The sequence below is a fragment of the Rhamphochromis sp. 'chilingali' genome (assembly GCF_963969265.1).
Source record: "Rhamphochromis sp. 'chilingali' genome assembly, chromosome: 4".
Classification (NCBI taxonomy): domain Eukaryota; kingdom Metazoa; phylum Chordata; class Actinopteri; order Cichliformes; family Cichlidae; genus Rhamphochromis; species Rhamphochromis sp. 'chilingali'.
Genome location: NC_137948.1, coordinates 12,360,124 through 12,432,212, shown reverse-complemented (window position 1 = coordinate 12,432,212; position 72,089 = coordinate 12,360,124). Strand labels below are relative to the sequence as shown.

The following is a 72,089-nucleotide window of genomic DNA, read 5'->3' as shown; positions in this document are numbered from 1 at the left end:
ACATTGCACTCTTAAAGTTACAGTAGCATTAGGCTGTTGTTTTATTTTTTGTGACATTTTTTAAGGTTATCAGTCACTCATGCTGCCTTTTTGTGATGTCCTATGTGGTAAATTAGGTTGGGAAGGGCCAGTTAGTCAGCTGAATTCAACTTATTATCATTACGCAATATTAAAGTAAAGTTGGACCACATTGAAATACAACCAGATCATTAGCGCTACCAAATCTAGTTTGGGCTGCATTTGATAGTAGAAACATGGGCCGCACTTCATAATAATATCACACTATTAAGCATTATTAGTAAGGTATCAGCAAGTGCTTAATTTATCACTTATACAACAATATACCTCCTTAGTATAACAAGAGATATATTATTATGATTATGATTATATTATGATTATAATTATTACAGTGATGTAGTGGCAGTGATAGATACATAGTGTAACAGTAACAGATGGATAAACATATCTACATTTATAAATGGCATACTAAGGAGGAATAGTGCTATATAAATGATGAATTAAGTACTTACTAATACCTTATTAATGCTTAATAGTGTGAAATTACTTAGTCCCACCAAAACATGCTTTGTAGCCATCATAGATTTTGCCATAATACTTACAGACTTATAATAAAAATCTCAGAGGTTATATTTGATAGCAAGCCACATCAGTACTTTGGTAACAACAGCTCACCACTCTGAAAATGCCTGTTTTATACTTGTATAGCATTACTCTTGCATTGAATCAGCCTGGAGTGTAGTGGTTCTGGGAGCCAGCTGCAAGAGAGATAGAGATATACAGAGAGAAAGGGAGATAGGCAGATGGAGACATGACTGGGTGCCTGGTGTGTTTTGTCATACATACCAACAATATTGGTGACTCATCAGCATCCTCTCTCCACGTCCTGTCGTCAGACATTGTCACATGCGTTTTGTTGCCCCTGGATATCTTTCGGATACACAAACAGAAACATTTCCAATCCTAACCTAACCTTTACCTTCACCTTAACCTAAACCTAACATTGTCCAGACCTTAAACCAGAGTCTTTATGTTGAAATGTCATCACTTATTTATTTATTTTCTATTGTGAAAAGAGTTCCCACAATGTGACTGCGTCTACAGATTCATGTCCGCATCCTATGAGTAATCTCACACACACACACACACACACACACACACACACACACACACACACACACACACACACACACACACACACACACACACACACACACACACAAATCCAGAAGCCTTCGGATGATGTGTTTCTGACGCTTTCCATGATGTGTTCCTGTCTCAGTGCTGACATATTTGCTGGTGTAATCAGACCACCCCGCATTCACTCACTGCACCGCAAACAAAGCTGCATTCATAGAAATGATTTCATTAAAATCAAACCAGGTGCACTACCAGTGAATCAACCTCAGCAGAACCAGGTGTGAGGTAGCAGCAGAGTGATCACCACTGTGGAAATTTTTTTGTTTTTTTTAAGCAAGTTTAAGCTTTTTTAGGGTTTTAAAAGAAATCAACTTCTGTGGGGGATTTCAGGGATTTCAATCCCATGCATAGTCTGAAGTTTGTTATATTAATAATTTATTAACAGAAAATCCAAAAACAGTTTTACCATCTGAAATGTGAATCCTGTTCATTTATTTTTGTGAGGTTGTTCACTTGCAATTTTACAAATGCAACTTTAGCAAAAATGAAACAAAACACACAGCATGTGTATAATCTCAGCTCTTTCAGCAGAAAGTAGAAATTGGGTGATATGATGGACTGTTAGTTCTCCAAACTGGCTTTGTGGTTGCACAATTTTCCTGCCAAGCCCCAAAAGTCTGAGTCAACAACACTAGAGTGGATGATTATCATCTGAGACATCTCCAGGGCAGCTGCTCTCTGCCTGCCTTGCCCTTTAAGACTAAAAGACTTTTGCCCATTTGAGCTATCCCACTCCTACACAGTGAAACCACCACACACTCAGACACACCACACACACACTGATTGTTTTAATCCGTTCATCATCAGTCGCACAAAAAGAAGATGAAAGCACACAGACCAGGAGACTTGCTGTACCTTTTTATATTTTGTTTCTCGTGTTAAATTTTTAAAAAAGTTGCAAACATTTGTGAAAGAATGAATCGTTCCAAGAGCTCATTAAATTCAGACGTCAAGTTTGTGAAATGTTATCCCTCCTAGATTCTCAGCGATCAGCTGTCACAGTTTTGCAAAGTGGAAGTGTTTGTCAGGAAGTGGCAGACCATATGAAGTTACCATAAAAGTCACCAATGCTCTGCTGACTGAGTAACTGCAGAGCTATAAACCTCTTCTGGCATTAAGATCAGCACAAAAACTGTGCATTGGGAGCTTCATGGCAAGTGCCGAGCAGGTAGGTAGGTGTCCCAGTACTTTTGTCCATACTGTGCATTTACACCAAAACAGGGAGTGACTTTAGCATTCACATAAATTTTTTTTATGCAAGGCAAATATTTCCCACTTTTCTTTCACTTCTGTTTTTAATCTTCATTAAGCAGAAATCTCAAGGGGCTAAAAAACAGTCAGTTTGAAAGTGCCAGAAACTGCAGATCTTCAAATGTCCACTCAAAGTTGGCTCCGTCTCTATAGTCACTCATGTAAACATGCCCAATTCCATAGCAGAAAAAAACACATTTACATCCCAGTAGCAACAAAATAAAATAAAATAAAACAATAAATATATAAATACATATACTCAGAGATGAGGTGTTCTAGGGATGTCCAACTGGGAAGGATCCCCGGTGATGATATCTCAGACCATGGTGTCCCCATGGAGGTGGAGGAGGTGGCTGGGGAGAGGGAAGTCTGGGCTCCAGACCCAGACAAACAGCAGAAAACTGATCAAATAAAATAATACAAAATAAAACAATACCATCAATATAAAAAATTCCTTGTTTAGAAATGTAGTAGTGTATAAATAAGTCATTACTAAGGGTTTGCCTGCTTTTATTTACAGGTGAGTGATGACTGCTTACCTGGATCTCTTGACCATGTTTGTGATATCGATGCTTTCCAAAGCAAATAAAACCATAACTATGCTCCAGGTTTTTAATTAATTAATTAATTCCACAATTATTTGCTGATGCCAATTAACATATGAACATAGTATGTGTATGTGTGTTAGCAAGTTAAGTTAGCATCCTGGGCTCTCATTCAAATGTGGCCACATCAGGCTCCATTAAAAAAATGGTGAAGGCCATAATGCTAAAGGTGTTCACAAGCAGTGTTGGTCAAGTTACTTGAAAAAAGTAATCAGTAACTAATTACTGATTACTTCCCCCAAAAAGTAATCCCGTTACTTTACTGATTACTTATTTTCAAAAGTAATTAATTACTTAGTTACTTAGTTACTTTTTAAAACACGATTTACAACTTGAATAGGTGATAAAGTGATAGATCTTTCAGCCCAATTCTACTTTTTCTACATAACCCATCATACAAAATGTAATCAAATGGAAAAGTCTCTTTTAACTTTATGCATCAAGCAAAAATTTAATTATATGCAATATTCTCTGACTGGAAGAAATTTGTTTAATATTTAAACCTATTTTCTGCACATTCCAGCACATAAAATATTTTTTGTGTGTGTTTGCACTCAGTCTTTCAAATAGACGCAAGTAAAACACAGCAGAAAATAAATAACATCAAAGACTAGCGGTCCTGTTGCTCTATTTTCACCTGTAAAGCAGGAGTGGAGTAGGCGGAGGTTTACCCTGGTGCAGGTGTGCCGCAGCGGTCAGTGGAAGAATCCGCGAGTTTCTCTGTGAATTTCCCATTACGTCGTAGCGCACTCGTGCTTGCTTGGAAGTTTAGGGGTTTTTTTCGCTGTAAAAAGAAGTTTTTTTCCCACGCACGACGGACACTAATGTTTTTGTCACTTTTTATGGAATCAAACTCAAACTAAGGTCAGTACTTCCACGCTTTAAACGCTGCACGCTCATACTCTCTCCCGCACTCGATATATTCTCCATTGTTGATCTGCACACAGCTGTTGCCACGAACTTCGCACTTGCTTACGTCACTGTCATGAGACATTCTCGCAAAAAAAACACGGTTTTAGTAACGCAGTAACGCAGCGTTCCTACGGGAAAGTAACGGTAATCTAATTACCGTTTTTGCAATAGTAATCCCTTACTTTACTCGTTACTTGAATAAAGTAATCGGATTACAGTAACGCGTTACTGCCCATCTCTGTTCACAAGCCTACAAGTGACATGCCAGTAGCTAAGTCCATCTTTCATATACAGTGCATTATGAAGTACTCTGCTTTGTTTACCGGCTTGATGCCAGCATCATGTGACTGTTGTGTGGGCTAAACAGGTCCCTTGACAGTTAAGAGGAACTACAACTAGTCACGGTTATCTGTATTTTTTTAAACAGTTTTTGTAAAGTTCCCCAATGAAAAATTTCCCTTTTGGCAGATGTCTAAACTGTATTATATTATTTTAACTTGCCAAGGTGAGTAAATCCTGTTTTTTTTGTATCAGTGTTGCAGACAGCCACGGCAGCTTGATTGTGGGCAGACAAAAGGGCAAAACCTTGAAACTAAAGCACCCAAACTGAGCTCATGTATGATTAACACCGTAAGTTGCCAGCTATGCTGTCTTCTCCTCTTCTTCTTCTACTACTACTATTTCACCCCATTAGGGATTGCCAAATCTCACTGTATTCCCACATCCACAAGTCTTCTCTGTGGTCTTCCTTTTTTCCTGCTTCCTGGCAGCTCTATATTCAACATCGTTTGTCCAGTATATCCACTATCCCTCCTCTGCACATATCCAAAACATCTCCGCCTTTCCTCTTTAATTGTGCCTTCAAACCATTAAACTTGAACTGTCTCCCTGATGTACTAATTTTTAATCTTGTCCATTCTGGTCACTCCCAATGAAAATATTAGCATGTTCAGCTCTGGAAGCTCCATCGACTTCCTGTCTTTTTGTCAGTGTCACCGTCTCTCAACCATGCATCACAGCAGGTCTCACTACTATCTTGTAAACCTTCCTTTTCACTCTTGCTGCTATCCTTCTCTCACAAATCACCCCTGATATTCATCTCCACACATTCCTGCCTGTAATCTCCTCTCTTGTGCATTGTCCGTTAGTTTGGATGTTTGATCCCAGGTATTTAAACTCATGTATGTTCACCTTTCCAACTATCTGCCTTTTTATTCCTTTCAAATGACTTTCATTCCTCTTCTCTCCAGACGATACCTCCACCTCTCCAGGCTCCCTTTCACTTACTCTCTACAGATCACAATGTTGCAAAAATCACAGTCCACAGAGACTTCATCAGTCAACCTGTCCATCACCATCACAAACAGGAAGTGACTCAGAGCAGATCCCTGATGTAATCCACTCCCACTTTGACCCCATCTATCACTCCAACCACACACCTCACTGCTCTTTCTTGGCATGAAGAAATACTGTTACTGTTACTCATCAGCCTTATCCCTCTGTAGCTTCTATAGCTCTGCACATCACCCTTATTCATGTAGCCATGCAACCTCATCAATATATTTATTAATCTTCAGGCACTGGCTAAGCTAACTTTAAACCTAACCCTAACCGAATGTATTCGTTGACATATACATATATACATACATACACATAAACAGAAGACTGACCTTCCCATTTAAGTGTTATGCAGCCGCCCCAACTTACTGCTGGGCTTCACTGTCACCAAATCATTTAGGGTGGATTAGGAGCAATGTAGCAATGAGAGGCGAGGAGACACAGTCAAGGATAAGTCAGGCAGGGAGTTTGGATCCCTGCAGTCTGCCTCCAAAAGCCGTCACCTCACCAGAGGCTCCAAACTGCGACATGTCACACCACATGACACAGAGACAAAGACGTGAAAGAGCAAGAGGAACAAATCATGAGGAACATATCGTGATGGAGGGAAAAGAACGAGGTGATTACAAAAGAAATATATAGTGAGGTGCAAAAAGAAGTTACACAATTGTAACGACAGCTTGACAAAAATACTCCCACCTAACCTTGAGTGTTCAACAAGGGCAGCCTGTCTGTGTGACATTGTGAAGGAGTCAGCGCAGTGTGTGTGTGCGTGTCACCCACATGTGTCAGTGGTAGTTAGCGATGTGGAATTGTGTGCCTGTGTGTGGGGCACAGCAGTGGAAATGACACATCACTCCATCAGCAAAGTGCTACTTTGCAACAATCACCATTAAAGAGATGATGCTCAGCAAAACAGAGACGGTAGAGGAGAGTTAAGAGGAGGACGGGGACCAGCAGACAAAGACTTTCCTACTGACCCACAACAGGAGGAGCTTTGTCATTGCTGTCCATCTACCACGCTGTGAGACACAAATAAAGGTACTGAGTGGCAGCTGTTGTACATATAATGCACAAGCCTCTGCTGCTCATTTACATTTCTCTGCATTAGTAGTCCAGACTAGACACAAGTCTTACAGAAAGAAACACTGACAAAGATGGCGGATAGCTGACGTGAATAGAAGCAACACTGCACTGAGGACAAATGCTCATAAGGCAAATACTGAACCAGGATCTTCTTTTAAAGCTGCACCTCGTGTCCACTCCACCAAATAATGTGTCCATTATGTTCCCTGTGATAATTGACATATTATCTATCTTTAATGCTTTTTTTTTTTTCATTTTCGTTGGCAGGTGTTGGTAGAAGAAAATAGCTTGTGTATGAAACTGCTCATAACATGATTTCTGGAAAGAGACGTTTCATTTTGTTTCTGTTTTTCAATTTTTATTTTTTGGGAGTTTTGAGCACCATAAGGCAGGTGTCATTTGGTTTCATTACATTTAAGATGTGAAGGTTCTCAGTCATCCAGGTCATCGTAGTCTACTAAGGAGTTTGGAAAGAAAAGCATCTGGACTTCTTTACATTTATTGAACTTAAAGAAGATGATGCAGACATTTCTTTGCCCAGCATCTTCAAAATTATGCAACTCCTGGGGTGTATGATTAGGATCTAACAAAAAAAGGGTTATGCAATTGCCACTTGCTTCACCTTATTACGCACAAGTTATCCTTTGGCACTGGCTGACTTACTGGCTACTGTAATCTGGTTGCAATGAGGGAAAAATCGAATTTTAGAGATCTACAAAGTCCCAGTTAGGAGGTCAGATTGATGGTAGCTTATATTGCTATTTAGACACTGTAGGTTTGCATCTTGTGATAACCTTTCTGTTTTGTGAAGTTTTTTTTCTTCCACTTTTCATTTCTTTAGTTTTCCTTGAATCCATTCATACCTTTGCTTCTTCCCTGCTTTAGATTAGGCAAAAGCAGGACATGGTTAGGCTCAGGAGAAGACACCACGAAACTAACCACACACACTGAAAAAATCACAAGTCAGGAGTGAGTCCCATCTCACTAATGTTACAGTCAGGTGCATTAAAAGCTGCCTTTTGTTTAAATGAGGCAGTTCTGTCACTCACACAAAGCAGCAATAATTGCATTGAGAGCGAGAACAGGCTGGCAATGCACACCAAAAACAATAATAATAGACAAACAGCGCAACAGAGAGACAGAGAGATAATATGAATATTTAATTCTGGAACAAAGTGTGCACATCATATCATAAAACAGATTTATATTTCAACAGTTCTTAACATGAACACACTTTTGCTTTGTTCCACAGGAAACTGAACAAATCAGTTTTGGACTTCTACTTTGTGATGCAGCGAGTGATTGGTGCATATTTACATTTCTGCATTGCCTTCTGTTTTTTACAGCACAGCAGGTTTGAAAGTGCTGACAGGAAAATTCCCCGAAACGTCCTTTCCATCCACTTTTTTTCCTCTAAACTGCTCTATGAAAACGAAGACAGCAACCAGAAATAAAACACCGTCTCGCACATCTGAAAGCATGCGAGGCATCTTCTGCTTCCTGTGCTGAAATTCAAGCGAAGGCCATTCTCAATTAAAATTTCAGCAGACACAAAGAGCCATAGAAGCATTCACATACAAGTCTGGCTGGTAATAAAAGAGACTTTATGGCAGAAAGTGATGCATGATCATTTCTTCTGTGTTATTAAATCGATGACTGATCTGATTATGTCCACCAGCCACGATCCCACTTTAACGAGGTTTTCACTGGTGAGACGGAAGCAGCTGTCACTTCTCGTTTTGATTTCTGTTGGCAAGGCCCGATGGTTTCTGAAGTACCTGCTGAATTGCTAAAAAAAAGAAGAAGAAGAAGCTTCAGTGTAGTGTTTCTCATGTTTGGCTGTTAGTGAGACAGAATCAGGTTAGAGGTAACAAAGCCCTTCTGGGGTTTGCAATAAAAGAGAATTCCCATTTGCAGTTTCTTCACTGAAGGTGCAAATAAACCTTAAATGGAAGTAAATTTCCTTCAAGAAGAAACTGCCTTACAGACAGTTCACATCTTCTCAGACATTTCCATCTGTTAAGCATAAAGTTTATTTATCTTTAAGTCTCTGAGTTATTTAGTTGCTCCACCCCTGCTCTGAAACTTTTTTTTTCACATTTATTACCTCTACTCCATGAGGCTATGTGATCCGTTTGGTTTGTCTGGTTGTTAGCAAACAAAAGAGTTCATAAGTTATGGGTTTTCATCGTTTTCTTTACCAGAGCTAGCAATTAGCCTAGCTTCCAAGCAGACGAGTGATTCTTTTTTAAGAGCTGATCCAGATCTGTGTTGACATGTGGCATTTTAAAAAATTGCAGGAGATAAACGGTGCTGAAAATTTAGCTTGGTTCACAGGATTCACAGCCTTTCTTGACTCCTGTTCAGCCACGGTTCAGAAATCTATCCACTCTCCCTCTCAGTGTGTCAAAGCTTCTTTTCATCCCACAGATTCATCTACCTGATCAACAAACTCTTAGCGAGATTCTCCGTGACACCTTTTGAAGATTTCATTTGTCTGGCTGACTCACAGGTCACAACGCACAAATTTTCCATTCAGGCTTTTCACAGTACTTTGGCTGAGGACCGAAAAGACTGGACTACGTGAGCTGAGGGAAGGACCTACGTGCCTGCTGGGTCTCCTAATCCTGATGGCATGAATAAACCCACAGCAGAGACACAGAGAGAGCGAGAGAGAAAGGGGCTTGTCGTGATTGGGTGCCCTGAAGCCTGGTCGGGGCATGACGTCGACCTGCCTCGAAACCAGTCCTTCTCCCTGCAACTACAATTTCCCTCGCTGTCTGTCAAACGGATGTCACAGACACTCTGCTGCACACACACACACATCTGTCACCTTATTATAGCGCACCTCAGGTCTTGACTGCATGCCTCAGAGATATGATGCATAATTTGTTTTGCTATCAGCCCCCTGCTGCCTCATCCATCAGCTGTGAAAGACATTTGTGGGGAATTGCGTTCCTCCTCTGATAAGGCTGCTGTGATGTCAGAAGCCCAAGCGCTGTGGGGATGATGACTCATGCTCATCACCGGAGGAACCCCTCTGCAACCCCACCCCCAACATATCTCCACACACTCAGCCCCGATGGCCTTCTTGCTTTTACCTCCTCATAATCCCCCATGGACTCCCACTGGTGCTCTCTCAGTGCAGTAATTGGTGGCCTGGGTTTGCTTCTCAGCAATGGAAGAGGGGGTGGGGGGGTGAAGAACAACTACAATATGGAGATGAGGTCCAGAGTATGAGTCATGAGGGGAGTGAAAGTAGAGCAGAGCCCCTCCTTTGATATTCCTCACTACAACCCTTCTCTCTTATGTCTTGCCACAAAATTTAAGGACCTCTGGTGTTATGGGAGTAAGATGTGACCTTGACTGAAGTGCAAGCCACTTGGAAATAAAATCACGGCTTCCAAAAGTCACACTTTTATTTATTTTTTTAATTCACAAGCGTATGGTTCACACGTTAGACAAACTGGCGTTAATGGCTGAAAATAAGATTCCAGCATCTGTCTCTGGGATATTTGCTTCATTTCGACAGACTCTTTAAACTCAGTTTCAGCTCCAGAACGACAGAAAACTGTCGGCACCAGCGGCTCTTTTACGTGGTGACTCAGGTATAATCAGTCTCTGGCCAATCATCCAGCGCTACTACGTCAGATGATGAAATCCGTTAAATCTGATGCACCATCTAGATTCAAGTGCAGCACATAATGACTAAGTCGTGATATCCTTCATCACTGCTGAACCCTCATCTTAGTGGAAAGTCAGCTTTTTGATATTCGTTCAATGGCGGGCTGAGAACTACTGAGTTCTAATTCTTGATTCACAAGTTTTTTTTGTCTTTTTAAGTAAAGTTTAGGTTTTTGATTGTCAGCTTAGAGGACTGAACTGTTTTTAAAGTGTTTTTTACAAGCAGCCACTAAACATAAAAAATATGACTGTTAATAGGACCGTGTTATCGTTCGCAAAGGTATCACTTTGCTTTTGATAAACAAAAATTATTGTGAAAATTGTGTAGGATGAAATTGTTTCAGTTTTATTATGAAGTAGACTGCTTTTCTGGTTTTCTGAGGAAGAAGTTCAATTCAGAAATGCTCTAATCTGTGATTTTTACTGCAGATCAGACCGGAAAACACAACACACTGCCCTATCATACACAGTAAAAGAACATCTTTGTAGCCCTCGGCTCACGTAGTGGCTCAAAGTGTTTATTTGTGAAATATCTAATACTTGAGTGCAGCCCAGTGGTTCAAAAGAGGAAAATCGACGTGTTGATTCAGTACTATAGGCTCACTGCAGGCTCTCTCTGGGTCCTGTTTTTAGTTTAGATTCAAAAGAAAGTTAAACTCTAAAGCCTGAAATGCTGAATTTGTAAGAAGTATGAACGTTGCCTTTAGATACACAAGGACTAAATGACATTACAAACATCACTGTTATAGGTAGGTCAAGGTCAAAGTCAAATGTATTTATATAGCACATTTCCAGACAGACCATGCTGCACAAAGTGCTTAACAATAAGAAAATAAATGCCATTGAAACAGAAACAATGTATATAAAAAAAAGTACAACAATAAAAGTAAAAGGACAATAAGAGCACAAGAGACAATAGTTAAGTAAAGATGACCTTTAACCTTAGTGGATGGTGTTTAAGAAGCTGGAAAAGTTAAGAACATTTATACCAGAAGACTTGCAAAAGCCTCACTAATATTCTAATAACGATAGCTAATGACTTAGTAGCTAAAGGTTATTAAAAATTTGCTATTTTATTAACCTAAAAGCAAGGGTAAATGCACGGCGGTGCAAAAAAAGAACCAAGGTTTCTTTCATTGAAGTCACAGGCAGGAAATCAAACAGAGAGCAGCAGAGGCAGATTCAGGCCATACCAGGGTCCAGAGAAATAACAAAAGCCAGAAAGTAGCGTAACAGGATATAAAATAGTTCTTTCTTTGATACACTTATTTGTTAAAAGAAGGGACAATGCACATTTATTAACACACATATTAAATCCACTCTGCAACCACAGGTTACAGTGCTGCAATTTCACCCCTTCCATGTTTTTGCTTATTTTCAAGCCTCTTGTGCCACCAGGTGGTTGGTGCTATGCTAGACTTCACTGAATTCAAAATCGCTGTTTTTTCCATGCTTCTATTTGACCATAATATAATAAACAACATCTGGGTCTTCTTTCTTCTGATTGGCTGCCCCTCACAAACACAGAGTTTAAACAGCATCATAAATATCCAAGATTAGAAAATAGTGCCTAAAGAGTCTGTATAGCCCAAGATTATGTCTCACTGTGATCTCTAGGCTGACTTCATTTATCACTGTAACCTCTGTAATGCGTACATGAGATAAATGCTTAGATTTAGAGAATTGTGGGGGGGTTTTTTGTTTGTTTTTTTACCTGATTTGCCCATAGTGTCTGTCAGGCATTATCATCCTATTTTTCTTTAATATGTTGTAAACATTTAAAGCAAAACACCCTGAATGAAAGCTGAAAGTCTTCACTTCAGTCACATCTTGACTGTGTGGTTTCAAATCCACTGTGTACGCACGTCTAATTATTTAAAAAAGAAAAGAAGTTTAAATGTAAAAAAGTCTTAGTTAGTAGATAATACTGTTCATTGGATGTTGGATGTTTTTAGTGTACGTGCTGATATGTAATGTCATATAAATATGTAGCACTGGCGTTGTCTCACAAAATTATATATTCAATCGGTGCGTGTAATGAAAGGATCAGAAAGATGAACTTGAAATTTTATTTATTTTTGAGCTTTTATCCTCTAGGTGGCAGCATTTTGCACAGTATGAAACTGATAAGAGCTCCCTATTAGATACCACACTGACAACAAAATGGCTTTATCATAATGTTCCAGATTAGTTCAAAAGGAGGACAGAAAGGACGTTCTGTCTTTCAAAAGATGGGCAGAAACACGAGTCTTCTCTTTTTTTGCAATTTCATTCTTGTGACACACGCTGTGCCCGATAACTGTGAGATTTACTGCGATGCAAGACCAGCTGAAAGGCATTATATTCATTATATTTTCAACATGCATTCACAAAAGCCATTTAAAAAAATGAGAGTAAACCTGCAAGCGAAGAGTTTGTATTTTACTACTTTGTCAAATACATATAAAGACAAGCTTGTCCTTTCATCATCAACAGTTTCCAGGTTGTTGTTTGACTTTAAAATATCTTTTATAGTTTATAACAGTCATCGCTGCCGATGGGAGTAAACGCTGATGTGGAGTTCTAATCAAAACCCAGATTATCTGTAGCTACAGAGACTTTCTCATGAGAACATCTTCTTATCACACTTACACAGTGCTTTTGTACATCTTGGGAAGTCGTGCTTCGGAATAGTTTCTTACAGGCTCTAATCTCCTAAGAATAATAATACATGCAGCAGATGTTAGTGCAGTGTGTTACAGATGGGGGGCATAATCTATTTCTCCCTGCCAGAGTCCTGTGAAACCATGGACATCGTGTCACAGATTTATAACACATGTACGCTGCTGGCTCTACAGTTTAGAAAAACACGGCCCCTAAAAGAGATGCTGAGCAGCATCACTGAACTGGATCACTTTCTGACAGTTATTGTTAAAAATCACTTTGCATGATGAGAGTTCATATTAATATTGTCGCACATTTCAAGACATCCAGTTTGACGTGGTTTATAAAAGGCTTTATGAAGGATGTATATAAACAGAAGCAGTCAAGTTACAAATTAGACTATTTATCAAGGAAAATAATCAACCTGAAGGTCGGAAATTTCAGGTGGGGGTGGGGGGTGGGGGGGGGGAGGCCTTTGATTTTGATTTGGATGATTATGAGACAACATAATCTAGTTCGGCTTAACAGAAGTACTCAGGGTTCAGCTGGTCTCAAAGCAGATGAATGAGCTGTGTCAGTTTCGGCTTGTGACTCATTAAACTGTAGACTAATCTTCTTGCAACCTTTTCCCAAAGGATTCCTGTTTGCCTGTCAGCTATAAACAGTTCGAGCCGAGTTATCATTGCTTCTTATGATGTTTGATTAATATTTAAATTAATGGAAGAGAGATAAAAATTAGAGAAATCTAAAAGAAATGCTTTTTAGTAGAAGACCTTTTCGTTTTTATGAGCTGCTACAATTATCTTCTGACTCCTGTGATTCATCGAGCCACCCAATAAAGGGCTTCAGACATTTATGTTCTTAGTCACATCTAAGAGACACTCTTTCATTATGAAAATGACACATCACTTGTGGAAAAAAAATTGCTGCTTTGTCGAGATTTGTGCACATGTGGTAAATGGGAATCATGTGATTAACAGGTGACTTGTATTTAACTTGGCGTAAGCCATTTGCTTTACAATACATTCAGCAGTGACACACTTCACAGTATTAAAAGCTCGGTTCAGTCCTTCAGGTTTGAAAATCTTGGTGTTTTTATTTTAAGTATTGCATCATCAACTTACACAGCTAGAATCGTCATCAGAGTGCATGTTTTACAAAGGATGGCCACAGGTTCAGAACAACAGGAGGGCTCCCTACTGCACTTGGGACTGCTTGTTTGGTTGGGCTAACTTGACTTCGTGGACCCGTTTGCTCAAATCAACCCCCTGAGAGAGACTGACACCAGAGTGGAGTGGGGTTTTACAAAGGACACTGCAACTTCCACTTCACGGGGCTGGTGCACTTCTGGCCAAGCTGTCCCCTAACCACCACTGAAACCTTAAACACAGGTAAAAATACAACTTTGTGATGAGGATATGCTAATGAATTTTGCAGCATGGCCAGAAATGTTTTGTCAGACCTCTCAATCAGCTGATCCAGGACTATTCTGCACTGGACTGAACATCTTTTGTTTTTGCATCGTACGCTGAAGAGCTTGTCTTTTTTTAAAAATGACAAACAGCCTTCAGAAGTGTGATATTTACTGAGTATCAAAGTGGCAAACAGCCCACTGACATCTGTGCAGACTAGTCATGGACTAGGTGCCTTTCTAAAGCTCAGCTTTAGTAAGAACACAGAGATCACACACATACATACACCCATGCACACACACATAGTAGACTCACATGAGTGAGGACAGACCTGGCCTCAGTAAAACCAGTTCTTTTAGTGTTGTTTTTGTTTTTAACCCGTCCTGGAATCATCTCGCATCTCAGCATTTTACAACGTGGGACAAAATGACACACATTTTGTGATAAACACTCAGTTTGTCCCATCATAGTAAAACACAACATTGTGTACTGTGTGAGCAGGTTAAAACACTGCAAAGAACTGATCGAGGTCTGAACAAGAAGAGAAATTCATTTGTCGCAGAACACTGAGACCTTTGTCGTGTCAGCAGTGCAGTTTCATAAAACCAACATAAGAAGAAAGCAGAAACAAAGATCAGATAAAGGTAATAACTTAAAACGGGGCAGAATAAATGTAAACTGTCCTCCACAGAGAGAGAGAAAGAGATAAAGAGAGAGGACACTGAGGTGTTCTGAGGTGGTTTTGGCTTTTTTTTTTTTTTTAAATATCTGAGCACCAAAAGTGGTGACTTTCTGATTTAGTGCCAAGTCCAACAACCTCAACAGAGCTCCGCAAAGAGCGTACATGTCGAACTCTACACTGTAACGATGTCCATCAGAGAAACCGAAGGTTTTGTTCTTTTGTGTTTTTATTTCTTTAAATGCTCAGTCGGAGGAGTTGTAAATGTAAGACACATTTTGTCAACTAAAACAAGTCTAATAGAGACTACAATCCTCCTAATAGAGGAAAGCGGAGTTTTAGACCCCTTTTATTTCATAGCAGCCGGCTCAATATTTGCCAGTAAAGTCTTGGCTATGGGTGAGTCTTGTGCAGAATTAGCTCCCCTCAGTACAGACCCAGAAACAAAGTCGAGAGCATTTCACCTTGCGACAGCAGAATGGGTATAAAGGTTCAGCCTGTGCTCCTGTTTCAGGTCTGTGATGCTCCTCACAGGCCTGGTGTGTGGCTGGGGAGTCAGCCCCGAACAAGGCTGGTGACTCTAAACAGGCGAGGCTCAGCACTAGGAGCAGCTTACGGGCCAATTACATTTCAAGTGTCCATTGAATAAAACAGCAAAAAAATGAAAACAAAAAAATGGCTACATTTTCTTAACCACTCTCCCACCCACCCGGCAAAAAATAGAAAGAAAAAAAAAAAAACAAACCTTAACAATAATCCATAAAATATACATTTTTTTAAAATAAGGAGTGAGGAATAAACATCAAAGAGAAGAGTAAAATAAGACAGAAACAAAATAAGTTAACCTTCTCCCCATTGTGTGTTCTTTGAGGGATTGCAGAATAAATATTCATCATATTCTTAGTTTTTTTTCTCTCACACACAAAATAATGGTTGGCAGCGCAACACGACAGTGGTAAAGAAAAACAAAGCGAACTGCAGCCGAAGTGCAATTCTTAATGCCGGTGGAGTAGGGATGGAGTACATTGACATCATACAACCCGTTTTCTTTTTCCAACACTTCAAACTTTCCCTCCACAGATCACCTGACCACCATTGGAATGCCATATAATATATTTTTTTTCTTTTTACTTAAACCGCCATTCACAAACAAGAGAATAAAAACTGTCTAATTGATTAAAAAAACAAACAAAAAAACAAAAAACAAACAAAAAACAAAAACAAAAAGAAAACAGTGAGAAACAAAGTCTGCATTTTCCAACAAATGCCATTTTAGATCACTGTTTACAACTGGATGGAAAGTCGTTCTACTGTTTCTATCGAGGATATCGTTCCTTTTACCTCCTCGGGGCGGGGAGCGGGGACAGAGAGGGTAGCGTTTGAACGTTTCCATCAGCAAATTTTATCGGAGGATAAAAATTGTTCTAAACTTTCAATTTAAAAATGCACAATAAACACAGGTCAAACAGCAACAGAGGCAATAGTTCTATCTGTAAGCACTACTTTTTTTGAACTCATTTTTAAAGTTTTATTTATTAAGCTATCTGTATGTACAAAAAAAAAAAAAAAATGTGGACGGTCACATGAGTCTTGAGGGAGAAAAAAAACAAACAAAAAACGGGAAGGAGTTCAAACTGACGAAACAAAAAACTGCACGAGTTATTGCTTGTTACTGCTGGAGAGAAGTTGGACATCTGTTCCAAAGCTTGTAGTTTGGATTTTTTTCCCTTGTTGCTGTTGTTTTTGTGTGTGTGTGTTTCTTCCTTCTTGGTTTGTGCCATTTCTATGGACAGCTCTAAAGTAGATAAGTGCAGGATAGCTTGTAGTAGCTGCTTGTCGAGGGGAAAGAAACCAAAACACACGCACACGCACACACACACACACACACACACGCACACACACACACACACACACACACACAAAGTTACAATTTCCACTCTTTGAAAATGCACTGAGCACCCACATCCGACAGGAATGTTTTCTTATTTTTTTCCCTCCGTTTTTGTGGCTTGTTTTCCTCCGTGTGTGGTCGGAAACAATCACGACAGATGCGCTTTGTTCGCTTTAAAAGCTTAGTGGTGGATCTGATCTGCTTCCCCCATTGGTTGGTTGGTGGGTTTATTTCACAATAGCACCAATTCAAGGGTCAGAGCTTCTGTGGTGTAGAGCACAGGTAATATGAAAAGAAAAGAAAAACCTCGATAAGACGAGGAAGAAATTCAGGGCTGCGGGGACGAGCTGTGTAGATATGGCAAAGTTCAGCCTCAATCCAGTCCAGATTTAGCCAGGCCCAACGCCAGAATAATAAGATATAGGCAAACACCCACATTAGACAGAACCAAACAGACAATTATATTAATTAAAGAGCATTTTAGTCATATTTGGGGCTGTGTAATTTGAAATACATTTGGGGATTTTAAAGGTGTGTGGAAATAGCAGATAAAAATCAACAGTTAATTTTATGTTGTGGCTTCAAACTTCAAGATGATGTCTACGTCTCTGCTCCTCCTTTTAAAATAAGATTTGAACCAATTGGCAGTCTGTGTCTGGGTCCCTGGTGTCAGTGTTGGTCGGAGCGGTTCAAAGTTCAGAGGCGAGAAAGAGCTCTCACTGGAACGCCTCCGAAAGTGGGTTGAGCAGCGTGGAGGGGAAGCGTGGGGCAAAAAAAAGAAAAAAAAAAAAAAAAAAGGCTGGGAGCAAAGGGGGGACACTATTAGCTGGGTGCGTGCCAGTCATCGGAGATGAGACTGGATGTGTGTGTTTCATAGGCATGGCTGGATGGATATAACAGATGGGAGGGCAGGCGAGTTTGGCAGGAATGTGATGGTCACGTCGGTGGGGCGGGGCTCTAGGAGGAGAAGGCAAGTTTGACGCTGCAGGAGGAGTAGCCCTCATCACTGGCCATGCTCTGGAGGCTGCTGTGGTCGTCCAGGTCGCTGGTGCTGGCTGTGCTCACACTGTCCAGCTCTCCATGGGAGAACTCCGTGCTTTCCACGTCCACCTCAATCTCCTCTGTAGGATGGAAAAATGATGAAAGGGGAGAAGAACAGATCAATTTAACATATTTCCACTTTCATTGAGGATTATTAAGAAAACTATTCTCTGCTGATACTTTATTTCTGGATATTTTAAGAAACTTCCTACGTTTTATATTGTTTGCCATGTTGTTTTCTCCTTTGGATAAAAGCGGTGCCAGAAATTTGTTTGTTTTGGAGTTTTTTAAAGATACAATATCTTAGAGAAAAGCCTTACTTATACAGCAACATGCTGTACTGTATGATGACACAGTATCTTACACAGTATCTGGCTTGTGCCACAGCACTTTATGAAAACAAAAATACAGAATATGAAAAGAAAGGAGATTGTAGTCAGTTTCATTTTCAGTGGTTAAAATTGTCACCTCACAACCAGGGTGACACACTAATGATGGCTTTAATGCTTCTCTGTTAGGTTAGAGTCATTTTAACATAAAATACAAAGGAAAACATGTCCCTCATACTTGACATCGTTACAAACAAACAGACACCATGTTGGTTTTGCTTCAGTTCAGGAAACATTTTGCATTTTAAATCTGATGTCCTTCATCAGCACCTCGACATGCAGTCTCAGAGGAGCTCTGACCAACCCAACCTCAGTGCTATAAAATTAGACCGACAGCAGCTGGAGGCTCTAGCTGTTTTCACACATGCACTGCAGTCATGACAGAGGTGCATGTGAGAGCACAAATGTCCAGTGTACTCATACTAGAAATGAGCTGTTTTTTAACCTGCTGGCCCCCTATTGTAAAGTCCTTGTGATGGCAGATAGCGGAGCGCAGCTAATACCCTTGTGAATTTATCCATGTGTGAAAACATGTTTTGATAGCCGTGTAGATGCTTAATTAAAAATCATGCATGCCACCTTACATACCTTGATCAGAGTCAGAGCGGTCGGAGCAGAGGGTGGAGCCCACACTGTCCATGCGTATCCTCTCTCCCTCCCCTGGGCTGTTCTGGGCTGCAGCACCACTGCCTCCACTCAGCAACTCCAGCTGACGCTGAAGGTGCCTCTGCTCGCGCTCCAGAGACTCCAGCTGGTACTGGCTCTTCCTGTCCGCCTCTTCAAGTTTCTGGTGAGGTGAAAGAGAAGAGGAGAGGAGTCTTCACCAAAAGATATTATAGACATTGTGTTGTGCTAAATAATCATATTCATGACTTGTAGAGATCATTAGTTATAAAAAACTTTACTGTCTATGACAGGGAGGAAGAAAGACATTCAGCTGCTTTGCAAAAGAAACTCGATCCTTGTTAATACTTTCTGAAGTCTTACTAGCTTGTAAATGAATTCATTGCTTTTCAAGGCTTGCCAATATCCTGGAGAACGCACAGGAGGGTTAAGTGTGTAAGCAAGAGGAAAGCCTCATAAAAATAATGCTGAGAAAAGAGGTTAGACAAATGAATAGCCAGCAAAGAAACAGGCCTTTTTCATACATTCATGTGAGAACACAAATGTCTGAATCAATGGGCTCAGACTAAACGGACTTTTCTCCGCCAGCTCCCCACAAACTCTGGTGTCAGATTGAGCCCATGTGAGAACAGAAAAGGTAATTGTCCAGAGAATTCACAGCCATCGAGCCTCCATAAAAGGGTGTGAACAAACACATGGACAATGCCCCAGAAGCTCTTTAGTATTCAGCAAATTAAACAAGTTTGTCCCCTCGGATTTTCCTGCTGTCAGCGACGACACCCCTAAATGATTTTCCTCACCTGTCTTGTTTACACCGTGTCGGCTTGTTTACGCCTTGCACCATTATGATACAAATGAAGGCCGTGGCAGGGCCCGATACAGCCACATTGTGATGTAACCTTGCAGCCTTATGTCATGGGTGCCAACATTAATGAGCGTGACTCCCAGCGACAGACCAAAACAATAGGCCATCAATAAGCGATGAAGAGACTCAAGTTGACAGCAGCAGCAGAAGTGCGAGCGGCAGAGCTGGCGGAGGCCCACCTCAACAACAATATCGCCTTTGTACATGTCCTGTCTGTTACGTGAGTGCATGCTATGCCTCGCTTTCCCCTTACAGACTGCTCACTCTCAGGCAGTCACATGCCTGCTTTTAAAGTGGATAACAAAGTGTGAAGTGTTACACTGCCTGCACAATTACTGTGGATTCATTTTATCATAAAGGTAAACACGAGTTTGGTCTTTCCAAGCAAAATATTTTTTCATGTGTGACGAATGACATGACACACCATGTCCTAATACTTTCACCTTTCAAATTATTCAGTGATCTATCTAACAACCCTTCATTTGAATAACTGGCACAAAGCCTTGTTTTCTTTTGGGGGGGGGAGAAGTTCTCCAGTCCACAAGTTCTGAACAGAATTTTACATCAGGTGAATATTCGGTCATTTTCTGAGGCCCTTTGCAGGTGAAAGTGTGTGATGGTGTATTTTCCTTCATGATCATGGCATTCTTCAAACAGCAGACGTCTTTCTGAGCCAATGCTTAAAGAAAATATGTCCCAGAAAATAGCAGTGGGTTTCAGGCTTAATTTTAAGTGCATCTCCAAATGGAAAAAAGTCCTTTCTGGCACCTGCTTTGAATACCTTTTTCCCACTGATCCGTAATTGAGTGCCCAGTCTAGAACCAGTTACACCACAAGAAGCCTGATGTTGAACCCAAGACAACATCAAATTACTCGGGCCAAAATACTTAACGGACTGACCGTTCTCAGGCAAGTTCAACTGAAATGCTTTGCCACACAACACTATCTAACATCTCATTCAGAAATCTGTCTAAATGGGGGCTGGTTCTCAGAGGACACCAACAGGACTGGCTCTGCATGAGCACTGATGCTCATTAACCTTTGAAAAATCTCTCTTCGCATATTTTTAACCCAATCATGAGGCACCAACTTGTGAGTCTTTGGTAATTTGCACCCTTTCTTTTCCTCATTTTTTTTCTGACCAAATGAATAATAAGGTTTTCATAGTCAGCTGGTAACCACTCAGTTTAAAAACCTTCAGAAAGGCATCGTCATTAATATCATTATCATTAAAGCTTGCAGTTTCTTTGTTCTGTTTATCACAAAAAAAAAAAGAAAAAGAAAAAACAGGACCAGCTTTAGCTAAGAGCTGGGTAATCATATGTACCTTTATGTGTGCTTTGGCTTTGTTGAGCAGGCCCAAGGTAGTGTGACGGCTGCAGTCAGGTCCTAGGGGTATGAGGGCCTTCAACCGCTCCAGACACAGCCGCAGGTGAGCTCGTCTACAAAGGAAAAAGTAACAAAGAGGAAACAAAAGCATAATTAGATAAATAAAAAAGGAACAATAGGGCAGGGCTGCTGTGTATACAGCAAAACATGAAATACAGTGTGGTAGTTGTTTGTCTTGTTCAATAGCCTCAGGCAAGTTCATGCAGATTGGGGGAGTTCTTTAAACAAAGCATTGAATGTGTAGCCCATTGTAACTATGTATCAAAGGTCTAAAGGCTCTTAGAGGAGCAGTGCACCCTAACAAATAAAATATGGCATCTCTCTTTACTTGTGATGTCAAGCTATTTAAATTATTCGATTTAAATTATTATTTCGTCTGTAACACCCTTGCTTCAGTAGCTAGATGTAGGCAGTATTCTGTTGTCTTTGGGGTGCTGGCCTCCACCCGTGACAGATTTGGCTTGAGTCTTGATCATCTCAAAATTACAGGTCAACAACGAGGAGGTTTATCATCTGCATGTATTTAATAAATCTAGGTATGGATACTTGTCTCGCCTACATTACAATAAGTTTCATCTGGCGATAAAAGGCATGGTGGTGGTATAATGGCATTTCCAGGACCTCTCTCAGCTCATGTAGTCCATCATCCTGACAGTACCTTATTCTGTGACTGAAGACAAGCCCCAGGTACTATCTATCCTGCTAATGGACCAGAGTTGAGAGGTAAAAAGAGATAATTGTGGCTATAACACAATCACTGCTCCATTAGCAGGGGCTGTCTTTCAGCTAGCCTGGAGGGAAAGGTGGAGAGACATTAGGAGGCAGTAGACTTAGTGGAGCAACCAAGACTCAGAAACGTTCTCTTGGGACGCTTACAGGAGACAAACTCAAGGGACCAGAGCAGGGCTTCACTGCACCAAGTTGCAAGATGGGCTAGACAGCTCTCTGCTATGCTCTTTAAGACTGTTGGATACATGTAAGTGCTGCATAGAGTATATCTGTCTGTGTGCATATGTGTAGGGGTGGGGGTCAGTGTGGATGGTGTTGATAAGAACATAAGAGCAAGCCATTACAGCCATTATGCCAGTAATGTGTGCGTGAGTGTGTGCTTCAACAAACACTGCATGTTTGGGGAGGGAACTAGGAGGAGCCCTGATTCAGGCTGCGTGAGTAAAAGTTAGGAAGTCACAACACACAGACACACACAGCCTTTTATTCTGGGAGTTTGCATGATGACTATCAGGACATCTGTCCATTTAATCAGTTCTATTCACAGGACAAAGCAGAGCCCCCCCCCGCCCCCTTTTCCTCTTTATCTGCGTAATGTATATCTGCGTGTCTCATCTCAAACCCTCGTCTACACATACATCAGTTGTCACTTATTCACATGCTACTCGTTTACAGCAGCCTTGAGCGATACACGCAGCTGCACCTGGGAGACGTCGAGGACGTACAACAAAGCACAACATGGCCGAATATTTCTGAGAGTGATTAGAGTTCAGTGTATTCTGTTAAAAGCTATAATCAGGATTATTACTGGATTATGTGGAAATAAGGCATTAAGCGTAATTTGCCATGTTTGCAGTCCAACCATTTTGAAATCAACTGAGCTATGCACGTAGTGTGTTTTCAGCTCTGCTGATATGCCAATATATTATTTATCAGGGAGCTGTTGCTGAAGAGCTGGCACAAATATTAATTCGCGTTACACCAACCTCATGCATGTACACACAAGTCTCATTCACTGCTTTTTTCTAGTCTATATGCAAGCATTTTTCCACAGATGGCCATCGGCTGTCTGGTAAAGAAGCGGTGAGGGCAGAGCGGGACACAGTGCTGATGTGTGGGTCTGTCTGTCTGGCTTGTTAGGCATTTAGTTAACAAACTCCAGACATCGGAGACCACAGCTTTCTCCTCCAGTCCCAGAGAGATAAATGTAAATATCTTAGCAGACAACCCCAGATAACCCTCCACTTAAAACCACTCCTCTACTCCTTCCATCCTTCTCTCATCCTGACCCACTGACATGGACCCCCCCCCCCCCCAAAAAAACAAAAAACAAACAAAAAGAAACAAAACAGAAAAAACAAAAAAAAACAAACCATGAACTGTTCTGTTGACCACTATCACCACATTTCTATCACTGGATATTACTGAAGTTGTGCTTCTCGGCATGTAAACCAGTTTGTCACTGGTCTGGCTGCTAAATCAATTTTTTTCTTAAACAGCATAAAACCTCAAACACCAAAGGAAGAGATTATGATGATGATAAATAGTTTGTCACCTATTTTATCACTGTCCTTTCCTGCTTCTGACCTTTTTATAACCACCTTTGGTAATGTACTCAACACGAGCTACAGTAATCGCTAGTAGCGTTCAAAACCCTCTCTGTGCCTCTTATTGATAGACAGGCATGTGAAACGCCTGTGTGGCATGCGTTCTTATCTCTGGGTGGATGACATGCTTTACCGTGTAGCACTCCGATAACTATAAATGGCAAAGAAGTCCAAAAAGCATAACAAGGAGCGTCAGAAGAGCAGTATGTAACTGTGAAAATCAAAACTGAGAAGGGTTATTGTTGTGTAATTCTTCACTATCACATTGGACAGGCTGGTAATAGGAAGCCAAACTGGAGGTGTTATCCTCGACAGGGCAGTGTGTCAAAAATGATCGTGCAGTATGTCCCTAAAGCTACAGGCAAGCAAAGATAATGTCAGACACGTTCACCATGTTAGTCACCAACATTAACTCGAACACCAGGCAGCAGATGTGCATATGGTGCAGTCCCTGCACAAGGTGTTCAATTCAGAGCTAAATGACCTTTGAATGTCAGTGTGATCAACTTATTTCCAATCCTGATTGCAATGACCAGCCCTGTTGAAGAGGCTGGTCTTGAAGAAGGGTACAATAATGTGGCTTGAGCCACACAGAAAGACCTCTACATCACTGTGTCAATCTAGATAAAGTATAACTGTCTTACTTAGAGGCTAAAGGTCATAAGTTCCTGGCTACTGTTGATGCCTAACAGAGCAGGTCTCTAATCCCTAAAAAAGGCTTGTTTATCATGTAGACCAGCAGCCAAAGAGCTTAAGCCCTTTACAGCTTACAATATGAGTGCAGGCTTGTGACCATAAATACCTGCTTGCTGCAGGCAGTATCACCTCCACCCTGTTGTAGCTATGTAACCAGCAATAGAGCCTTCTGTTCCCAGAGTTCTTAGAAAAGGCCGGTGCCAGTTACATAAACAGCTATGGATTTACTGTGTAGCCCCATAACTTCATGTCCTCTGCTGCTAATGCTAAGGACTGCTTAAACATATTTGGTTAAAGGATATGACATCACAGGATCACAGGGTGATTCAGTGGTGACTGATGTGGAGTCAATTTCAGTGGAGTTAAATAACAAGAAGTTGATTCTGTTCATCTGGACGTAGCGTTTTCTGTGAGAGAAACGTTTGGTCACTCATCCAAGTGACTTCTTCAGTCTCAGCTGACTGCAGGTTTCCCCAACCTTATAATTGGCTGTGAGGTCAGTTTCTTGATCATTAATATGCAATCACTGGTCAAAGATTATGGGGTTTAAATAGCTCTCCTGAGAGGAACGACCACTTGTTGAGTTCATTTTTTTGTATGTGTGAGTAATATTTTTAAAGAAGATTTTATAATGTTAAGGTGAGATGAACATAAAGTCAAGGCTTCCATATCTGTACAGAAGACTGAGTGAGTGCTTGTTTTTGTTACATGGACTAATCAAGCTATGATATTAATAAATCCAATTGAACAAAAAATAATCATCTCATTCATCAAACAACAGATGAACAACGACTAACAAGATCTACTGTGTGACTGGGAATCTTTCCAGATATCTGTTAAGTGACAAAATGTCTAAGTAGACTAAAACCAGCGAAGAAAATAATTCCCTACTTTGCACTTCCAGAGTTTAATGAATGGCATGGCGATGTAGGTTGAATGAAGAGTTCTCCATCTGTGGCGGATTAGATGGCTACCCGTGGCTACCAGGACCTGTGCTACCAACTGTCACGCAGAGGACAGATCACTCAGTGACAGTAAGCAAAACAGCCTAGTTCTGTTCAGTAGAGGGAAATAACTGACAGTTAGGTAGTGAGTTTTCCCCCACACTCTCTTATAAAAATCATCAACAACAACAAGAAATATATATCCTCTAATGCATATGCACATTTATATGAATGCACTCCCATGATGAATCCTAAAAGACAAAGCTTACAGGTTGAACACTTAGAAAGCCAGCCTTTCCTTTTCCTCAGGAGACAGTGATGCACTTCCATGGAATGTATGCATGCAAGTTTGTCATGCTTGGAAGTCTGGGTGTATGAACTGTGTCTTGTGTTCCTGAAGGACCCCAGATGGGTAAGTAGGCAAGCACGAGCTCTGCCTTTTGGCTTTGGCATGTGACCGAGCCGCCAGGCAGCCCTGGGTCACTGCACTGCACTTTTCTTTCATATGCACCCCTCAAAATCTAGCTTCTCTGTGAGTCATGTGCACAACATTGCCTTTTTATTCTAATAATCACATTTCTTTTTTTGGTACTTGCTTTAGTTCAGTTTAATACAGACTTACCTTTTATGTATAAGGGCTAACAACACTTCCGAGTGTAATTTAAATGCTTCTCATCGTTGCAAATGAACAATTAAATTCATGATTGATAAGATGAGAATTTATACTTTAAAATTCTGCACTGCTCTCCTTATATGCCTCTAGCTGTTTCGCATGTTGTCAAAATGCGTCAAACTACCTCCAATGTGACTGAAGCAGAGTTCTTTTTAAAGAACCACTTTGAAGCGCTCCCCGTTGGTATGGAGGAGCTGCCCACCATTACTCTGACAGAACCTACGCACATCCTATGTACAGCAGCTCAGCACTCGCCTCCCTTTTTCTTGTATCATCCATGCAGGAACACACGTGCAGAAAAGGCTTGCCTTTGGAACAGCAATGAAGGGCACAAACACTGCAGCGCATCCATGCTTTCCTACGTATTCTGACATGTTGCTGTTATTCCCACACGATTAACACGACAAGTGAAATGTGAGGAAATCAGAACTGCAGTGTCTTGGAAATGTTTCAACAATGTATGAGAGAAGTGTGAAGATATTATGACTATGATCTGCAAGTAAAAATTCTCATTTAAACACATCCTCAGTTCCAGCAGAGACTGGCATGTGAATTAAATAACAGGCTTTGTATTAACCACATGGATTCCTCAATAAACACAGGAATCCTTAATGAAACCTTAAATGTTCACATCTTTAACTAGGATCTTCAAGGACTGAACACCTGAATGCAAAGAGTTATAATATGACATCTCAAAGGCACACTTTTGGTTCTGATTATTTCTCATTTAAAGTCCTCTGGAACCAACACAGTTACTCAAAGTGTGACTTATGGAGGGGAAAATGTAGCTGCCCTAGATTCTAAACTTGTGAATACGTAAATAATGGATCACTTCTCGGGCCATCTACGTTGTCTGACATAATTATTGTACATGCTTTTAAAGGAAGTCTCAGATTTCCAGCCCAGATACCAGTCAATGCACTTCTCTTTTGCAAATTCCCCACTCTCTGAAACCCACTTAACACACACATACAGAGACAGACACACACACAAAATCTGACCTACTTCTAGTGCATGTGGAGGGAGAGGATGTGACCCTTCGCTCAGTTATTACACTAATTACACGTCGCCACTGACTGTCTCAGTGGCAAATCTTTTAACGTGACATAAGAAAGGAAATTAAGACATCATTAAACACCCTATTAGGGAGGGGGAAGAATATGACTTAGAGGCAGTTCTTTTGTTCCTTCCTCCATCTGCGGTGTCAAGACTCATTTAAAGAAAATCGTGATTCACATGATGTCAACGATTACTGAAGTGATTACAGTATTTTATAATGCAAAGCCTCATTTAAAGTAGACTAAGCCATGTTCATTGAGGAGCTACATCAACTTCAACAGTAAATGATCTATTTTGAGGGGGAGTGCAATTAAATCGAAACAAACAAAAAAAAAATAAAATGTGGCCACAGATGTTTTTTTTTTCCCTTCCTGTGCTTTGGACATTATTTTCCAGAACATTCCAAATCCATTACTTCGTGGTTAAAAATAGCAAATGTGAGATGCTTACTGCTTAAGCTACCCAAGCCCAGCCACTACGGCAAATCACACGCAAGGCTCCTTCTCACAGAGGATACAGAGTGAAACCACATGTGGCACCGTGGTCCACACCACAGATGGTGACATGTAATATAAATGAACAGGGCGCTAATCAAATGGAAGTACCTACATTTGTCCCATGATACTTTTGGTGTAACTATAAGAACTGAACAGTTTTAAACAACTAATGCAAAGATTGTAACACTTTAGCCAAAGCCTGATGCAGGTACAGATCATTTTCATTTAGGTTTTTTGTAATTTATTCCTTTCTTTGTGTAAAAGAAACAAATAACTTTTCATTATCAACAATTAACTGTCTTTTAGCCCTTCATTTTACTAGTTTTGAACATTTGCCCAGTGCTTAACTGATGTTACACAGCAGAGGAACAAGGTGTCCAAACAGTGGTAAATGTCATCACCACCACTGGAACAGTCAGTTAGGTCGATTATTGACACTACGGTCACCTGTATATGTTACTGATATATTGGTTCCATTTGGAGTTTACCTTAAAAATGAATAGATATAAACAATATATCACATTAACATGTACATTAATAACTGTGTCCTGCGTAGCTCAACAGCATGAGCATTTCTAATGTTATACAAACAGATACACACAAAACAGTAAGGGAACAACAGTTCTCTGCTGTTCTCCGTGTTTGTTCACCACCTTTCTTTGTTGGGTTTTACTACAAAGGCCACGGTTGTGTTTTCTGCTAAAGTTACCTCTTCTAGTACTCTCTGTCTATTATGCCATCTATGGCTTTCTCTCTTTTTTTGTTTGTTCAGGTGGGATCATCTGTCCCTCTCACATGACTGCTGTCAAGCTGAAGCCAAGGTCAGATGTCTGACCCTACAGAGCAGGGCACCTTACGAAATACCAGTATTTACTAGTTTAACTACTGGAACAGTAATCAAAGAGGCACCAGCCTGGCTGCAAAACTGGAGCCTGTTGTATGTGCTTTAGCCAATTACAGGTTTATTATCTGAGCTATAAATGGCAAGTTAAGGAAATGAGAAGTGCAGATGGAGATGAGCTTACATTTAAGGTTTTACTTAAATGTAAAACAACTAAAATAAAAAAAAACTTGTGTTGATTCATGATTTTGCAGATGGTTCAAACATTTGCCCATGGCTCGTCCATAACGTGCTACGAAGTCATTAACAGCTACTGACAATGCACGGGTGCCACAAATTTTTGAAAGCTATATGATTGTGAGATTATAACAAAGCTAAAAAGCTGCACAACTGACAAATTAAGATCCGTGAAAGTTATATTTTACCCATCGCTGATGCGTGCGCTTGTTCGCCACATTTCTACACGAACATGGCACGCACAAGATTAGATCAATCCTTGCTCTGAAGCAACTGTAGGCTTTTTTTCTCCTTTCTTTCTTTCTGAAAGCCTGATGCCTTCCTCATCTCCTCTATGAAACATGGACAGATGGGATGAATGTAGAGAGTCAGAGTGAGATAGCAAGGGTGAGGGATATAAAGAGTGAGGGGGGAAGGGGAGGGTTCTGCCTGTGTAATCTGCCCAGAAACTGGCCATGGGCACAAACGAGCGGCGGTCTACGTGGAATTCAACTGCGCTTAGTGATGGCAGAAGTTCTTTAAAAAAAAAAAAAAAAAAAAACACATCCTTAGCCCAAAATTCATCATGAACATACATATTGCATGCACATGTGGCATCAAGAGCTGAACCTGCATATTAGTTAACCGAATTAATATTTGGATTTGTAAGTTATTTTTCTGTTAACCAGCGAATAAGCTGTTGGGAAAGGAGCTATGCTGCTCTTGTGGTCTGTTATCCAGGAGGGTGCACACCGTCTATGTTGCTTCCAACTTTCTCTCTGGGTGATCATTATTGTTATGTAAATTTAGACAAAAAAATAAATAAATCACAGCATGCCAATAATCTCTGATGCATTATGTCAGCCAAAATTAGTTAGAAAAATACTCTAACTGATCTTAGCCCGTTAGTATTAGAAAAGTTTGTTTGCCCAGTTGGACAGTGACAGTAGGTGAGGGCTCATAAAGTCACTTCCAGTTTTAATGGCAGGAAAATCTGGAGGCGTTTCTTTTTCACAAGACAGGGAATATATAAAAAGCACAGCTGCCACAAGGAACAGAATTTTGAGTGTACTGATATATATCTAACTAGAAAAGTTTCTTACATGGTCAGTGCCTTACGAGCAAACGTGATTTTTCACAGATTTTTACTGCATTTGATAAACAGAAAGGGATTGCGTCACATTTCCACATACAGCAGGATCCTTCTTGGCTAAGGAGTTAAATAATAATTAAAAAGTATTGGTACGCTACACAAACTATGCCAAATGAGGACAGTCTGGTTAGATGACAGGGAACACAACAAAACAAAAAAATAAAAAATAAAAAATGCAAAGGGTGTGAAAATGCATTGCCACATGTGGGTGGGTGGGAATGAAACTACTGAGCATTCAGGCAGTTTTGACCTCAATCCCAAAAAAAGAGATTCAGTGTGTGGAAAAGAGAGACAATTTTTCCAATGGCAGTAAGCTCACAATAAAAATGTATATATGGATATGAATTCGGAGCTAAAACGAGACTGGAAACCGAGGGCAATAAAATGCAAATGGAAGTTTTAAAAAAATAAAATAAAGAAAGAAATCACTGTAGACCTGCAGAATCCCTGCCACAAATCTAAAGGACACAACTGGTAAATAAAATAGAACACAGTTGACCAGGCCACAGCTGGTGTCATGCTAAACTTGCTGAAACACATTCATGACACATGGCAAAGGAGAGATGGAGGACAGGCTGAAACGAATGAAAACAGATGATACAAAACAAATCACTTTGAGAGAACTGGGATGAAAGCAAAAATGCGTCAATTTACCCTTTTCGAGCAGCAACCACAGACATAAACACGTGCTCACGCACAAATACACACACGTGCAGAGCGTGCTGGAATAGAGAGAGGGCGATGCGCTCTTTGTGTGGCTGGGCCAAGAGACTCTGGGGCTGAAACCCATCACTAACGCACGGATTAGTTCACACGTGCACACTGCCTTTTAATCTGGTCCACTGACAAAGGTTGGACGAGAGAGAGAGAGAAACAGAAAGAAGGAAACTGACAAATAGATGGCCTGAACAAAAAAGAAGGCCACAGAAACAGAGCCAGAGTTGGAGGGCAAAGGAGGAATGGGGGGTGTAATTGACGGGTCGGAGGTGACGAGAAATGGAGGGCAGGGCACTTTAAAAGAGTGATACCACCTGATCTAAAATACTACCAATACATGTGTCTTTGGCAAATGGCCTAAATCCCACAGATTAGATCATGTGACTGTATACCTACACTACTCAAAACACATTCATTTCTTCTTTTAGGGAGCAACCTCTTTTTCCATTTGTCTGCTCTTCAGCTTGAGGACACAATGGCACACACAGTCACTGACCCATCGGCAACCCTCAGTTTCCCTTCAGCCTTCTGTCAGTGGAGGGGTGAGGGCAAAAGCTTTGGATTAAAACTCCAGTATGGCTTTTCTCCAAAAATGGGCCTAGTGTAAAGCCAGGGACATCCAACCAGATGTTGGCTCTGGGGGCAGGTTGGGTCCTGTCAAACAACAACCCCCTTAGTTGTTCATGTGCTTTAATACATCCAATTGAGAGTGGGGGAAGGCATGTCAGCCGAATGCTCTACATCAACCTTTAATGCGCAAAATGTACACGATTCTCTCTCTAAATTTACTTAAAGTCACTGAATCCAGCTGGTGGCATGCAATTCTACTGAAGTTATGCATTAGTTTTAAACATGTGCATTTCATATGACTTTCAGTGCAGGTTTGATGATGAGAAAGTACACGAGGCAGTAAAGGGTGGAGACTTTTTTTTCCTATGCATCTCCATCACACTGCTCTCATTGGTGAAAAATTAACCTCTGTGATTGGTCAGAAGACAGTGGTGTTTTCCCCCTTTTTCCCCAGCTGTGAGGCTAAAAATAGAAGCAATAGTCAGATTTAGCCTAACTGAGTGTGTCTTGCACTTTCAGCTAGCATCCCCTTTTACCTCTTTCTATCCTAAGTCACCAGTCACATTTAACAAGCTTCTTCAGGAAAAAGGAAGGGACGCAGGAACATTTCTTCCTGGAACATTATGTAACCCCAGCGTCACCCATTTTCTCCAAAGTGGCCTAATCAAGCAGCCCCACACAGTTTTGTTAATGGCACAGGTCAAAAAACCCAATGTGTAGGAGGAACATTTTGCAGAGTATTATGGTACAGACTGTGTGTACAGCCTGTACCCTAACAAGACCGAACACCTACAAACTAATAAAAAGAAAATGTTTCTATTTTAATCAGTGAAAATTTAACCAGGTTTTGAGTCAGAGAGGGGATTGTTTGATGGCTTAAACCTGCTGACTAAGCTTCTATAGCCATTCAGCTTTATTCCTTTTGGTCACACCATCCTTCCACAGAGTGCTGTGTAGATGTACTCTTGCAGGATAAAAGCACAACAAGAAGAAGCCCAGACAAGGGGTTAAGGGTCAGAAGAGCCGAGACAAGATGTGAGTGATGAGGAAGCCTTCAAGTGCCTACATATAATCCTCTGTATGGGTCTTCTTTACACCTGTCTACAGAACATTTGTGTCGGGACGAAACAAAGATCTACGGTCTTATCTGACGGCAAACCAGTGAGGATTGCCAGAACATGCTATGTCCATGACACCTTACAGACCTGTTTTCAATCAAGCAGTATTTGATACTGAAATTACAGATAGTAATAAAGGTGTGAGATAATTATAGCACCCCATGTAATAAGATGATTCAAACTGATCATTCATTTGACCAGGAAGTCTTTTAAAGAAGCAGTTACAACAGTTATTGAGCTTACATTGGCAGCATGCCAGTGATAACAAATGTTTGCAAACTTTTTTTTTCAGATTTTAACAGTACTTTATTCCATTGTTGTTTCCTTCTCAGTAAAAAGGTTCTATTTGTCTATTTTAAAAAAACAAACAAAAAAAAAAAAAAACACAATCTGGAGGCTTATGTGGATTTTTCACATTTTTGATGTTAAAAGGTAAGTGCTCCCCGAAAAGATGTATGTGACTGGCCTGCTAAGAATGCCAAACTACAAAAAGGCGTTACTGTCAGAACCCTCAGAAACCCAGCAGCAGGTGCGATTGATATGCAAATCAGAAAAGGCTAATCCAGTTTCCCTCCACTTGACTCAGAATAGTTCACTTATGCTACCAATGTGGCACAAGTGAAATGCAAACGTCTCAGCCTGTCTTATAGTTGGCTGAAAACAATACACACATTCCAGAACACACAATTTAAGTGTGAAGATTCTTTCACCATGTTATGAGTGAACTATAATTTTAAAAAGAGAAAATAACGTCTTCATTGCAGCTGGGAACCCTCCACACTAGTCGGTAGAGCAGGTAGACTTCTAGCCAGAGCTACAAATTGACTGTTTGCCAACTGAGTACAGGCTTATGTCCTACTGACAGGGCAGAAATGCTCATTGTACACACACTGAGAGTTTATATAAGGCTTGCGTGCTTCTTAAGGCTCCCTTAATTAGGTGTGTTTGACCAATCTCTCTACTCATCCCATCAGCATCTCAATAACTTCCTTGTACTGAGATACCATCGTTGGCTAAATCAAAGCTTAGCTCGACTATTCAGAACTGGGTCTGAGTGGTTTCAGAGAGAGGGTAGGTGACATGCCTCAGCACATGTGCATGCTCTAGCTGGGCTCACCAGACCAAAGATCAAGTCTCTTAAGCTGCTTTTCTGAGCCAAGAAAAGCTTACAAGTCGTCACGTTGGTCAGAACAAATGGTCCCAGTTTTAGACCCTGCAGCAGGGCCTGAGAATGGGCAGCACTCCCTGGACTCGAGAAGCAGTATTGCTTTCTTCAAGAAACATCAACACAGTCAGAGTAACCCAGGCTTATTCATGTTCGACTGCTCATTCAACCCAAAGGCTGGAACAGCAGTGCAGTGTTTTAAGCCCACTGGTTAGAAAGAGCAGAAATGAATGAGGGCAGTCAGTGGCAACAAAGTAATGTGCCATTTAAAAAATGTGCCACCCTTCTTTAGTGATATTTAGCTTAGACTTACTGGAAAATTAAGAAAAGCTTTCAAAAGTCTGAACACATAAAGAAAAATATTGCTGTATGGGTTGTGACTAGCTGAATAACAGTTAATTTTGTGTCACGCATGCATGCGTGTTATTGCGTGTTATCCACTTTTTACATTTTGGACTGGATTTATGCCCAGACATGAGCAGATGAATATGATTTGGTATGTTTGCAGTTTGCTTTAAGACCTTCAATGTCAGTGGTGTCCTCCTGATAAAATTTACAGCAGAGATAGCAAAGGTGTTTTTTCACATGACTGTCATTGATCAAGCAGTTTTTTTTGTTGGCCAGTAACGGTCTGCATATTCTGAAAAGAAAGTGGGCTTTAAAAGCAGGGACTAAACTAGGTAACTGCATTAATAAAAACCTTCTTTGAACTCTGAAATATGTGATCCCACTCAGCTGGAGACTATATATTGGCCTGAAAATTGTCATAATAGGTGTTGTTTATATAACAGCTAAAGGTAAATCCGACCAAGTTCATGTCAAGTTCATACACTTCACACATACACAAACAAAAGGTGACTGCAAATGAGGCATTACATGTTTAGACCAAAAAAAAAAAAAAAAAAAAAAAAAAAAAAAAATCAGGACTTCACAAACACTCCTTACATGCCAGGCAGGCCAACCTCTAATGGCTAAGGGTGTTTCTGATAAACATATCCACAGAATCACTCTCAGAGGTGTTTAGCTCATTCTTTGAGGTGCTAAAATACCCTGTGCAGTGGTCGCTTTGCTCACCGCTGTGTCATCATTGCACAGATGGAGCCATTTATAACTGCAATTAAGTTGTAAGAAGCCGTTGCAGTATTCTCCAAAACGATAGGTTTCTCCACTCAGACAATATCACGTCATACACACTGATAAGGAGGAGAAGATGTCAAAACCGGAAGACAAGAGTTGGCAAGTGTTTTTTGCAACGTTCTTTCCAAAAACTCAAGTTTTTCAAATTACTCCAACATTTGTATTTGTATGTGTCCGAGCTTCTGTGCAGGATTACCATTATAATGGCCGTAAAAACCGACATGATTAGTGAAAGACTGTTCCACAAAGATTGTGTCTTGCAATACAGGATGTGATGTGAAACTTGTCACCAGAGACCCGCGACACGAGCCACATGGCGAGCATAAAAACGGCCTTAGGCAGCTCCTCCGTGTCAAATCAAAAAGAAAAGCTAACATTGGTTTTACTACCTGGGAAAATTTTCTGACTGCATTACAGACCTGGCCTCAACGAACTATATTAAAAATGGATGAGTGGCAGTTCAGGAGGAACTCAGATGATAAGCAATGGTTCTTGTTTTGTTACCTTTTGATTGATGGCTTTATTATTAATCAATAAAACAAGCTTTTACTAGCTATAATAAATCCACAACTGCTCGAGCCCCTACAGATTCAACTCCGAGCCATAAAAAAACCTCTTAATTGTTTAATGTTATGCACATGCTTTACACAACGCGCAACAATAAATCACCAACTAACCTGAGCACTCTGAATTTATAATCAACACGTTTTAAAGAAAATGACTAATAACCATAAGGCCGTGAGATCAAAGCAGTCGAACCACAACATGCAGTCATACAAGCCTTTTACTGTTAAATCCTACTAAGGGAGTGTAATTTAGCAGTGACATGTGGAGGTGAAATAAGGCTGTTAGAAGGTACATGATCAAAGCGGCAGATGACTACGTTATCTGGTCCCACGGTAAGCATCTGGAATGTGTGTGGGGATTTTTTCCCCCCCTTTCGGTGCCTTTTATCCGTGTCCTAACGTCTCTGCTGTCACACTGAGTCTACAAGCCTCAGAGGTTATCAAGAGCTGCGGTAGCCATGCAATGCAAATCATCTTGCCTGCAGTAGATACACAAGTTTGATAAGTGTTGGAAAAAGCTTCACCCAGGCTGGACCATAAAGGAGCTGCTTCCAATTTACAGGACTTGGAATTCTGCTGACATGGAACGAAAGCTGCTTCTGTTGCACGATCATGGTATAAGCCTGACACACTTGGATGAACAACTATGCTCGAAACATATGACTTACATTGGGGCATGTGCTTAAAGGGAATTGGATTAGCTTCTGGCAAAAAGAGGGATTATAAATGATTCTGACTTTGAGTGTGCTCTAAAAGGATTGATTACCATTTCAATTTTTACTCTTTCTTTGCAAATGGAAATGTGAATTAGTCTCTTATTCGCCTGCTACTAAGCTGCAACACCAAGCTAACTGTGTCAAGCTGAAAACAAAGACAAGAGTGAAGAGAAGAGTGGTGTCAGTATCCAGACTTGGTACAGGACAGCTTATTCCTGGCCTGCTCTGCTGCTGCATGTCTCTCTAAGACTGCAAAGTGCAGCCAGGAAAAAGAGGAGGGACGGGATAGAAAGTTTCACTGGACATTATGCACGTATTGCGAATGAAAACACACTGACACTAAACTAACGCACAAATGAATGGTCAGTCGTTTTTAACATTTAAACAAGTTAGCTTATTTCTGAACTTCTTCAAACCATCTCTAGTGATTTAGTGCTTTGCAGAAAGTAGGCTGTTTTTCAGGGGATTCTACAGACTGTGCCATTTAATTAAAGGAAGCAAAAACAGCACAGTCAGAAGATTCCTGTTCATACAAACTAAGCATTATTGTGACACAATTAGGATGCTTACTTTATGAAGTAATCATTTTTTGGAGGAGTAATATATGATGCAAACAGAAGATAGCATGGAGTATAAAACATCAGAGCAAATGGACAAACAAAACTCACACAGATATAGATCACCAAATCTAATTCAAACTTTAAAAAAAAAGCATTAGAGCAAAAAGGGTAGGAAAGTACACCTATTCTGCATCTCCTGTTATAGTTAGCAGTGATTCCCACATATAGGCTTTATACAAATCTACTCTGAATGACCATGGCCATAAAAACAAGCCTTACTACAAGATCAGCCCAAAGAATGAACAAATCCATCCTTCACACTGTGTTTTAGGAACAAACAACTGAGTTGGCACATTTTTTTTCCCCTTTGAAATGTATTTGCTGGGGTGGAACGCTGAAAGAAAAAAAAAAATGCAACTCCGCATGGGTGCTGCAATCTGCTGAGGCCATTCAGTCGACCAGCCGGCCTTGTGTGGCTTTGTATATGAGCACCAAGATGAGACATCAACTCTTGTCTATATTTAGATCACTGGACGGCTCTCCTTCCAATGTTCCCATCCTTTCAGAAAAGGCTGCCAGGGAGAATGGCGAGAAAAAACAGGCTGAGGTGATATGTAATTACACTGAATGGTTCCAGCCTCTCGCATCCTTTCATTGTACCCACACGCTCAGAGATAATGAAATGGAAGGCATGCGTTTTTTCATATATTTACCATAAATCCTGCAAGTCGGGCCATTCTTATTTATGGTGTCAAAGAAAAGGCTCTAGTGCTTGACTGTGCATGGAATAAAGAGCATAAACACCAGCAAGTACCCTAGTAGTGAACTCAGTCTGATAAGGGCTTCCAAGGTGCTGTTGCTCTTAGCAATAAAACCATCCCAAACCAAAGTCTGGTTAAATGCACCACTTCCTACACTGCAGATACCAACTTGAATGCAGACATAATTCAGTACAGAAACATAAGAAACTTTAGATGCAGATACAGTGCTGAAATTTATGCTGCTTCTACATACTACATTGATTTAATGTCATTTCACTTTAAGTTTTTAAATCATACCCTAGGACAAACGTATGTCTGCTACACACTAAAATTGCAGGCGTGTACACAAACTGGACACAACCATTGGACTGCAAACAGAAAAGCACCCGTATTTTATTTGACTGAACAAAATAGGCTTAAAATAATTAACATGATAGTCCAAAGATCTAAGCCTAGCCAGAGATGCAGCTTCAAAATCACGCCTCTCTGTTAGTAACAAACAAGTTGGAAAGTAAAATCATAACCCTGCTAACCAGTGCAGTTCTGCTATACTTTGATCTGGAAAATGAATGGATCTATGCTGTGCCAGAGTAAAATGGCATATAATCACTTGAACGGAGCAGTACGTATCCACAATCGGGACGAGGGTGTAGACATAAACGTGCAAGGAAAAAAAAGCCTGCCAGTACTAACAAATGCTTATGTTACAACCTCAGTAAGATGTAACTTACCACAAAAGAATGTGGCTCAAACATGCCCAATATCGTTATACGGCAACTTCATTCATTCGATTTTAACCCTTTTCTGACTGCTAGACTGGTCAACCATTACTGAATATCAACTAAGAGCTCAGACAGAAGTTTATGTCACACATACCCACAGAGTTATATGCAAAAACGTGGAGAAGGAAACTGCATATGATTCACTGTTACACAAAAAGGTGGAAGGATTATGCATATTAGAGGTGGAAATGGGTAAGGTGAAACGAAAAGGAGGAATTCATGAACCCAACTGGGCCACCCAAGTACTTTTATCTTTAAAGACCTGTTGAAAAATAAGCGTTTACTTAAAAGGCCATAACCTTGTAGGGGAAATGAAGAAGTAGGTCATAACAGACTTGATATATGTGGGTAGGGCATGTATGAGCCTGCAGTCTGTGGTCTGTGGTCTGATTAAATCCGAAATATGTTTTAAAGATGCACTGCCAACTCACCTATTCTTTTCCAGCTCGTTATGTGTCGACCTGCAAACAAAAAACAAAAAGCAGAAGCTGTTAAAAAAAAAAAAGAAAAGAGAACAAATGTACAATTTTGCCTTAATGAGCAAGCAAAATAAAAGGTACAGGGCGTCTTTATCAGAAAAAAAACAATTTACTTTACATGGGTAGTATTAGAATACTAAGTATGTATGAGCTAGAAAACCACGGGCTGAGACGTGAATGGTGAATTGGAGTGTCAAATTTGATTAACAGATTTATTAATTAATCTCAAACTAGACCAATTCTAGGCTCAGTGCACTGAAGCCTTTACACAAACAAATGTCAACGTGACATCCAGGAATGCACTGTGGCACAGTGCCTCTTCCTCAATAATGCAAGGGAGGATGTGACACTGCAGACACTTCCATTCACACTGTGCATGTGTGTGCGACTGGTAAAGTAGGAACGTGCGCACACAAATACACAAAAGCAGCCAGGATTCAGTGCTCTGTTAATAATCTAAAGTGAATCAGCTCGTCCCTAAGAGTGTCTGTGTGTGGAAACATACTGAAAGGAGACAAGACCTCCCCCAGATTTTTTAAATGGCCAAGTTCCCTTTCACACAAACTGCACTCTACCTCCTCCCAGGGGGCAAAATGGGGGTAGGGGAGTGCTGCTGGATGCAACCTGGTCAAGCACTTTTCTATAGCGTGGGTTATCAATACTGCAGTATGCTTTTTTTCTTGCCATCTTGGTAATAAGCATGCAGGAAATATGGACGAAGCAAGAGGTAAGAACAGAACAGAGGGAATGCTGCGGTTCCATCTGTAAAAATTGGCCCAGACTCAGAGGAATTCATTTTTTAATGAATAGATTACTGTTTATTTAGTTGGATATGCTAGACAGTATGGTAAGTCAACTGTGGCAGTATATTTGATTTGACATGACAAGGTCTATGACCAGGCTGAGTAGCTACTATTACAACAAAACCCAGGCACATTTCAGACACTGCAGGCTATTTGCTTAAAACCTGAAGGAGCCTACATGCTCACGTGGATGCCTTCATCTTTTATATACATTATATAAGCACTGAAATCATGTATGGCTGTGCTCTTCACCAGGCCAGCCACACAAACTAAAATCATATGAATGGTGCATTTAAAACAGCATAATCTCTTTTTGTTTAATGGTGATCTCCATAAATGTCATAAAAAATGAGCTAACAGCCACACATTTAGTTTTTTATTGGGAAAATGAATAGCCACAGTCTTGTGTTGAACGCTGACTTCTTTGCACACATGTAATTATTTTCATTGTCTCCAACTCCGCTTATTTCTGTAACTGTCTGATCTGTAAAGTCAGATCAATAGTTGTGCTAACAGAAGATTAATACGTTGGAGTGCATAATTTGCGTCATCTGCTGTCACAGTGGTTTCACTGAGTCTGTGTTGCTTGGTAACCAACATCCTGCTTTGTAACCTTTCCAAACTCTGAATGTTTTACCAAAATGTGAACCTTCATTTGGTTCCCTTTAAAAGCGCATTTAGGGAACAATGTTAAAATTCAGGATTCCAAGGAACTTGTGTGAAACCAAACTTCTTTTTTTACATTTGGGAAATCTCTTCAGCTGCTCTATTTCACTATACTGAAAAATGGCCTTTCATTTGGCCTAAGTCAACTTACGTGGGTTTTATCATCACAATCCTTTTTCCCTGCCTCCTGAAACCCATATCTGCATGTCTGGACAGTGACAGCAAGGCCACACAGAACAGCAGCATGCTTCCTTCTGCAGGCAGGCATGCATGTATGTGTACGCGTATGTGTGCGCATGTATATGCATGCAGGGAGTGGGTCAGCGAGATAAAGCTGCCCTGCTATAAACGGTAGGCAAGAGAGGACAGATTCAGATAAGCCCATCACTTTAAGCCTCAACACGCTACTGAGAAGGCAGATATAACTGGAGCAAGCAACTAAGAGTGTGTTAAAATAAAATGTAATATTAATGTAAATATGATAATGAATAAATTAGCATATTCTCTAAGATGTCGGCTTAACATTAATTTTAAAAGGGTCCTTGGAGTGTTTATAAGTAAGGAATAAACAAGAACATGTTTGAGACTGAAGCTTAGGTATATATGATGTTCTTTTTGTCATTAAAAATGCAGACACAGAAGATGGCTGCATTGTAGATCTCTTTGGCTAATGCACCATGCCTTTAATTTGCTCACTTGGCTTCTGTCATACACAGGATCTCTGAATGAAAAAGGCCCATCGAATGATCTTATTTTTTTAGTTTGCCAGATGCCCATCTCCCCATGGGAGTAAACGAAACCACATCACAATATGAAGCTGTGAATGGGTGTTTAATACAAAATGTGTTAACGCAATAGGCGAGTTGTAAACATAGCTCTATGAATAGAAACAACAAGCATTATCCCTGCACAGTTTTATTGGTAGTGCTTCTTCACATCTCGAAGCATTTAAAAACCAAATCTTTTCTCTTTGCCACTTGCTTCCATTTTCTCTCCTGCATACGTAAACAGTTTGATTACAGACTCTCAAAGTTGTCCCACTTTAGAAGCAGATTTCAGAAAAAGCATGCATTGTGAAAGCTTACAGCTTTTCTAGCATTTAACTTTACATTAAGCATCATTAATGTGTCCTTATGGATATTCTCACAAGACTAAATGCTATGAAGAGTTATGAATATGGTGTCAGACTAACAATATATCTGATCGTGACTGTTGCCATGCAGAACTAGGCAGCATTGTGCGCTCATGATGAGTAATGCGCAGTTCCTGTTTGGTGGCCTTCTCTTACATTAATATTAAAAAGCTCTTCAAGAGTACGAGTGGGCTTTGTGTTTGATGTATGACTGTCATGGAAAGATTAATGTAAGCAGCCTAACTTAAAAAAAAACAAACAAACAAAAAACCCACACAAATCCAGTGGATCCTCCCAACTCCTGTTACTAAATACAAGTGTCTGCCATCAGTGAAAGTAATGTGTTTGACAAGGGCCTTAATCTATGTGACAGTCATTATCAGCGAGTGTTACTAAGCATATGTTCCATAACAATCACCAGTAGCTTTGAAATTATGCAAACTGTGAACCCATGTTTTTTTTTATAGAATATGAAGGTAAAGATGAAATAGCAAGTCAGTGATTATACAAAACATAAGTCCTATAAATGGCTCCACATATTCGTCTTTTGGTGTCTGCAAACAAAACATGCCATAAATAGCAGCGTTTCCTCTTTAGGGGATAAGACTAAATATCCCTTTCTCCCACAGTGAAGTGGAGAATGCATACTAGGGGGAAATACAGAAAGTCAACCACAAAAAAAGAAATTACTAAATTTAAAAATCACGGGAAAATGTTTCTGCATTGTTTAGGCAATAAATAGAAGAAGTAGAAGATGTTGCTGCAACATTTTTTTTCTTAAGCGACATTTTTCGTTTTAAAGTCTTTACTTTCACCATGATCCCTAACCTTGACCACTGCAGTCCGTTTGACAATCAGCTGATGAAAAGCCAGCAGAGCACCTGTTGCTGCCACCCCCCGTCAAATCCACCGAACCAGCGGTGTTGACGGTCAAACGTGCACGTAGCTACTATAGATGTCTCTACAAGTTCGAGGATCGATCTTTTGTTATTCAAATGTCAGTGTCTCTTTACCTAGAAAGCCCCTTTATCTGAAAAGCGTAAACGCTGCAATAACCAGCTGGCAGCAGTTTAGGATCACATGCTATCTGCAGCAGTGTCATCCATCCCAGAACTTCACTTTCATTACTGGCATATAAATAGCAAGACGAAGAAGAAAACAGACACTTTTCCCCAGCAATCACAAAAATGACTGAGAATAGTGTCTTACCTATTGTGGTTACTGCTGAACTTCTTATTTCGGAATTTCCTTTGCCTCTGGTAGTTTGTGTTCTGATTTGATGGAAACGTCGAGGCATATCCATGTTCACACTCTGTTGGAAAAAAAAACTGGTGGTTAACTGACTAGCCACTTTTTTCTTTTGGGGGACACTTTCTACTTCGAAAATCACCCTTTTTGAGCCGACAACCAGTACAGGGTTGTCACTGCCAACTGAGACATTTGGAAATGTTATTACCTCTTTCTCTCCTTTCTATGTATTCTGCTGCTTCCAGTAACCGCTGGATATTTATTAGCTGAACAGCCGTCATTCTTTCCTGAGGCTGGCTGTGTTGGACGTTGCAATCTAGCTTTGCAAGCAGCAGCAACGACCGCTTTTTAATTACAGGGAAGACAGTGCATTGGTTATTATTAAAACTGACGTGTTATATCCTTGTTCCGTGCCTTTGCTGGCTCATGAACAGCCTTCGCCAAAAGGGAAGGAAAGAAAAAAAAATCCAGTGTTCGCAAGCTAGCAAGCTACAGCCAATCCTCGCCAGAATTCACTGTTAGAAAAAGAAAGCGTATCAAAATATTTAAAAGTTTCTACGAAACACGATATCAAATTTTTACAAAATTGGATAAAAACAATATAAAACGTCCCCGAGGGAACCATGAACCAGCAATGCGCGTGCTGCAGCTCGTTTCCTCTCCTTTCCTGTTTGTTTACTTAGCTGCTCAGCTGAGAGGCGGGGATCCAGCGGCGGGAGAGGCCGGCCTAAGTGCAATGCATTCTGGGAAATCGAGTATTTTGGTGAATATGGTCCATTTTACCTCAAACGCAAACATTCCATTAAGTTCACAATTTAGCCCACCTTTACTGAGATATATATCGATTGGAAAATCATTCACGGTTGTAATAATGTTTCAACTGCAACTACAACAGGTCAGTGTAAATTAATACATACATCTGGCAGAGTTCCAGTGCACAGATCAGCAGAAATTATTTTAAAAAATGGTGTGTTTACTATTGTTCTTGCAAAGTTTAGGAACGTTGTTGCTTCTTTTCATGACAACGTCATAAATGCATGACAAAAAATAATAAAGCATTAATTAGGGCTGCTTTTCATATTTAAATTACTAAATATCCATGTAATTCCATATTCTTGCCAGACTACGAGTCCTATAGAAAAGCCCTACAAATCCCATCCTTCACTGGGACAGTAGGCGTGTCTTGGTCGGCTGTAGCCAGGCCCAGCAACACGTGACGTTGCTATCGAGCGTAACTTCGATTGGCGAAAGGCTTTGACAGGCGGCGAGGGTTGAGCTCGCCTCTAGCCAACCGCAGGAACCTTGCGCCATGTGGAAGCCAGTGCGACACGCCCCCCAAAATAGCAGGAAGCAAACAATCGAGAGGACTGCTTTCTGTAGAAAATTTCCCACGTTGCATTATTATAGTCGATATCACTTCAAAGGCTTTCGCAGCGCGTTTCACCCAACGTGACTGACCTTTCTGCACGAAAAATGCCGTGCACAGAAAAATGCATATATAAATTCGTCTTTTCGGTCTTTTAAAGTCACGAGTTAGATGAAAGCGAAGCCATGAAAATGATCATAAAGAGTCGTTTTTAGTAGTGCATTGCCCAGATAACATGTCATTACATTGGATACGTGCCAATCCAATACCCATCTGAATGATCGTGCTTTCTGCAATCAGCCAACTTATCTATAATTACATCATTTCTTATAACGTGATAAACAAGAAAATCATGCAAGGTCGGATATTTTCTAAAAGGTCGAGTCAACGCCGCGAGCTATAGCCGTGGCGTTTATCTATAAAGTTTCAGTTTGTTTCACCGATCGAGTCTGCGGGGGCACAATGACATCATCCTAAACTGAGTTGGAGGGCGCTGCAATGTGGTCAGATTTATTATAACGGAATCGTAGCCAACATTCACACCCACACACCTAATCATTATGTCATATTGCTTTGTCTATGCAGCAGGGAGGTACAAAAATTATAGATCCCTGTGTTGGGAGTTGTGGAGAGTGACATAGCTCTACACGAAGATAATGCGGATAATGCAGGTAAAAATAGTCCGTAAAATTACGAAAGCTTATATTTTTCTCCCCTCCCGTAACTGCAATAAGTAAGGTCACCTAAATCAGTCTGGTGCTCTTTCATATTCTGTGTTTACTGCAGGCAGCGGTGCTTAGTTGAATGAACTCAACCCTTTGTTGTCTGAATCTGTTGACAGTGAAGTCTTTTTTTTTTCCTTCCTGAAATTCAGATGCAAAGGGGGAAAAAGATCAAACGCAGCACACAAATAAAACTCACTTCCGTCCTTCCTCTCGGCGCTCTCAAGAAACCTAGCAGCCTCCAGCAAAACTTGTACATTTTTCAGAAAAGTGTTGATCTGCTCCATGTGGGAGTCTTTGGAGTTGAAGACGTCATTGAAAGGACAACTAGACATCTCGAAATCTTGCTGATCCAAGAGAGACGCATCGGAATCAAAAAAGAACTCCTCACTCTTCAAACTTCTTCTTTGCCTCTCACTTTTGGCCATTTCCCCCCCTCTTAGTTTCCGAGCTTTCTGGCGACGGGCTGAGCGCAATTCGCAGTGAGGCAGCTTCTGGGGGACGCTGCTCTTGTCAGATGGTGTCTCTTTTCTTTCTTTCTTTTCTTTTTTTTTTATGAATGCAGGGTGTTTAATGTGGAGCAGTGGCCAATGTCAGTAGATGATGGTGCATGGGAAAACAGGGAGCCCGGCCCCTTAGAGTCTAAGGATTCCGCATGGTCCCTGTGCCCGCCCTTGAAGAGAATACAGAATCGTGCATGCATGGACACTATACCAATGAATCATATTTACATGTTAACATTACATAAGAGTTTCATAATTCTGTTTTACGTGGCATCACATTAAACAAAAATAAGCATAACTTGAGTTTAAACAGCAATGGCAGGTTTGGGACTAACAGCTTTTATTGTATTCTACTGCTGTTTACAGAAGTCAAGCTATGAGAAAGGCATTTAAAACTTGATTTGAAGGTAAAAATAGTTTTTGTTGTTTTAATTTGTTACAAAGAAGTAGGAAGTTATTATTTTCTTCACTGACCACGCTATTTGAGCAAATAAAAAGGTTAAAAAAAATAAAATAAACGAGGCTCTGTGCATGTTTATCATGCCTATACTGTTTTCTCACCAGCATTTTTTCCAGATCTTTATGCCATAGTATACTCCAAACTGAACCTCCCACTGAAAGTTACCATCTGTAAATCCAAACAAAGATCAGTACTGGAGATTACTGGGCTACAAACATGTCTAGTCATGTTCCTGGGTCAATGGCCTAGGATTTCAGAACTCAGACTTTTTATTAAATATGTTATTATTTATTCCTTTGTATGCTTGTTTCTTTTATAATCAATTGTGTTGTTTAGCTGCAGTTGCTTTTTGTAGTTGAGTTTAGTTAATTTAGTTGTATCTCCAGGTTTAATTTCCTCTTATTCATTAGTCTCTATGGTATCTTAGCTCTAGGTGTCAATTGTTTCAGTATTTTCTTGTATTTTGCCTCTTCTGTTCCCATTGGGTTTTGAGTCTTGATTACAGTTTGTTTTCTATAAGCTCTTGTTTTCCCTTTTATATAAAGTTTTCTATATTCTTTTCAGTAACTCACTTCCTGTTTTACTTTGACAGTAAACTAGCTTTTGTATTTAGTTTTACTTTCTGGTCTTGTTTTAATTAGCTTCAGCTGTGTCCCCACACCCTCACATGTCCACGTTTCTTGATTACCTCATGTGTATTTAAGGCTTCAGTTTGACTCAGTTCTTTGTTGCATCATACTGTTTACTTGCTCAGTTTCCTTAGCATATTCGCTGTGTGGCTATTGTAGTCATTCCTGAAATCTGTAGTGTTCTGTGCCCTTTGTTCTTACAAGTTTGCTTCTAAAGTTTGCATTTGAGTCCCTCACTGCATATGTTTGCAGCATTGTAGGCCTGCAAGAAGACAAGCCTAAGATGAATTTACTATAAAAACACACACAAATTCCCAAATCTGAGCTTTAAAGAGAGGTGAGAAAGAGGAGCTTGAAGAACTGTGTTAGTATAAGACTGATCCCACTGAAATGACAGAAAGGGTAACTGAGAGATAAGTTCTTAGCCTTGATCTTGTGCCATTTTCAGTAGACCTTTAGTTAAGATGTTTTTATACTGCCGCAGAGTCCATTTTGAACCAGAACATGTCGAGGCAGAAGCCTGTATGAAGCCCTGATACACCCCCTCACTTTGCCACTTCAAAGAGCCAGCAGCAGCCCGTGATCGTTTGATGTAAAGTTCACAGAAGCAGAAACTTTAGTCCGACACAAGGGGGAATCTCTGAAGGTCCCTCCTTCCCCTGCCCCACCACCTCTTTACCCTCTGTGAGGGGTAGCTATGGACGAAGTAAAGCCATTTCAGAGGGATCCCGATTGGACTTTGAAAGGTGCCAGCGCCAGCACATGACAAAATGCGTGGATTTTCAAAAGGGCTTGGCAAAACCTCTTTGGGATTTCAGGACAGAGTTGAACATTATAGGTTACTGGGCCTACTTTTGTAGGCTCTGCTTTTCATGCTGTCTTTGCTTCCTGAAGTGCATAGCTCCAGGGCAACTTTTTTTTGTCAGTGAGCAAAGTGTTTATATAGCAATAGACATGAAAAGTATAGCATGAAAAGCTCTAGACGCAATAATAATATTTTCCTCCTCCTGAAGGTTTGGGCCATTCAGGTCACGTGCATTAGGAGGGATAAGAGCTGCTAAGCAGAAGGGAGTCATGTGTCCCAGCAGGAAACACTGGTAACAGTGAGACGGTACAGACTGAAAGAGACTATTGCTTAGGGGTACGTATGTCCTGTGACATACTGTTTGAAGCTCCCCACACACAGACACTCAAACCACTCATCTTCTGGCTATTATTCTGATTAAAGGATACCCCGTGATCTTTACTTTAAAGGTAAAACCTATGACCAAACAAGACGTAGTGAACTATAAACATCAAGAGAGGAGACAGGAACAGAGGTCAGGCATTTTCAAGGAGACACGCTCATTTTTACGAGCCTAAGGAACAAACCACAGCTCATAAATTAGGGGCATTAGGAGAGGCAAGGGACTGTGATAGGAAGTTACTAGTTTCATATAATGGAGATAAAGTTGCTAAGAAAAAATATGTAATTAAATTACAGTTACTTACTTACATAGAAACCCCCCCCCCCGAGAGAGCATTTAAAGATAGGGCATTATCTCATCATTGGTATTGTCTTTCTCCTATTTTAGGGTCGTTATCTTACAAGATAAAGATATATATATATATATATATATATATATATATATATATATATATATATATATATATATATATATATATATATATATACACATATATAATAAACAAAGTTAAATGGAAAAAGCAGAATTGTCAAAATGTTAGTGATTACAAAATGATAAGATGCCATTATATTCTGCATGGTAAAAGGCTTATTGAATAAAATACTCATTTTGTTGCTTTCCACTTGAATGTGAACTGCCTCTGCCAGTCAAGAGTGCATTTCTCCAAGCAACATGAGTCTGCCGTGGCCTGCGACCGGCCAGAGCAGGTGGGTGGGCATGTCGGTGTACAAGAACGTCTTTCAGTACGAGACATTCAATAGTATCTTCCTCCTCAGAACAGGAAAATGCTCTGAAATGACTCTACGGTGCACAGCTTGTTTACCAGGTGCGAAAATGCTGTTAAATCTGTAACCTTTAGAAGATAGCTCTGCTCCATCGCCTAGTTTAAAACTTCTGCTAGTGTAGGAATGCAAATTGACTGAAATATACTAAGTTAGACAACTCAATACTGGAACAATTATTCATTATTTTTTTTTCATCTTTCACAGAATGACAAAATAACACATTTTAAAAGGCTAAGACAGGAAGAGAGCATTCTGGCAATGTGCCCAAGGATCAAAACAACTTCTTCAGTGTCTCCTTTGGTTTTTTCTTTCCCTATCCCACCATTGGCATACACTGATGAGACAGCTGCATGAGATAGTGCGGTATCCCGACCTTTGCTTCAATGACAGAAAGCTATCACTTTAACAGATTGATGAAGCCAGCAATATTACACATTCGAGGTCTTAAAAGGCCTTAAGATGGCAAATTCAGGGAGCATGTTAGCATGCTGACGTTAGCATTAAAAGCTTAAAGTGCCACTGTGAGCCTCAAAGAGCTGCTAGCTAAGTTTTACCTGAGAAATTACTTATGAAGTGTGAACTGCTGACTTTAGTTAGTTGAATGATTCAGGACTAGCATTCTGAATTTAAATGTAGAGGAGCTACAGTGATATGATGATGATGATAAAGTAAAGGCAATGATGACAATCCATGATTAAAATTTATGACAAGTAACTACGTTTTCAGAGGATGTGAAAACACTTTGAGGCATATTGAACACTGACGTAATCCTGTTTCGCCTTGGGGCAAATTTCAGAGTTTGATTTTGCAGCAGTCATTATGCATCATCTCCAAATCAACGTCATCCGCCGAGTCTCGGTGGACTGAAGTGATATTAGAACACGACCGAATGAAACTCTCAAATCTTTCAAACGCACAACACAAGGAAGCTAAATGGATTGCCACAATAAAGATGCACCATAATGGTCACTCTCACCCCTTATTGCTCCCATGAAAACTCACTGACATTTTCATAAATGTCACCAATTTACATCATTCTCGGAGGACCACTTCTGCTAGTGGTGTTCATGGGTAATTATACAACATCCACTATGTGCACCTCCGCACTCAGGAGGGAAGAGTTGGTGGAGAAGAGGGGAAAAAAACCAACATAGAGTAATATAAGGAGGAAGAAAATTGTTAAAATGACAATGTGAGAGTGGAGAGAATATAAACGAAGCTCCTCACAATGAACATGCACAGCCCTCCTGAGTGACACTTTTGTTCTAGCGTTGGGGCTGAGAGATTTAAAGAGTGGCTATTCATACTGCTGACCTTTTTACAGCTTTGTGTTCTTGTCTGGTTAGTTTTCCAAAACACCAGAAGCACCCCTTTGCTTCCCATTCACCAAAGGGAAGCCATTTGACCTCAACCTATGCTGTTTCCACACGAGTAAAAGTGTAAAGCAAAAGAGAACTGCTTTAGAAGACGTGTCTGTGAAGGTTCTCAGAAGACACACAGTACTCGTGCATGGCTAAAATGCAGAGTCCTGTAGGAATGTCTAATGTAAAGATACATATGAAATACTAACAATAAAAAAACATGGTATTTTCTGAGAGTGGTAGGCGACAACGTGAGTGTGAGCGGAAGTGTAACACTAATCTAAATCAGTCTTTTTTCTGTCGTTTTGGCCTGTTGCTGTGGTTAACAAGACCTCTGACAGAGCCCCTCATTCTTAACCTTTGTGTCTCCTCCTCATCACCCATGTTTGTTCTCCATGGGAGGTCAAGCCTGATCACACAAACACTAAATACATGTCGTGCCTTGCTGTCTTTTCCCCCTTCAGAGATCAATTACTGTAATTTATGGGCTCCACGTGAAACAGCTATGGTGGATCTTTACAATAACGTGCGCGCACACACAAGTCAGCAAATCCCGGGCTGAATTGTCGTAGTTACATAACAAATAGCTATCTCTGTGCTTCAGTTACATCTATTTACAAAACTCACTGTGCAAACAGAAAGCCAGCTAGCACAGGTGTCCGTTTATAATTGCTGCCTGCACAAAACATCGTCCATCAGATAGAGCAAGTGCTTGTTCAAGGAAAATGATTGGGTGTGGGTGACAAAGCTTTTTTTTTTTTCAGGAGCTTCTTCTACTGACCTCATGTTGACACTGCAGGCTATGCTACTGTCAGCGAGCTTATTTACCAAAGGGCCACAAGCTGTGGGGTTCTCTGCTTTGTCAGGGATTTCTAGCCAAGATACTATAGTCTTCCATCAAGATTGCAGTCAGGCCTTTCCTTTGTTTTGCTCAAACCATACAGCCACTGGGGGAAAGCTTCCTGGGTATAATCTCCATTTCAGGATATTTTCAGCCTTTCCTTGTGATACAGTATCAAAACAACACATTATACAGCCCCACCCTAACCTCTTCCTCAAATCAGCAATGCTGATGCAGCTACTACTACACCTCTCAGTCTCAATTCTCACTTCCTGTCTCAACACTCTTCCCTGGGCACATTTTCACCACATCTTAAAATGCCACTCCTAGAACACACCTGCAGCATTAACAGCACCTGTTCCCTCACAAATATGCTGATGAACTGACAACTAGAACGTAAACCTAACAGGCGACAGACTAGTGTCTCCCCTCCCAGGGGCAGTTGCCCTTTACCTCCCGATGACCATTGTTCGCCTCCGTTCCCAGGCACTGACAACCGGTGACAATAGCCACAGCAGGAAAGTCAGGAAAGTGGAAAGCAAGTGCCCACGTGAGAAAATGCATACAAGAAAACATGTTTACGCATACATCCAAAGATGCATTGTTGCACATTTTACAGGCAGCATAACAACAGAGTGAAACAAACAAACTCGGCTGCACAAAGAACTGAAACAAAGGGCAAAATCGGAGTTGTGTGCAAAAACACGCAAAGATGAGGAAGCAACGAAAAACACGGCACAGACATGAATTCAAGCGATGGGAGGGGTGAGGTACACAGAATGGCATAGACACTGTTACAAACCGTCCCGTGCAACGCCCTATAAAGTATAGCAGAGAGAAGTCTGATGGTAAATGCTCATTAAGAGTTTAAGGGAATCACATAAAACCTGCACAGAGAGTACATACACATGCTCACAGATCTTTTTACCCAGTTAAGTAGAAAGATAGACAAAGAGGCAGATAGGGGGGAAAGACACACTTCCAACATGTTCATTCTCTGCTGTCAGTGAGAACAGGAATGAAGACCAGTGAGAAAATACTTCACATGCTAAGCTGTCATTTATCCACAGGGGCCTCAGACTGCTGTCTCTGCGACTCCACTGGAGGTGCAGCATCGTACGCCCCTGAAGATATTAAAACAACCTTCCCTATAGCCACCCGCCTTTACAGTGCTTCTCTGATGTGGGATGTTGCCAAATTATCCAGGGGGACCTTGGGGCAGTGTGTCTCCTCTGCAAATTAGAGAGTAGAGACAGCTAAGGAAGATCAGAAAAAGAGGGTGTGCGCGGGACAGAGAGAGAATGAGAAAGAGACTGCGGAATCAAAGAGCTAATGACTTGCATAGGAGGGGGGACATAATGGGACTCGAGCAAAACAAGTCGATGGAAAAACAGGACGAGAAACAGGAAGAGACATGACCTCATCCTATGTTCCTTGTTTAGCCTGATTATACTAGTAAATGGCAAAATAGCATTCATTTGTGCTCTCCAGCAGGTGCTACTGGAATCGTAGTAGTGATGACTCCCTCCTGGTCACTTCCTAGAAAACATCCGTGGGTTTCTAGGGACTGCCAAGTACATTCTGTTTCTTATGGGTTATATAAAGTTAACACAGAAAAAAGGATTTTTTTCTTCCACTTTTGTTCAAATTTAAACAATCATAAAAATTCAGTTTATTCCAGAAATGAACCTAACAGTGTTTAAATTGATAATTATACTTTTACTGACGATGCAAAGCCCACTCTTTGTGTATTGGTTTATTAGTTTCTTTATGTGTTACTCAAACAGTAGGTTGATTACAGATTCTTTGTCACAGTGGTAACCAGTGACTTCTCACCCACATTATCCTTTAAATACAGAATTTTCCTTTCCAGTGATCCTCCAACTTTGGCGATTTATTTAAGCTCCAAAATGTTCTTATGTCTCCTTCTGAGATCCACCTGTTGGCTCAGGGGGGATGTTTTACTCAACGCTCCCTGATCTGTAATTGGGTCATGTATTATGACGTGTTTTTTGTTACCGTTTCTTTATCAATGTGTAATTGAAAAAGCGTTTTTGTTGCATATGGCAAGTAAATTATCATCCACGAAAAACGTTCTAGCATCGTTGATTATCTAAAATGTTGCCTGCAGATTATGTCAAGCAGAAACCTTTATTCCGGTTGTTGTTTTAAGTCATTAGTTTATATATTAAAACACTACGAACGCCACACGCATTGTCTAATCCCTCCAAAACGGGAGGAGCAGTTAACACCATTGCTCTCATCTTTCCTGCAGCTGTAGATGAGTGACCTCACATCCCTGGAGAAACCAGACGATGGCGCGCACTCAAAGATGCTAAAGGAGAGGTGAGAAAAGGAGCCAGAGGAGAGAAGAAAACAGTGAAGGAGGCAGGGGAAGGCATGCTGTGGGAATCCTCTTTCTGTCATTTTCACACTGATTTCCTGTTGTCACTGCTCTTGTGTCCTGTCCCAGAGGAAATCCTCGATTCCTCTTCTTGCACACCCACAATTCTCATCTTCGGTTGTGTTTATTTCCCTTCCTGGTCTGCTAAATGCATCTTTCTTTTGGGTTTAATACCTGTGGTAGTTTCGTCTAAATTCATATCTGGCATTCTCAGGTTCTGTGTCAGACGAGCCAGCTTCATTTATTGAGCGCATTTCCAACAGGGAAGCTGAAGAGATATAAGCATATCCAATGTAGGGGTGAAAAGAAAAAGGGAAAAGGGTTGACATTGATTATTACATGTGTATGCTAAATCTGACCTTTCTGTTTATAAAATCCATCTCACGTTTACTGATCAGATGAGCTGTCCATGCTTGAACAAGTGACTGGTCTGATAGCATCAGCACAGCATCTCTTCTCTTCACATACTTACCCTTATTTTTCATTTTTTGTGTTTTCCTTTCTTTTCTTCGTACTTCTCCACCTTCCTCCCCCCGGGGTCTGTCTGTGAATCTCCTCCACTCCCTCCCCTCTCGTCTGTTTTTTGAGGCTGTTGGAGGGTGGGGAGGGGGTGCCGTCTGGCTGGGTGTGCTGCCTGCGAGAGGAGCAGCAACCTTACTTTGGGTCTTTGCTGATTTCATTATTTTCATTATTGGGAGACTTCCACCATGGCAATCCCATTAGGATAAGACGGAGCCCAGCAGGAGAGGGCACGCTGCCTGGGGGTGTCAGTCTGTGTGTGTGTGTGTGTTGTGCGTGTCCCACAGGATAAAACACAGCACTTAAGCATGGCTGTATTTAGCCAAATTGCCAGGGGTTTAAAATGGTAAATGTTTTAGTTTTGAAATTTGTCAGTTCAGTTCCTTCGTATAAAAGATAAACTGCTTTTGTTATTCTTTCAAATTAGCTACACAAATATGTAATAACTTAGGATTTGAATTACTGAGTTCAGTCAGACATGGTGAAGCCCAAAGTTAGCAGGCAATTTTCAGTGAGTTGACATAAATGAGCATCACTATATTTACTGTCATTTTGTTATACTGTCAGCTCACAAACAGTTAAATGATGTTTTCAAACTGAACTGGCCAAGTAAGGCTGGAACTATAAAAGTGATGCAGACAGTTTGCATGAATTTGCTATGCAGTTCTATATGAATTAATTAAAAGCAACAGTTGCCTCAAGGTGCTTTATATTGTAAGGTAAAAATCCTATAATATCAGAGAGCAACCAGATGATTTGCTATGACCAAGCACTTGGTGACAGTGGGAAGGAGAAACTCCCCATTAACAGGAAGAAAATTCCACCAGAATCATCTGCTGCGCGGAGAAAGAAAAGAGAAAAAAGGAGAGCAAAGGGAGATAGGACAAAGTACAGGCTATAGTTAAGAAAAGATGCAATTCACTGAATTGCAGTAATGCCGTATAAACGCCTGAGCTGGGGAATGAAGAGGTGAGTGGAAAAGAAGTGCTTATTAGTCTATTGCAGTGTAAACTGAGGCCTGATTTAGAATTCTTTGTAGATCTTCGTAGAGCCTATAATGTAACCTGTGATGACATTTATGCTTTTCTGGTTTATTACGTATTAATTACCATGTCATCCTGTGCCAGTGTTTTATATGCAGTACCAGCTGACAGAAAAAAAAATTGCTGGGACCTTTTTCCTTATTGGTCTATATCCAGACAGGAGAGGGACCTGATAGACAAAGGCTCTGCCTCCTACTCCGCTTTTACACACTCTAAAAGAACCACAAGTCAGCCTGTAAGCAGAGCCCTCTGTTGGGATGATGCTATCATTGAATTCTGTTCACATGAAATAATCATAAAAATACACCTATATTTATATATATCTGCATATACTATATCAAGCTCTTAATCATCATTCTATGTTCTGTCATTTCATGGTAATAGCTAATCAATGTGGGGTTCCACAGGGTTCAGTTTTAGGCCCGCTTCTTTTCTCTCTATATCTCCTACCCCTTGGGTCTATTTTCAGGAAACATGGGATTTCTTTCCACTGCTACGCCGATGACTCCCAGATTTATTTCCCACTTAAAAAGATAAATGGCTTCTCAGTAGACCCGCTGCTCAGATGCCTTGATGAAATAAGGACTTGGATGGCTTTGAACTTTTTACATTTTAATGAACAGAAAACAGAAGTGATGGTTTTTGGTGGCGCTTCTGAGGCCACTATTATAGATCTTGGTTCACTGGCACAGTATGTTAAACCAGTCATCACTAATCTGGGAGTTAAAATAGAGGCAAATCTTAAACTTGAAAGCCAGGTCAGAGCTGTTGTAAGATCTAGCTTTTTTCATTTGAGGGAATTAGCCAAAATAAAGCCTATCTTATCGAAACAGCATTTTCAGACAGTAATCCATGCCTTTGTTACTTCTAGGCTGGATTATTGTAACGCACTTTATTTTGGGGTTAGTGATGCGTCCATTAGGCGCCTGCAGGTTGTGCAAAATGCTGCAGCACGTCTTTTAACTGGAACAAAAAAGTTTGAGCACATTACCCCTATTTTAATTTCACTCCACTGGCTACCTGTACATTTTAGGATTGTTTTTAAAATTCTCTTATTTGCTTTTAAATCTCTTAATGGCCTGGCCCCCCCCTACCTCTCGGAGCTACTACAACCATATACACCTGCCCGTTCCCTTAGGTCCGCCAATCAGCAACTCCTTAAGGTACCGAAAACTAAGTATAAACTTAAAGGTGATCGTGCTTTTGCTGTAGCTGCTCCAAAGTTGTGGAATGATCTGCCCTTGCATGTTAGGCAGGCCTCTTCTCTCTCTGAATTTAAAAGTCTTCTTAAAACATATTTATTCGCTGAAGCCTTTGGCATTGATTAGAGGGGTTGACTCAATTTGTTTTAACATGTTTCAATTTATTGTATCTATTTATTTTATCGTATCTCATTTTTATTTTCTTTACGTATGCTATTAACATGTACAGCACTTTGTGAAACTCTGGTTTTATGTTAAAGTGCTTTAGAAATAAAGTTGGTATGGTATGGTATGGTAATTATATATATAGTTTTTAAATTTCATTTATTTATTATATTTTTTCAGTCTGTTCACTATGCCTTTTTTAAGATAAGAGATAAGATAAGATAGAACTTTATTAATCCCTCGGGTGGGTTCCTCTGGGAAATTCGACTTCCAAAAAAAAGCACAGCAACGACCGAAGTTACAGTTACAGAATTGTTATATATATATATATATATATATATATATATATATATATATATATATATATATATATATATATATATATATATATATATATATATATATACACACACACACACACACACACACACACATATATAAATACAGAGACAAATATAAATAAAATATACAAAGGGGATAAATAGAATAAATAGGAATAAAAAATAAAAATACAAGTGAATTGCACATTTCAAGTATTGAGTCTATTGCACTGTTGACTATTTACAAAAAGTATTGCACAAAAGGTATTGCACAGTGAGGTGAAGAGGCACTACAGCTTAGTTGTTCCCCCCTCCTTTGTCCTCCTGTTTCCCCTCCCTCTCCCCTCCAGAGAGGAGTTAAACAGTCTGATGGCGTGTGGGACAAAGGAGTTTTTAAGTCTGTTAGTTCTTGTCTTGGGGAGAAGCAACCTGTCACTGAACAGACTCTTCTGGTTGTTAATGGCCGTGTGCAGAGGATGCCTGGCATTGTCCATAATGTCCAGCAGTTTCTTTAATGTCCTTTTCTCTGCCACTGTCACCAGAGTGTCCAGCTTCATGCCGACCACAGAGCCAGCCTTCCTGATCAGTTTCTCCAGCCTGGATGAGTCCTTCTTTGCTGTGCTGTTCCCCCAGCACACCACAGCATAGAAAAGTACTCCAGCAACCACCGACTGGTAAAACATCCTCAGGAGCTTCCTGCAGATGTTAAAAGACCTCAGCCTCCTGAGGAAGTACAGTCGGCTTTGGGCTTTTTTATACAGGTGCTCTGTGTTGCATGACCAGTCCAGTTTATTGTCCACCCACAGCCCGAGGTACTTGTACTTGTTGACCACCTCCACCTCCTCCCCCTCTATCTGAACCGGCAGTGGACCTGCTCTAGACCTCCCGAAGTCCACAACCAGTTCCTTAGTCTTTGAGGTGTTGAGTTGCAGGTGGTTTGTGTGACTCCATGCGACAAAGTTCCTCACCAGACTTCTGTACTCCTCTTCCTGATCATCCCAGATACACCCCATGATGGCCGTGTCATCTGCAAACTTCTGAATATGGCATAATTCAGAGTTGTAGCAGAAGTCAGAGGTGTACAGGGTGAAGAGAAGAGGGGACAGCACAGTTCCCTGTGGTGCTCCTGTGCTGCTGACCACAGTGTCAGACGTGATGTCCTTCAGCCTGACGTACTGTGGTCTGTCGGTGAGGTAGTCGGAGATCCAAGCCACCAGGCAGGGGTCCACCTCCATCCTGTTCAGTTTTTCCTGAAGCATACAGGGCCGGATGGTATTAAAGGCACTGGAAAAGTCAAGAAACAGTATCCTGACCGTGCCTTTTCCCCCATCCAGGTGTGAGTGGGCTCTGTGTAGGAGGTACAGGATGGCATCCTCCACTCCGACACCCGCCTTGTATGCAAACTGTAGTGGGTCCTGGGCATGTTGTACCTGTGGTCGGAGGAAGTTGAGGAAGAGCCGCTCTAGAGTCTTCATAAGATGTGACGTCAGTGCCACCGGTCGGAAGTCATTCAGCTCATTGGGCCGGTTCTTTTTGGGGACCGGGGCGATGCAGGATGTCTTCCATAGGGCGGGCACTCTCCCCAGTCGCAGACTGAGGTTGAAGACTCGTTGTAGCGGCTCCCCAAGTTCAGCAGCACACGCCTTAAGCATCCTAGGACACACCTTGTCTGGGCCTGCTGCCTTTCTGGGGCGAAGCTTCCTCAGTTGCCTCCTGACCTGATCCACTGTGACACTGGGAGATGTTTGGGAGGAGGGGAGGGGGGGAGATGTCTTGCTGCTGAGAGAGGGATTGGAGGAGGGGGGTGTCATGGTGTCAGGAAGGGGGGGAAGCGAGGGAGGCAGGAGAGTGGGGAGAGGACTCTGTAGTGAAGGTGAGGGTGAGGGTGAGGGTGGGGGGGTTGGACAAAAATTACTTTTTGTGCCCTAATATACGTACGACATACATAAATTCATCAGATTTAATTTTGTGTTTTCTCTGCACGTGACTTATTTGTATGTAAACAAATCTGTAAAACAATTCTATGCAGAAGTCCGATACAGGGATACAGAGCCAAAACATTTTAGTTGCTGGAACATCTCTCAATAAAATCCAGTATTTGATTTTGAAAGATGACACATGAAGGTACCAAGTGAGAGTGAGAGCTTGTACAACTCCAGTGATTTTGTCACGCTGCATTCTTATGTAAATCACAGAGATACACAGACTTGCACATTCAAAAAATGTGTTACTGGAATCCTATAGATTGCACTTCCTACTATTATTGTGCATTTAAATGGAATGGAAGAACAAGGAAGCAAAATACTGCTGAAATGTTCAGCCATCTCTTTTGTTCCCTTGCCTTTTTACTAAGCCGTTCATATTTCAGACTTGTTTTACAAATCCATCAATCATCTGGGCATGAACTGGAGGGGGACAACAGGGGTTTTCGTCCAATGATTAGATAAAACTCTCAGTCTGTTCAATATGATGCCTAAAGAAACACTAATCAGAGTTTTCTCTTCAGTGCAAAGCAATACTTTTTGTTTTGCTTTTTCTTTAGCGGATGACTGAATTACTCCTGGCTGGCGCAGTAGCTGAGGGGTAGCTCAGTGTTTTTAATACTTCTGTGAAAACTGCAGACACTTGGCTACAATCTCTGTAAGAAGCAGTGCTTCCATCTCTATCTCTAAGTCTAAATGAGGCCCTTAAGAACCATAAGATGACAGAAAACAACACACATACTTATATGGCTTAAAGAATGGTCTGAATACATGTGACCAAGTGTAAGGCTAACGCAATGAACACAGTGAACTTTCACCTGGAGTAACACCAAAAGGTGAGGGCTATGATTTTCCTGCCATGTCTCAGATGCCTACAGTCAGGAGGAGTCCCCCCAAAACTCTCCAGTACTACTCCACTTCTACAACGATTATTTTTTAGGGGTCAATGGCTGCAGTTAACTTGCTACATCAGTAAAAGGCCTCTGATAATGATCAATCCATATTATATACAGTAGCACTGTATCTGGACTGAAACTGCTTTATTCTATTGCTTTGATCATTAATTTTTAGTTTATAAATATAATTAATGGTAGAAATCCAGTTGATCATGTGCCTTATTGTCCAATTAGTTTCAGAAACAGTGTGCATGTTTGAATAACATACAGCTAGGTCTGCAAACATTTGGACAATGACACAAGATTTGCAGTTTTTTTCACAGAACATTACAACAGTAGACAGCCATTTTTACATGCCCATGCTCTGCCTGGCCTTTACTGGAGTCACGTCCCATTGTTGCAAGTTTACGGCTCTTTCTGCATTATTTTTGTCTTTTCTAAGTGAAGACATGCTCTACTGGGTTGAAATAGGATGACTGACTTGACCATGGACCCATTTCTTTGCCGTAAGAAACTTTGGGGTTTCACAGCAGTTACAAAATCTTGGTGTCCAAATACTTATGAACCTAACTGTAAAGTCTACTTAATGTAGAAATGAATAACTGTACTCCATAGTACTGCACAGGTTTCAAAGGGGTGTGGTGAGTTGGATCTGCTGATACATAAGATTTCTTACTACATTGTAAATTAAAACGCTGACTTCACAAATCCTATTGGGATTATTTAACAGTTGTTACCAAGCGTCTAGAAACAACTGATTACAGTCTGTGGCTCTTACAGTTTTTTAGCTTGATGTGCAAAAAAAACGAATTATTCTTCAAGTAGTTTGTATAATCTTACAAAATCTGGTCACACAATGCACTAATCTCAAAACAGGATCACTGGGACTTTACAGCTAGATAAAATGTTGCAAGTCTTGGTTAGATCAGTTGTAATGGCCTTTGGCACAAACAGACCCTTGAACGCATGACTGCAGCTTCCAAATTCTAAAATAAGTCTAACATTTCAGTGTCACTCTAAGTAAAATACATGACCTTCTTGCCATAAATTTGGTGTTAAACGAAACCTGGATCACGCAGGTTATCAGAGATGTATTTACCATTATTGCTGTGCTACTCCAGCCTTAGAAAACTTACGATTGCATGGACTTGAAAACAAGCTGATGAAAGAGGAGTAATGCATGAGGTTTTTTTTTCATTCCCGTAGGGTTAGGTAATATGTTTAACTGATACTTAATTTTGCCCAGCAAGACCTGACATCAAAAAGCTTTTATAGATGTTCCAAATCATTTGATTAATATACTGACACATTTTAATTTTATACTTAGAATTTAAACTCAGAAATGAAAGTGTCCTATGTATCATTGCTTGCTCCTCAGTCTGAGTATCACTAGAAAAACGGATAAATTTGATTAAAACAAAAAAAACAAACAAAAAAACTTGCCTTCAAAAAGTTGGAACCACTCATGTTTAGAGTGTATTTTAGAGTCTTTTTGGTCCCTGTTTTGGTTTAATGTCTCAGAAAAAATGTTTGAAAACTTTTAGCTGGGTGACAACATCTATAGTCTTTGCTTTTTCACTTGGTAGCAACAGATGTTTTGTTATCTCATAGGTACCTGTATACTGATAGGCCTTCAAATTAGCAGGGAAAGCTACATTAAGGACAAATGCCAACTTACATGCTGTTGTCTGTTTACATTTTTTGCAGTACTCGGCACTGCTTTACATGTTTGATTGTACTGATTGGTTGAACTGAGAAGTTAAAGGCTAATTCACATTTTCACATTTGTCCTGCAGTGCCAGACTGTATTATATTCACACCTGACTGAGATTCAGCCAAAATGCAAAGCACCTCTAAACATTATCATTCTGAGGTGATCGCTTTTTCACATTCCCAGTGTAATTTCCACATGACACAAACAAGGTTTTTCCTTAAGCAGATAACATATGCAGATACAGATTGCATTTTAATGCCAGGTGTAAATTAAGCAGTGTATTTTGGCAAGTGCGCCATGAGGAGATACGTCATTCTTAGGTTGCAGGTTTGTTCCAACTACACCCACTAAGCAAAACTTCACTTTGCTGTGCTGCTGCTAATGACTCAGTATTGAGCATTGTGGTTTTCAAATGCATATGTTTGCGAAATATAGTGTCAACAAGGCCATCGGGGTGCAATAGATGTGGTTGCAGAAAGACTTTCTGTCCTACAGAAGTCTATGGGAAAGCTTCCTCTTTCCTGTGTCCTGTGTAAACACTTTGCTACTGAGTTTGTGGTATCAATACCGTGCAAAACATTAAGTCCATTTATACAATTTTGGTCTACATGTGAAAAAGGAGGATTATATTATATAAAAAGGAGGAAATTATTATGAGCCAATATGCTCATTGGCTACTTGTGATTTCCAAGTCATCAGCCAACGGTTTACAAATCAGATCTACAGAGAAGAGGCTGTGAAAATGCTCATCTTGAGACCTCACTTCCCAAGACAAATCAGTACCTTCAGCCATCCTTCGTGCTGCCTATGACATATGTTCTTCCACATTCTAGTTTGGCAAATCACACATTGTTTTTTAAGTCTGCTAATGTTAAAGCTTCTGTACTAGCATTGAACTTCTATGATCTCGCCAAGTTCTTCACAAAACTTGGGTAAACCCCCAGAACTATCTCAATAACTCATTGGAAAACTGAAATCTGACACTAAAATAGTCCCCTTTCTCCCTTTGACCAGCAATGGAAATAGGGTGACCTTAGCAGTTGGTTGTTTCTGGGTAAGTAGGTCCAGGATGGGCCTCAAGCAAGGCAGAGGCCCAGCCAAACAATAGGAGCCAAAGGGAAAGAGCAGTGGAGGGGGTCCTCCAACCTCTACAGCCAAAACTAGGTCTTCCATTCACTGAGTTGTTGTCCACAGACAATGGGGCCGTATGGGGGTGAGGGAGAAGTGAGTCAGAACTTTAGGGCCATGTTTAGCTTGTTGGTGCCAGGCAAGCATATTTAGGTGTGTGTGTTTATGTGCTGTGCTTATTTTTAAATGACAAACCCATCTACATAAGCAAAACAGAGAGCACAGACAGAAAGAGGCCTTATAGATTAGCAGTCCCATTGTGGCTCCTCAGCAGTCTAAATATGTCTCCCCATTGGACATCTGCGCCTTACCAAAAGCAAACGGCTCGCCTCTATTCTTCTCCCACTCTTATAGCTTCTGAATGGTGATTTGATGTGTATTGTTCAGCTCTCTGGTCATGAACCATGCTCTGTGATATTTTACTCCCAAAGAGGTTTTAAAAAAAGTTGAATGGGCCCTTTAGTATCCCATTTCCATTGCTGATTACATGTCAGATGTCACGTTTTTTCCTCTGTTTTGCCCATTCTGCCTCTCGCTGGATATTAAAATGAATTATGGGTTAAGGTGCAGCTGTCACTATATGGAAGTTTTAGTTTACTTTCTTCGTTTTGCCTTTACGTTTGATGTTTAAATTTGTGAGTCTTGATTCACTTTTCGGTGAAAATTGACTTTAATGGAAAGTTATTGCTCCACTGATTAATTCAAACATTATCTTTGAGGAGGGGTGTCTGGTCTTTTTCTCTCAAAAGTCTGGGCAGAGACACTGAGCTATGTGAACAATTTCGGCAAGTCAATCGGCAACTCCCAGGCAAACACAGCCTGCCATTGTGTGCCAGTGTGATGGGAGAAACTGCGGAGAAGAAAGAAGAGGGAAAAGTTGATATGCCATACTGTGTAACTGAGAGGAGGGACAGAGCTGAACAGAGCCAGCTGCAGAGGAAAAGAAATGACTGTTTCTAATTCTTTCTTTCTTTCTTTCTTTCTTTCTTTCTTTCTTTCTTTCTTTCTTTCTTTCTTTCTTTCTTTCTGTAAGATGGCAAAGGATGAGTAGAATTTACTGATAAACAGAAAGGGGTCGAATTGCCTCCACCTTGAAGAAAATCTTTAATTCGGCCCCTCTTTTGCGGGCTGTTCTAATTGTGGTTGTATACGTGTGTGTGAAGGGGTGTGCAGAGAAGAAATGGGTAGCTATCCCCCCTTCTTAGACAAAGGCGCAGATGGCTGGCCCTTCTCAGCTTTGAGGTGGGGTGGTGCAAGCAGACGCCCGCAATGGAGCTCCATGCCCTCCCATGGAGTTCATTTCAGTTCCCCACTGAAAGAGACAGCAGACGGGGGCGGGGGGGTTGCCTATAACAAGAAGGTTTTAGAGATCCTGACCTCACCTCCTCTTCAGCACCCTAATGCCCACTCACCACTGGCCCACTAGCCTTACCACTCAATATGTCACATAGGAAGGTGGGAGGAATGCCAAAGCACAGAGGGGGGATAGGACCAGACTGAGCCAACCTGGCCATACCCAAAAAAGGGTGGTTTAAGTTAAAGAGATCAGACTGTGCTCAGTTTGGTTTAACAGAGATTAGCTATCTTAATTTTGCACTGTAATGTAAAGGGAAAAAATGGACAAAATGAGTATAGCATATCCACTGTCCTTATCTTCAGGAAGATGGGGAGACATCTGGGCGTGCAATTTTACAAAGCAGCAACCTCCATGGCTTTAAAAAGGAAGCTGACTTGGAAGTGAAGATAACTGCTGTTCCTAGAGTGGCCACTTGAAGCTGGCTTCTAAAAGCCATATTTCGATATTAAAAGGGCTCTTGTGTTTGGCCACGAGAAGCTTCTCCAAAGATGTCAGTCATGACATTGACCCTCTCACCCTCATCAGTATCAAATCATCTGCTAAGAACCCCTGGAATTATTATTTTCTGACATCTACTATTTGGAACTTTTAGTACACATTTTAATTTTAATTCCACCTTAATTTATAACTCATTTTGCATGTACTCAAAAAAGGGCTCCAGGGCTTGTCTCAGTCATCCGTAACCCATCTTCAGTGGGTCTGCAACATAGCAGCTAGGCTGCTAACAAAAACTAGCTTGTGCTAGCAGTTCACCTGTTCACTAGCTTCCAGATCTTTTTTAAAAATGTTGTTAATAACAAATAAATGCCTAATGACCAGGCTTCTGCTGACACCTGATGTGATCAGGGTCTCTTAACTGTTCCACACTCTCAATTTTAAAATCAGTCTCAAATCCTGTTTTTGAATCCTGTTTTTGAGATTCTAATGCCTAGTCTATCATCTCAGCTGAATCTGTGGCTTGTTTTAAATGACCACAAGCTGAAAACTCATTTTTTAAAGGTTAGCATTTTCTTAACTGACCACATGTTTGACTGTTTGTCTAAATGCTTGAACATGTATTCTTATCCTTAACATGCAATTTATTCAACTGTGAAGCACTCTGTAATGTAATGCATGTTTTAAAAGATCTCTATAGTTCATTTTCCCCTTTAATAAAACATTTATGCATGCAAGTAACTGTAACTGTTGGGCAGCTGGGTTTTTTAAACTCTTCCATGTGCAGGTCTCTCCCAGGACTGGCTCCAAGATGGAGTGCTGGTCACACCAAACCAGGTGAGGTAACACAATCCATTGGTGTTTCCTTCATAGAGGTGTTGTGAATTGCACTTTATCAAGCTACTCACCCAGGACCAGTTTGCCTTGGGAGACCACACCAGGGGAAATTGCTCCTGGGATCACATAAACCCCTCCGACATGAAAAGGTGTCGGTGTTCCAAATAGAGCTACCACTGCTAGTGTGCTGTGAGCTATTTTGCATATCCAGCTGGGAGAATGCCCCGGTGTTTACCCGGGACACATCAGAATACATCTTTCGGGCTCTCACCTGGTTTGGAAATGCCGCTGTTGTGTCACTGGAAGACCTGGAAGAGGTGATCGTGAATGGATGAATGGGATAGATGGGAAGACTTTTTGCTACATCTTACTTAGTCAGCTTTGGGCCAAGGCATGCTTGCTGCGTTGCCAGTTTTCCATTCATTATACACAGCTAAGCTAAGCTGGTTTTAGAGTCGACGTGATGCATGTGGTAAGCATCTTTTCATCTAACCCTCACAAGACAGCAAATCAGAATAATAATCAAAATGTTGACCTATTTCTTTAAAAACTGACGCCAACCTCCAGAAGAGATAACGTATCACAAAAATCAAGAGCTACACGGTTAGCTAAACACAGATAGTGACAAAGACAGAGATGAAGCGATAGAGAAAGAAAAAGGGGGACTATTTAAGCCAAAGTTATCATTCCCTCACTCTTATCTCACATACTTGTTTTATCTTTTGAAGGAGGTTGTTTTCATGTTTATTCATGTCACAGTCACCCACATTAACTTGACCCAAAGTAGGCTGCCTTGTTTTGTTCATTTAATCCACCTCAGACATCTTGTTCGGTTCACAGAGCTCTCAATCTTCCCACTCATGTTTAGGCTACACAAAAACATGTCAACATATATTGTCTACTTTCCCTAAGAGGGGTTTGATTAAGGGCAGGATTCGGTGAGAGATAATCTGCAGGTGATTATCTGTGGTAGATAGGAACGAGGAGTGGGAGGCAAATTCATAATTCCTATGTAATACACAGCACTTAGTCCCTTTGACCCAATGACCCATATCCTGCCTTGTTAAGGGGGAGCCTATATTGTGATACTGAAAGGCTTACAATGGCTTAACTGGAGAGACCTCAGGCACAGAGTGGCGCTTGTCAGCCCACTCCTGATCCAGGGGGATTTCACCACAATGTGTGCATTATAATGGATAGTGGGGTGTATGCAGGGGCTATGGCAGCTGTCCCATACACTGTACACAAAGTATAGTAGATATGTGAGTGTTAATGGAAGAAGAAGGGAGGGAGATAAGATTGTTGGCAAGTCAAGAAATTGTTTATTGGTCAAAGGATGAACCATGTTGTGTAAATGTCTGCCTGTGAGTGTGTGGTTTAAGATATTTTAAGCCATATTTAAAAGGGATGTTTGAGAGTTTAGACTTAGTTCTTAGTTTCAGATTAGAATGATTTTTAGATTAGGGTTAGAACAGGCATTGAGGTTTAGGATACAGTATGTTAACAATTATCCTCAAAAGTATAAAAATACTAGAGTATGCCTAAGTGCATGCATGCCTTTCTGATAGTCCTTTAAATCAGCTACTGAGACAAGAGTAAGACGTGCCCTTTTAGATTAAACATTTATGCATACTTAACCAGATTTCTGAGTATGTGCTATCCAGTTTGTGTCGATTCGGTATGCATTTGTGCACATGAATGTGCGCATTGCAGAGTGAGAGAGATAAAGGGTGGATTGTTTTTCAGTCTGTACGCATGAAGACATTGTGTGTATAATGGGACAAAGGACAAGAAATGCACGAGACAAGGTTTTACGTTATAGTCGTGTAGTGTGTGTAGAGTCGCCGAGTGTAGCCTGACAGCGAGAAGTCGCAGAGCCCTCGTTAGTAGCCAGTGAATGGAGGCCAGTGTGACCCGAGTAGCAGTGCGCAGAGAGGAAAACATGACAGAAACATTTTTTCCCTCACGCTTTTTACTTTTTGACAACTTACAGCAACACAACACCAACAGTAGAGGAGTAGTGTTCTGTAACCAGCTGCAGCAGCTACATGTGTGTTTGTTGCTTCGTGAATGTAAATCAGACTAATTGTTTTTTTTGCAGTTAAGTGATGTGACGATGAACAGTTGCAATAACTGTAGTGCATTGTAAGCACTGCACAACAGCATGATATACCAGCAATTACACATCTTAAAGTCTGGTTAAAACAATGTAAAAGTAAACATGCAGACTCTGACTCCACTTTTAGGTCACAGCAGTGACGAGGGTGTTGGTATGAGGGTCAACATCTAAAGTGACCTGTGACTGTGCTCCACGCTGAGTTTAATGTGTGTCATAAACCGCTCGGAGTGAACAGAGCGGACGATAGGTCAGATGTGAGTTGAAAGCTTGCGCATGAGCCCACATCAAACACAGTGGTTTTTGTGTGGAGAGGTTCTAGTCTCATCGGCAAATGAAAATAATTTCCCTTGTGGGAAGCGTGAAATTGGGAAAATTCTGCCAGCAAATGTGATTACCATAATTTCTTTTTCTATTCAATACAATAGACAATGAACGTCGCACATATTAATCTAACATCTGGATGATGTTGATTAACCTTTTATCGTATGGTGGCTTTTTATTTTAGCGTAAAGTCTTCCCACGTGAAAAAAGAATCAATAAAAATAGATTTTAAATTGTAAATCTATATGTACACATAAATTAAGAATTAGACTATTGGTGTTTAATTCAAAATTTAAACTTATGTGATAAAATATGAAAGCGGCTACTCACAAGGAAATCATATTGTGAGACATACAAATATTAAAATTGACACAATAAATACAGAAATCACAAACAGTTCTTTTTTTACAGCAGCTGACCTTTAGAGTGATTTATATGCAAATGTACCAAGTACGATATTGCGTTTTTAATTTTTAAGAGCCAGACTTTTATGCCCTTCCCCTATTTCAAGCAAAACTTCAAACTCCGTTCTAGCGTGAAGATACAACTGGACAGAAGGTTTATCTTGATTCACAGTCTCCTCTGTCTGCAGTCTTTCACCTCTCTCCACCTCTCATATCTTCCCTCTGTCTGCAACACCATTTCCTCCCCTCTGCCCTTCATCCTCACCCTCCTTTTTTTTTCCCTTCTTCCTTCTTGGCAGAGAGTGGTTCGCTGGGGAGTCACACTTCTGTCCCTCCTCCCTTCGATATCACCCACTGTTGCTGTTGTTGCCCTCCAAATCTCTGCTGGCAGACTACGGATGGGATGAGTGAGGCAGATAGAAAGAAATAGACTTGTACCTCTCCACTAAACTCACCTCGTCATCCCCCACTACTGTTGTTGTCACCCCTCCAAATCTCTGCTGGCAAGCTACAGACACATAGAGATAGAGAGGGGAGGTAGGAGGCAGGAGGGAGGAGAGTTGAGTCTTCTCAACAGGGGGATAGTTCTCAGGACGGCAGGAAATTGCCCATGTTGTTTTTCGGTAATCCTTTTTTAATATCAGGTTTTGGGACCAAGGGGGTGGGAGAGGGTACGAGTGCGTGAGTGTAGAGAGAGACACAATAGAGGGATCCAGGCCAGACAAAACGATTGGCGGCTCCCAGGGGGATGATATCGTGTCTGTGTGTACACACATCTCAAGTGCTGGAAATGAATAGCATTATGAAACCATCACAGTTTCTGTTTCTCAGTAATGCCACCATTGATATTCACTGAGATGAATAACACGAACAAGCTTTTTTACTCTTACAAAGCTCCTTTCACAAAGTTCCAGTGAGACAAATGAGCCGTTCCTCAGCCCTGAAATGTAAAGATAAGCTGCACCGATCGGTTGGATGACTCGGTGTAATGTCAGGTGTGTCTTTTGACTTACAAAGTCACATCACTTGAGTTGAGTGCTCCTCATCTCTATGGAGGGTTTCACCATTGTTCAGCCCATTGTTTCTGCTTTATAGTCCAAGACTTTATTGGTTTAGATCGCTCTGATTCCTGTCATCAACCTGCTGAAGGCCAGCAGACAGCTCTGATTCCTGATAAAGTTTAGAAACCTGGCCAACCATAGTTAGAAACAAGCCGGTGAAAAAAGATGAAGCATTTTGCAGAAATTGTAGGTGACAGATTGCAGATATTATCCTCAGGAGCTGAATGCAAAACTATACCTAACTGTCCTAAAATGTGAACAACTACTGAAACAACATTCACCAGGTGGCCAGAAGCTGAACGTCAAACGAATGCTAATGCTGCTTTATCACTGTTACGTGTGTAAATGTGCAGATGTTTGCTCTCAGGATCACTAAAAACTTAACAGTGACAGTTTTATAACCTTTTACAGCTAGTTTCCTCTTCTTTGGTTTGTTTGTTTTTTTTTTACTCAGCTTCTAAAAACCCAAAACATTCCTCCAGATTTACTTCACTTCATACTTCAAGGCTAGATAAGTATGGGCTCATACTGATAAGGGGGAGAAGGATCTGTGCCTGCTTTCTCAGCCATTAATCAGTGTCACTTAGGGAAATCCAAGCCTCCCATTAGTGCTCCATTGTGAAGATAGTAGCTGACACACAGGAGGAGGATCAGGCCACAAGACACAACTCACAGTAGCCTGGTTGCACCATATTGACCCTCTGCATGGAAGATGCATCCCTTTTGTAGAGCACTCTTGTTCTCCTCCCCCAGACCTTTCTCTCGACTGGGCTGTGGCACATAGAGAAAGAAGAAAGGAAAGATGGGAGAAAAAGGAGGAAAAAAAGAAAATGATGCAGTGTCTCCATTAAGGCATTGTCAGAAACATGTATATCACTGTCTTTCCAGGATGCCTTTTAACCCTGTTGTTTAGCACAGAGGTGATATATCCCTGTCGACGAACAACATGTACGCTGCACATGTTCAAATTATCTAGGAGAAGCAGTCTAATTTCTAGAATATCTGGGTATGAAAGGAGAGAAAGGGTTGAAACAGAATGTAAAAGTAATATCTAGTGCTACTTTGGAAAATGCTTTAGATTTTAGAGAACATGTAATAAAAAAAACATGTTAAAAAAATCTTTCCTTTTATTTAGAAACAATTTTCTAGATTTGGCAGTTACTTATTGTGGGAGAAAGTGCATAATTATACAAAAAAAAATTCTTGAGTCATCAAATAAAAAGGCATTTTTAAAAGATGCTGATCGTGTGATTTAAAGAGAATCTTAAACATTGTAGCTGTGATCATAGCATCATTGAAAGGCTGTCCCTCTTGGTGTAATAAGTAAGTAAAATGTAGTTATTAAGTGCTTTTCACAGACAAACAGTCACATAGTGAAAAAAGAGTCAAATGAATTAGAATATTAAGTGTATTAAGAATATTAACATAGCTGGTTAAAAAGATACAGGTATGGATAATACAATTAACAGGTAGCTTTAAAATAAATAAGTAATAATTCAATAAACTAACAGTAAGCTTTTCATTCCCAGGGCAGTAGTCCTGTCCAGCCCAGTTAAGCAGCATTTACTCCAGTCCAGCGCCCCCTCAGGGTCAGTTTGACTGTCAGACTGTCAGTATGATTGGACCTTTTCCCACTTCTGTCCAACCCAGCAGTGCAGCCCAGTTAAGTTTGGGACATTTTCGATCTCCTCATCTTAACTTATATGGCGAGGCAACACTGTACCGAGCCAAGTCGAGATCAGCACATTTCTCTTCCTTCCCGTGTCCCTGGTTTCTTGTGATAAGGATGTTATGTAATGGGTGTATGTAGTTGACAAGGGAGTATAGATCAAAATGAGTAGCCCTACGCCTTCCTTTCATTTTTTGCTGAGGATGCACAAACATTCCCTCCTCTCATCCCATTTGTAAAAGTACATCGATGTTTATCGCAATATTAACGGATAGCTGAGTGCATAGCACTGCCGCTGATCAATGTACTCAGAGGTCAGCACATGGTCAAATTAATAGAAACACTATATGCTCTTTAAAGTAACACATAATGTTCGTTTTTGGCACTGAATAAAAGTTGACTTTTAAAACATACTGATCAGAAGTCCAGCCCATGTTACTATTCCTTTAAACCTTTAACAAACAAAGAGGAAAAAGATGCTATTGATCATCGATGGAGGATTAGATTTGCAGTAGGGGCAAAATGGGAGGAGCATATAAGAGAGTATCCACTTACCCTTTTATTAAATTTTTCTTTAGCAGATAGGCTGTTAACAATAACTATCTAATGGTCCCACATCACCCTTATTCTTTCCTCCCTTCGTTGGCTTTCACTGAAATTCATAATTGATTTTAAAATTGTATTTGTAACATATGTATGACCAAGCTCTTGAATTTATTCATCTGGGGGCAAAAAAGTCATAGATTTTAAAACTATAGATTTTAGTCCTGTTCTTTATTACGTTTCAGGAAGATTGTCTCTCTTAGCATTGCTAGGATTCAGCCAAAAATAGTAATCTAATTGGCTCGCATCAGTCCAATCAGCTTCTCATTTATAGATAAAAAGCTATACAACCTTTGAGCCCCGTGTCCTCAGCACAACTGATCACCAGCTAGTGTAAAAAATGAGAGCATTTGACAGCTAATGAGTCTGAAATGGACAAATGACAAGTTAAAGGAAAAATGTGAACTTTTGACCCCTACAGTGAAGGGATCCAGGCGCAAGCATGAGAGAAGGGTTGCTGTGAATCAATACAATATTGTTGTGAGTGAGCAGCAATCTGCTGAAACACTTCTATTCACACGGCAGTGGTCACTTCCAAGATGAGTTCTTCCATCCATTATGGCGCAAAGGATCAGCGAATGGTTTGAATATTAAAATAATGTGATTCATATGCTATGGCCATCATAGTTACTATACATGAGCCCAGCTGAACGTCTGTGGGAGGGTGTAAGGTGCATTGAAGCTTCTGGGGACGTGTTCTGGTCCACAACACTTTCTCCTAGATTTTGTCATTCATCTTTATTGCTTTGTTGCTCATTCTGGAAGGAGAACCTTACTATCATAGCCAGTTCAAGTAATTCAGATCATTAGCATATCAACCACCACAGGAGCCTGCGTGTCTAACTATCAAGCCATTGTCAAGGACTCGACATTATGTCGTTGTACTCTTGGATGTTGATAATAAAAATGGCACTGGGTTTCCTGTTGGATGAGCAATAATAAAACACCAAGATAATACTCCTCAGCAGAGTTCCTTTTCTTGGTTTCCACAAACAACATTTATAATCTCCCTCCAAAGGCTCCACTGAATTGAAGATTAGGGGGCAATAAGTGAGATCCTTACTGCTTCATAGCGCAAAATGAACATAATACATCTTCAAGAGTTTGACAGAGAACCTGATCAATAACGGTGACTTCACACACACACACACACACACACACTGATTTGCAATTTTAACCTACTCACTGATGGAAGTCAGTTTTATAGAGGGACCATTAGAGGACGCACTCAATCCAAAAGCTAAATAACACAGGCGCAATATAATTACAGTATAATTCATTGAGATATCTAGTAGATGCTCACTGGGTGCTTTTGCTGGAGCTCTGATTAGTTAGCTACCTCAGTTCAGTAGAGAAAAATAGATTTTATTACTTCTGTCGATAAGAGGCCATCACAGTGAATCTGTGCTTGCAGAAGGAGTTCATTAAAGGTCACAGGCATCTTAATCAGAGATGTTGGGCCATTTGCTTTAGTAGTATCGGTTTCATGCGCACAAACTTGCACACACACTTTTGAGTTATTTGTTTCTAAGGCGATTTCACCACAAGTTTGCATACATTATTAAGATAAAACTGCGCTAAAGCGATCAAATGCCAGACTGAATTTACGAACATCTCGAGCCCTGCATGTGCTTCTCTTTCCTTTTCAGCCTTTCTTGTGCGATAATTGCCTCTCTCTCTCTCTAACTTTGAAGCCATCTCACCCCCTCACTTACTCTTTGGTAAATTTTGAATTCCACCACTTTTCACAGGGTTAACATCAGAGTTAGAGATGCTTCATTACAAACTATTCCATCACTTAAACCTGGGATGAATTTTACAGCTGACCTAAAAGGCGTGCAGGAGAACACAGAGCATTACTTTCAGATCTGACCCGTCTGACTCTAGTTAGACTCTAACTCTGTCAACGCCATAAATGTAGTTTTCATCATTATTTTTTCCTGTTTGCCAGATAATGCTCTCTATTTGTATTTATTAAAGTCACCGCTACATGCTGTAACATACAGACCCTAATCTAAGACACTCCCAATCTTTCTGAATCCCATTAATTGATTAATTCTAGCATTTTGACAGATGTTTCAATATTCTATATTACAAAGATACATGAAAGAGATTTGTGGTTTCCACGGGCCAGATTTCTTAAAGCTCTGCTCCACAGCAAATTCTTCTTTCACTTCAAAAAGCTACAGGATTT

The 72,089-nt window shown here is 40.6% G+C and overlaps 1 protein-coding gene across 2 annotated transcripts; it reads right to left on the bottom strand.

Annotated features, from left to right (window-relative positions):
• Nucleotides 1-13,813: 13,813 nt before the first annotated feature.
• mxi1 (max interactor 1, dimerization protein) lies at nucleotides 13,814-44,547 on the bottom strand. Of its 2 annotated transcripts, none has more exons than XM_080881373.1 (6): nucleotides 44,150-44,547; nucleotides 41,824-41,926; nucleotides 37,966-37,995; nucleotides 20,966-21,080; nucleotides 18,738-18,936; nucleotides 13,814-17,840 (listed from the first exon to the last, which is right to left on the bottom strand). In XM_080881373.1, exons 1-6 carry the CDS (start codon nucleotides 44,376-44,378, stop codon nucleotides 17,677-17,679), a joined length of 840 nt encoding a protein of 279 aa, XP_080737499.1. In that variant the 5' UTR covers nucleotides 44,379-44,547; the 3' UTR covers nucleotides 13,814-17,676. The 2 variants fall into 2 exon arrangements, with proteins under 2 accessions (XP_080737499.1, XP_080737500.1); XM_080881374.1 differs by lacking the exon at nucleotides 44,150-44,547 and adding an exon at nucleotides 42,071-42,537.
• Nucleotides 44,548-72,089: the final 27,542 nt, after the last annotated feature.

Coding starts and splice junctions, on each gene's coding strand:
- mxi1 (XM_080881373.1), bottom strand. CDS start 44,378: ATGGCCAAAAGTGAGAGGCAAAGAAGAAGTTTGAAGAGTGAGGAGTTC. Junction 41,927..44,149: donor CGCCGAGAGGAAGGACGGAA/GTGAGTTTTATT, acceptor TTTTTCCAACAG/AGTGTGAACATGGATATGCC. Junction 21,081..37,965: donor AACGAGCTGGAAAAGAATAG/GTGAGTTGGCAG, acceptor TTTCCTTTGTAG/ACGAGCTCACCTGCGGCTGT.